At 48.6% G+C, this 72089-nt stretch overlaps 1 protein-coding gene across 1 annotated transcript; it reads left to right on the top strand.

The window, feature by feature from the left end:
• Positions 1 to 1563: 1563 nt before the first annotated feature.
• Positions 1564 to 57402, top strand: LOC122367204 (zwei Ig domain protein zig-8-like). The gene is made up of 7 exons (XM_043340105.1): positions 1564 to 2815; positions 47158 to 47324; positions 53964 to 54095; positions 54649 to 54727; positions 55523 to 55621; positions 55985 to 56167; positions 57274 to 57402. Exons 1-7 carry the CDS (start codon positions 2734 to 2736, stop codon positions 57381 to 57383), a joined length of 852 nt encoding a protein of 283 aa, XP_043196040.1. The 5' UTR covers positions 1564 to 2733; the 3' UTR covers positions 57384 to 57402.
• The last annotated feature ends 14687 nt before the right edge of the window (positions 57403 to 72089 follow it).

Here is a 72089-nt window from a genome sequence, read left to right on the forward strand (position 1 = left end):
ACTTGCACGCTAACTCAATGTATCAGAAATAATGCCATAGTATCAGCGCGAAGGTGGCACTCTGAAATCAAGAACAGCCCCAAAAGCTTTATGTCTGAATTTGTAGTGTTGTTTGCGCCATGATGGCTACTATAGGATCTCCTAAGGAGCAAAGCCCGCTTCTTTACCAGCTACTTTAGCAATCCAGTGCGTTGGCCCAGGTCATCCTACACCAATCAGAAAATGCCGCGCATTAAATGGTGCTATACGCGGCCCAGAATGAAAATATGTCTTTCTCGTCCCTCCGAATGAAATGTGCATTCACATTCATTGATACATTTTCCGAAACTATTCTTAGCACAAATTACCATGCGAAGAACTCCGAATGTTCATATCGCCCGATGTTCGAAAATATCTGTCCCTATCGCGATTATCTGTCCCTGTGGGCTCCTCAGGCATTCATATTTAATGCGATCCTCGACATTTACGTGATCACCTTGACCAATGACTTCCAAAGCAAGTGGGTTATTGGTTATCTTTAGTCGATGTCTTGCATACTGGACTAGAGCCGCCAAACAGCATGCAAAGGTCATGTTATGCCATACTGGAGGAATATGTACTGATAATGTCCATCGCTATAGATCTATGTAGAGCTTCCATTGCGATGATTATCAAATATTATTCTGAAAAAATGTTTGGTTCCAATCGTCTATTCTATGGTTTCTCTTTTACAAGTCGACGACTGCTACTGGTGATGAAATTCGGGAAATCAAATTGCTCTATCGACATTCACACCATGTTTAGTCTTCCCGGCTACTGTGCCCTAGGTATTTGATGCTCCGCCTGCCGGGGTGACCCGGACGTGGAGCTCGGTGATCAGTGACCACTGAACACGTGTCGAGCACCGTCCGCACCCGGGAGCGGCGGTGGTCTCAAACCCCCGCAAGGAAGCTTCGCGGGCCGACGGCGACTCAACCGATTTTGACGCGCTCTGACGGTGCTTCTTCGACGAACAGGCCACTTCTGAGCGCTGTACGCTGTCCAGACAGCTTCTGTAAAGGATTTATCCGCTCTGTTCTACACCTGACTTAATCGGTACTTATCGTGTTTTCAGTTGTTCCAGGAAGAGATGATAAGGATTGCTTCCGAAATAGACCGATATCAGTTATGGTCTGCAAACAGACAGCCGTTTCGATGTTCCAGTGGCTGGAGCACAATAAGTACCAGTAATCTATTTCTTCCTATAACTAGCATCGATGTTTTAAGGGCTTTTTTGTCAAAAAGAGGTGGATCGAAATCAGGAAAGCTGCCCTTGGCTTAAAGCAAATGTGGTGAAAAACTGGTTCGCACAATTTACGAATCACGTGTCACTGCAGAGACATGAGCTCGGCTGCTCTGAGCAGCCATAGTCAGCCATGTTTCACACCAGTCCTTTCCCGTTTGCCCGTAGGTAGGCAGCCTGTGTACTAAATAGGGCCTTGGTAGGCAAAAGGCATAACGGAAAAGAATGTTTATTCAGCGATTAGTTTCCGTCGCCTGCCGCCAGGGGCGCTGAGGGTCGTCGGTGCGCCGCCGTCGGCCGGCGACGTCAAACGGTGGGTGACCGCGGCGGCGTCGGGTGTCCGCTCCTCGCGCAGCCGACGAGCCATGTCGGACGGTGCCCGCCCCGAGGGCTGATGCTCCGAGGGCTCCTGGACTGAGCGGTGGACAGCAAACGCCCCCGGAGAATGGCAGCGCCGCAGGAGAACGGATGAATGCCAGAAGACGAGGAGGAGAATTGGCGCGTCCGGCCGTGATCGGTATCGGTGAACTTGGAGTGATATAGTGACGGCTGGAGGTGACTTAGTGTCGTGACTGGTGAACTGGACAGCAGAAAAACGCCCGACTTCCGTGAGCTGTGGTGGGGGTAAATTGCGAGGGGAAGACGCACAATCTTTTACTGACTGAACTGAGGTCATTTCTCCAAGCGAGATTGTACCGTATCGTAGCCAATAGAAACCCGCGCAGTGAAGCTAGCCTGAGCGACACCCTAGAGTAAGTCATTTCCCACTCCACAGAATTACAGACAGCTGCGTAGGCACTTCATGTTTGGTTTGATGGGTGAATGTATGTCCTTTCACTATGTGGTAAGGGATTTCATCGTACAAGACTGAAACAGCAGTGTTAGCTATAACATACGTTGATTAGAAAACAATTGCGTGATATATTAGTGACGTTCAACTTCAACCCAAACTAAGAGACTACGGTGAACCGAGGGACACTGATAAAATTGTTGTGGCTATATGTGTTGCTGTTCAACTGTTGCACGAGATAAAACATCGTTTATCCTGTGCAAATAATTTACGTCGGTAGAAACGCTGTGTGAAACTCCTGAGCCGCTGAAAACCAAGAGTGACACAGGGTTGCCGCACTGTTGTGAAAAACAGTGAACTAGAGGAGCAACGGCGCGACTCTGGATAAACTAACCCTGTACTGAGCCGGACTGTTTACCAGAACAGTTTCCGACGTTTACTGAGTGCGCGTGTGTGTGAACTTGAGGCACAGCAAAGCGGTGACTGCTCAGTGACGGCAGAGGACCCGACTTAGCGCAGCAGTGACTCTGAGACACTGTCACCTCTCGGTAATCGCTCAGTGACTGCTCGGTGACGGCGCAGCAGTGACTCTGAGGACACTGTCACCTCTCAGTGATCGCTCAGTGACTGGCGGAGGACCCGACTGAGTGCAGCGGCGCAGGAACTGACACGCGGTGATGCCATGAAGCTGCCAGACATGGTGCCACTGCCGCCCCGACCCACCCTGCTCTTCGTCGTCTCCCTCAACCTCCTTCTACACAGAGGTGAGTCTCAAAACTTATACGATCAGATTGAAGTAAATATATTTTGCTGAGCTGCTTATGGGGCAAAAACTTATAATGACGGCTTTGAAACTTGAATCTTGCATTACAAAATGCGATCGATTGCTTTTTACCTTCACTTCAGACTTGAGTTAGCTCATGTAGTTATTGAATAAATATATGAGGATGAAGCTTGCAGTGTATCCTCAAAGAGAAGATGAACATTATGTGTTGCGTACCTGCCTTCCTGTGTAATGGGCTCCTTATTTCAAAAGAACCTTTCTCCAAACCTTTTATAGACATTAAGCCAAGTCACAAAGACGCAGAGCAGAAGTTCCAAAGAAACCATCAGCGAAGATGCAACGGAAATACTACAAACAGAAAATTTCCAATGCGCACAAACTTATGAGAATTGGTATCCTAATGGATAAAACAGCATTGAATAGAGCTTTATGCATCAACCGAATGTCCGCGAGAGATCTCAAAAGGCGATTTTAACATACATTAGCTGGCTTGTTGGCAAAAAGTTTGGAAATGGCTGATGGCTTTAAGTAAGTCTAAAAACACAAATGTGTTATTTTTATAAGTCCAGTGCATTACGGAAGATACGGCCAAGTTGAAGGCCTTTTCAACTTTGAGACGATTTTTTTTTTTTACAACATAATCTATTATGAAATAGTTCCGCCGGTCGTCCACGTTTCTTCCTCTATCTGGTGCTTAATTGGCATGAACAATGTGCATAACATGATCATTTTACATCAAATAAGAAAATAAGCTAAATAAATTTACGACTGACGAAGCAGCCGGTAACGTTATTGGCATTTATTAGGAAATGTAATGAGAGCAGAGAAATAATGAGTAGCTGTGTTTCGGTTCTGTCGTGATGAAAATCTGCTGCAATGCTGAATGACGCACTCCTATGATCAACCTGATTTTGTTACTGATGCTAGGAATGTAACTGAGTGGATTGCGCTTTTCACCATCACAATTTAGTTTTTCATTCGTCAGCGACACTGATTGCTGGAGGGTAGACACAGGGTAGGTACGGCCCTCCAGCAAAAGAGTGGTTGGTTAGCCTATGTGCTTTTGGTGTAATAACTTTAAATGACAGAGACACTCCTGCAAAATGACTCAATAGAAATGAGAAGAGGGTTTGTGCACACATTTCGGCAGTGGTTTTCAACAGCCATTAGATGTATTCATCAATGCAGATAGATTATTGTGATGTTGGCAACCACCCACTCAATACCTGGAGGGCCGTAGATCTGATAGCATTTCTAAAAGTTCAGGTGTGTTTTTGTTATACACTGCAGTGTCACTGAGTGACCCTGGTCCCTGGATGTGATACAGATTACAGCGGGAATATAAGTTTTTACTGAGCACATAACTGCTCCATAGAATCCGTTGGGTGCCAGTGTTCGGATATGATATTTGTGTTGCATCTTAGTACCTACCGCGCAGCTTCTGTGAGGGATTATGAACTAAAGGCTAACCTGCCTGGCTGCCATGTAGTGCGGTACAGCATACGTATTCAGGCGGCCCTCCTTGCGCGGCGCTATGTGAAACACAGCTAGGGACAGCCGCGTTCGATTTGGATACAGTGGATGAGGATGAGGAATGAAACGGAGAGGGACAATACGAAGCTCTAGTTTCGTGTTTGAGATATTTCCAGTGCCGGGAATATCTCATTTACTTGTCAGTCAGGTCTGACAAATCCCATCGCGCTCATTTCGCTGAGAATGACACCGGCGAGCCACCGTGTGACAGCTCTGACACAGAGCCTGTATCTGACACCCGCCCCGTGTCAGTGTCGGAAACATCCGCCAGGCGCAGTTCTCGGAACAAGCCCTGAAAAATCCCACAATGACAGCGTGCTCTACGCACCGAGAGGACTAGAGCTTTCCGATAAAATGAGAGCGTGTGGCGTTGTGGAGTTGCTGGTACAAAAACCGTGTTGCGCGCGTTTCTGTCAAGGCTTTGCGTCTCCTGGTGAATGTCGTTGAGACATCGAAGCGATCGAGTGTTGTTCGCAGCGGGGTGGTAGGTAAATCGGCATGTTTCCATTGAACTTCGAAGAATTTCATAATTGGTCATAGATGGCCGACTAAAACCAATATAGAAAACCTAAAGCATATGCATAAAAAGACAGTAGCGGCGGAACACCTTCAATTAACCCTCGCCCGCACATGGGGGGGGGGGGGGTTGCCACCCCCTCAGGTAGTCTTTCTGCTCTGCACTCAACATTTTTAGAGATAGAAGGCTGATTTTTGGTATAGCTGCTCCTCTATTCTTTCTTGATGTCCACTGAAAATTTCAAGTTTCTGTGATTTTTGGTTTCGGAGATATGATCTTGTTTGTCAGGTCATGTCATGACCCAAATGGCCAATTCTCAACATCTTGCGTTTGCCATGGGCCTTGTGAGCTTTTGCCACCTTGATTTCGGCCTTTTTTGCCAGTCTTACCTCCCACCTATCATGGAACATGTTGTTCGACAATGTACAGGGGTCAAGGTCAGGGTCAAGGTCAACCTAGGTCATCTAAGATAATTGCGTTTTAGGCAAGCTGAATTTACTTTTTGTGAAGTTTTTTTGACTGCATTTTTGGTAAAAGCTTCTCAGATCATGATTTCATGTAATATGGACACAAAAACAATCGGTGCACACATCAGTATACACACAGACACCCACAGACATACAAACACATATAACTGACCTTGACCTAACTTGACCTGAAATGACCTCAGCAGCAAAAATCTGGTCGGGTATTGTGACAAAGAGGTTCTAGCTGGCTTGGCACCAGAAAACGGCATCGTCATCGGTATATGATAAGCAGCGCACTTGATATCCAACGGTGACCCAAAACAGCAACATTTTTTAGTTTGACCTGACCTGGAAGGTCAATGACTGACCTGAGAAGGTAAAATTGGGTATCATTGGATTCGTCTCTTCCCAAAGAATCTTTTTGGTCTTTATCGCTAAGCTCTATCTCCAACAGGAACGAAACGGCGCGGGGGGGGGTGGCAACCACCCCACCCCCCAATGTGCGTTCTAGGATGGGAAAATGGCATGTGCGGGCGAGGGTTAAGGGGGGCACTGCCGACTTTTGGTCCCATTCTTTCCATGAAACGCCCATTGGGCTAATGTTAAAATGCCAAAACCAAAGGGGGACACGGTGCCCCGGTGCCCTCCCCGTTCCGCCGCCTATGTAAAAAGACACAATTAACCCTGATTGGTTACCTACAGTATTCCAGGGATTCAGCACTAATTTATTAGGGTAAACAACACCCGACGTGAAAGCCCCTGGGACTAACCCTAGTGCTGTCTGATAACATATGACCTTGTTTATCATTTTTTCTTGTTACTAGCCCGGTAAGTCGAGCCTTCCCGGATAATTTGGCTCTTACCGTGACAGATTGAACCAGCCTGAAACAAAAAAGGAGACAAACATGTTGAAACTTTTATAAAAAAGGGACTTCTAAAAAGGCAAAATAAGAGAACTCTGGTCAATCGATAATTACTAAGTATGCCTCAATGGTAAAAATGCACCTCAGCCTAGTAGTTCGACAAGATGGGGCTAATTTATGTATAATCATATTATGCCAGGCAACTTTTGCATGTGCTGAAAACAGATAAACGTAGTACCCCTTTCCCCCACAACAATACCTACACCTATCTATACCCAGCTGATAATATAAATTGTTCCTAAGTCTACATATGCATTATGCTTGTAGGCTATTCATTGTGTTATTCACGCATAAGCATACCTGCCTCACTTTCTATAGTAAAGTAAATAAATGCTACATCTATGTACAGTCATGTTTGATCTGGCAGTATGTAGGTATCGCTGAAACACGCCATCTACTCATGCGCTATTTCACTTTGAATCCAAATTCCATTTTAAATCCATCAGTGAATTACGGTGCCGCGAGCGGCAGCAAAAGCGTCTATTATTAATTCATCCTCGATTTCCATCCAATGCTGCGATGGAATCAATGTCATTTAGGCACCGACGCACTCGTGCGTAAGAGATGTGTTTCTTATTCACCAAACGAGATATTCTGTAACTTGCGTTCAAATCGGTCAAATGGTTTCGCGGAAAGGTTTTTACAAGAGATGCATACGCATTATGCGAGTTTGAAGCAAAATTAGCTTAAAATCAGAACCACATTTGCCGACATGTCTCTAAAAGCACTGCTAAAGCCATGAGCACGAAATGGGCTTTGGCACAAAAAAAAACACTGGCATTGATTTTCAAGCTTTCATAGACCAAAACGCTGATGGCGTTCAATTGATCATCGCTGAGCCTATACCGCTGTTGAGCACGGGTTTCGCGTTCCGCCGTTTTGCGCTGCTAATATCCATTAGTTTGTCCCTGGCTCCGCACACGAGCACGGACGCTGTGTTGCTCTACTTGAGACTGCTGAAATTCCGACGTTGGCCACACTTCTGGCGGTCTTCAGTCGCTAGTGCCAACAGGACCTGTTTGCTGAGATAACAGCAGGTCAAATAGCGCCGCTTGGCCGACCGGCCGACTTTAGGCCGGCCAGTGCCAGTATTTACAGGGAAATAGATCCGGTCCGGTGGCCATTATATGATTGGAAACGTTATGATCGTCACGCGAGGTACGTTTTGTTGAACAAGAGTTTTCATGTTTGCTTGATTTCAGAATTTCTTATGATACGCTGACATTTTTTAGACATATATAGGTAAGTATCACGTGTGCGTTGTAAGCGATATAGGCATTTAAGTCATAATCTCATCCTAAACACAACAAGCGTTGACATGAAATCAATTTCCATCGCTGACATAGGCTGTTCTGGTGAATAGCGGTGTTGGCTCAGCACACATTCAGCGTCACCTTTATTCCACTAAAGCATTCATGGCGCTCTGAGCAGAGTGGCGACCACGGCTCGGCCGCTGTCAGTGCGTGTATGGCCTCCATAAAGGTCACACGTCGTGTACGGTGTCCTCACATCGACCGAGGTTCGACCGCGAACACCGGGCGGGGAGCAGAGCCGGGCGGGGAGCAGAGTCTTCACCGGGCGGAGTGAGGGCTCAGCACTGCCGGGCGGATACTCGGATAGCTGGGGATGAATGGTTCCCGTGCATAGTGCACATTCGGCAGCGGCGAGTCGCCTGAGTCGGGACGGTGGTCGGAGGCCGACAGCTGCTGGAACGGCTGCTGAGGGCAGCCGCTCGAGGCGGCGCTATCGATACAATTTGAACAAGAGCTGTCGCTCGATGCTGCGCTATCGAGGCAACTCGAGACAAGAGCTGCTGCTCAGAGCCAGACCGGCAGCTGATGGGCCGGGATGCAGCTGATACTCGCTGGCTGTCGGCCCAAATAACCAGCAGCAAGGAAAAATACTACCCCTAAATACCAATCGAGAAAACCCAACGACGCGGTTAATGTTGCAGTATAGAATACGAGTGTGCAATACAGTCCGGATCACGGCCAACAGTCGCCATGCCGAATAGCACTCTGCATGCATTAACTGCACAGCCGATCATTGAGCGACTGCAGAGCCTGATAAAGGGATGCACATTGCACAACAGGCTGCTTCCGACAGGGCTTGTTAAGAGCTGTTGAGAGCTGAGTAGCTTCATGTGGATGTGATAAAATAAACGCTGCAATAGTCTGTGACACTATATGGGGTCTCATATAAGGCTAGAAGGCCTCGCTGCATGTGAGAGAACCGGCGGCTGCCAAAGTCTGTGTGTCCATTCCCCCAGAACCTAGCTACTAGCTAGGAGGGAATTGAGACTATACCGGAGGCTCCCTGATCAGCGGTGCGCGGGTCTGTTATCGTCCGACTGGTAACCCCTCCCCCTCCCCCCTCCCAGTCTCCATTACCGGAGACCGGTGCGGCACACGGTAATGGCCCGCTGTATCACGACTCACTCGGCAGCCACCGAAAGTGTTCCTTTCATTTATTAATTCTGACCGCAACGGACGGGGGTAATTTTGCCTGCTGGTTACCGGTGGTGACCAATTCCCGCTCCACCGGGACCAAGAGAGGTTAACCGAGCTTCACATCGGCCTGCGTGATTCCTTCAGCGCATCAGCTAGTCAAACAAAACTAAACGCGAGAAAGCTGAGCATGCTAAATAAATGGGCTTGTGCTATCGATTAAATTTGAATATCTCGCAAACTATCCCATTTAAAGTGAAATACTGGTGTGGATTCCGTATTCCTTGCACGCACACAGAGACGCATATCGATCTGAGGGGGAAGTAGCTTAGGAATGTACGATAGACATTCATATCGAAAACATTCAGACATTTTCACGGTTTTCTTGCGACACATGAGAGCCATTACTTTTCACCTGGAATGTATCCTTATTCCTTCATTATTGAAGGCGCTGACAATGTTCCTGTCAGCCTGTCATCGTACAACTGTCTGACCTTCACCTTAATTAATACCTTATTTGATTGAGATACATGCGTGAAATCACGCGCTCTTTTGCTAATTAAGATGAAAGATAAGTTCTATAACAGGGCTAAATATTAAACAAGCCTTCTATTTACGTTTTACATAGAAAAATAAACTTTATTTCAGCGTTGAAATATGCTGGACACTTTCGTCTTCCATCATCCCAGCACTCCCCACTGCCAAATCATTCAGAGCATCTCTGACAAATGTGGACAGCCGGATGCCACCAGAGCCCCTGCATCGACAGCCGAGGGGGCGGGCCGGACCTCTGACAGCAGTGTCGGGGGCGGGGCGCACGTCACCGAGGGGGCGTGGCCTTCTGACCAGTGGCGGCGCCACGAATTTTCGCCAGTGGGGGCAAGATTGAGGTGACCCGACTGTTGTATGATACGCCGATCTGCAAAATCCATGAGCATTGAGCACCTTGCCCCTAGATGTTGCTATTCAAAACTATTATGGTTTCAGGTTTCATGCATACGTATTGAGCTGAACCATTAACCCTCGCGGGCCCGCGCGGAAGAGAGGGGGGGGGGGCGTTTTTCGCCTCCCCCTGGCGAATATTTGCGATACCTCACGAACGCTTAGGGATAGAAAGCCAAAATTTGCTGTACCTTATCACCCATTAATTTAACATTTTTTGAAGCAAAAAATTGGACATAGTCTCCTTGATAACGTCTCAGGGCCGATTTCTCTAGGCAAACTTCGGCGCCACAGACGTGAACTTCAACCACCTGCCAAAAATAGAGTTTTAGAGATAAGGACAAATTACGAGCGTTGTTGTGTAGCATTTGACCGAGAAAAAAAAATACTTAAGTAACTTTGGTGACCTGAGGTCAGAGATCAGGTCAACGACCCCGAGCTGGGACTTTAGTTTTTTCGCAAATAACTTCAACAAAAATGATGGTCCTAGAGCTACGGCAGTGGTATCTTCGCATTCGTCTCGTCGAGTCGCGTCGAATGACATATACATTGTTTTGAAAAGGTCAAGTTTTATGTTGACCTCATGTGACCTCGAATGACCTTTGGTTGACTTTGACACATGAAAGGTCGTTTGTGATTATTTCGTAGTCGCTGATCATGATTCTGGCATCCATTTTGCTCTAAGCGTAAGCATTCGTTTAGAGCCTCAGGATGGCAAAACGTGTCTTAATATAGGTATTATGCCTGACTTGAATAAGTGAAAGAGAAAAAGTATGAGAAAATGTGCAAAGTTTGTGGCCAATTTTGAGCATGACCGTGACCTTGAATTTGAATGTTATGCACATCATGGGAATTCCCGACTCTCGTCTTTCGTTTAACATCTGCATTTTAGCCGGTTTTATGAACCATGCCGTCCTCTGGAACACGTACTTTGAGACCACTATACAAAAGTGCCGGTTTTTGCCTTTGACATTGACTTCTGGCCTTAAAAATTTACCTGAGGTCAAAAGGTTTAGGGGCTTTAAGAATCTTCTCGTAGATATCTTTCATTTGGTACCATTTTTGTTTACGTAGCTGCCTTATTTACGGAGTTAGACAGGTGGGGGGAGGGGGGCTACCCCCGGGCTGCGGTGGTTGGGATTACCCCCGGGCCCGGCCGGGTTAAAAGATCGCGAGCAAATAAAACTATAAAACTAGAATGCGAGACACAAACCTGTGAAAACGTTATGTTGTTCGTTGAGATGTAAAATGGTGTATTCCTCCAAACAATAGTTAGTAGGTACCTAGTTCTCTTTTTTTCCCGTAGTACGTATGTATATGTGCGATTCTCTCACACACGATTGATACCAGAATAAGCTCCATTAGGGCGACCCACACACATTTCCAGATAACCCGGATATACATACCCATCACATTTTGTCATACCTTCCTGAGCTCAGTCTCAGTCTAAGGTTTCCCAAAAGATCTCTTCTCTGGCCGACTTTTGACAAGCTGCCTCTCAACCTCCTCGAGGTCAAGCTCGAGGGCAGCCTTCTGATGCAAATGAAAAAGAGTAGAAGAATGAGTGGGAGTAGGAGATATGCGACAGACGGTCCGAGAACGAACGTTTTGCTGATGCACTTGATACGGGGACGGTCAAAAACAGGCGTACTATTATGTTATTAACCGCCTATCATGAATGTTGCACCGGTCTTCTGTTCCCTTTTCAACATCAGCCAAATTTTGTGGGGGCAAAAACATAGTCTTGCCCCCACGGCCTCCTGCCAGTGGGGGCAGTCTGCCCCCACTGCCCCCACGGTGGCGCCGCCCTTGCTTCTGACGTCCGCCGGCAGCCGCACAGCGTGGGCACTGCGCTGAAAAATACACCGATCGGGTCACCTGATACTGGTGTGTGATTATGAGCCGGTGTTGTCTGGATCGGTATAATTCGCCTATCAATTCCATTCTGCCAATGTGTGGCGCGTTACGACGCACCTGATATGCTATGGTAAACCGGTCAAGTCCGGTGTAATCCGGGCCCTGTTCATGAAGTCTGCGGCCGCTGCGGCCGGCCGCAGGTTCTAAGCCCCGCCCATTTTTGAAACGTCATCACTCACTCGGCCGCAGCAGCGTTCCATGAACAGCGTCTGCTGCCGAAATAGTTTCCGACAATTGTTTACAACTGAAGCACACCGCTAGATAATTTGTTTACAAAATCGTCTCCATGACAACACGGCTTGCGCCTATTTGACTTCAGTGCGCCAAGTTCAGTGCAATTAGTTTTCTTGCGGCTCGGCGGTCGCTGGATTGCGGCCGCAGAGATCGCAGCGGCCGCAGCAAGGTGACGTCATACATTCGTCATACTACATGAGCCCCGCCCCTTTTCGTGACGCAACAACCCGGCTGACCGCAGCGACCGCAGCGGCCGCAGCGACCGCCGGGGTTCATGAACAGGGCCCCGATGTGTAGGTCGGTCCTTTGCAGCCAAAGGCCAGTTCAATACCGGCCGCAGAGATGTCGCGCTCTATTTCATACGCTGTCAGGGCCACCCGTGCGGCTGTGATGGAGACGGTCTGCCCGTCTGTGATCGGACCGTATCCCCGATCAAAGCGCTGCCATGTACAGACCGCTTCCCGAGACGAGATCAGACCGCGGAGCGCTGCCTCTCCGGGCTGTCTATGACGGCAATGACGGCCGAAATGTCTTTGAATGCCCGCGGATGACTGCGCCGTACACACAGCGAATAAACGCCGCCGGCCGACCATCGCGGGGATAGCCTGAAAACGACCTCCAAACGAGGCACTCTGGTGTCACAAATGACTCCGCTAAGGTATGCCGGCAAACGGATGGTTCTGTTTTCCGCCTGGACGTAGAGCACATGCCAACTCTTTATCTCTCTCCGGAGCATCTCAGATAATTGCAAAAGTAGCCATATCTCTCCGGTCAGATAAGCGGCGATAATAAAAACAGCCGGTAACAGCCGGCGTCTCACAATGGAAAAAACACCCATCCCTCTCCGGCCCAGCAGCAATTGTTTTATCAATTTGGCGCCGGGCCGGAGAGTTGGGACGTATTCGGAGCTCAACTCGAGCGGTGGAGCCGCATTTCAATCTCATCTATTGATTGGCCGTCGAATAGCTGGTTTTTATTGGCGAAATAACTTCATATTATGGTTCAGAACGCCAGCACGGCTTTCCAGTAACGGCCATTTACTGTTACGACAATGATTTTCTCCATAAAAGAAATGTCATACATATGCCGGCGGGGTCATTGATTTCGTTTGAAAAAAAATGTGTGCAGGACTCTTGCTTTGACGTAAATGCTTTGCTACACCCGGTGTTTATAAAAAAGTAATTTGGGACGCCGAAATTTAGCAGATTTATAAGAATGTCGGTAAGTTTTCATTGTCGCTGGTAATGACACCGAATTATAAACGGTTGCCTGTAAAGCGCATAATCTAATAAAGCTAGTCGCATTCCACTGAACACGCTTCTTGTAGCATACGATTCAACACAACAAGTAAACCAAAACCATTTGTTAAAGGTAGTGTGCCAGCTTTCTTGGACCGTATGGAGTTAATGGCCCAGATAAGGAGAACCGGATTTTTAGAACTTATCCATACCTTCAAAACTCATGGAAACGTCTTAAATTCTTCAAATTTTGAGTACCCCAGTGCGAAATTCGCCCCGACGGGTTGTCGGTCGTACCCCAACCACATTTCACACCACTATGAACAATAAATGCACACACTGAAATCGCTATTACCGATATGCTCATCCAATCAAGTTTCGATAAACCCGTTCATCATCATCTCCTGCGGTTTCGAACACGCCTGTTAGGTGGCTTCTGATGCTCGTCGAGGTCGGAATTTCCAAATACGCGTGGTGCGTCGGGCCGCGCGCTCTGACTTCGGCCAAGAAAAATGCGTCAGCTGATCATTGTCATTTCTGCCACTTGCGTGTGGTGAAATGGGGTCATAACTTATAAGACGGCTTTTTCATATCAATTATTTTACATAAAATCATATTTAAAACCATAAATAATGTTTGACAGCCAAATAAAAGAAAAAATACAATACGGGCTTACAGTTTAAGGCTCGACATTGTGTTGTCTACGATTAGACAGCTGATAACTCATTCCCGTACGTCGTATGGTCGTAACACTATAATGACCTTTGCTTATTGTCACAAGTGCGCCGCATTCGCGATTGTTGCCCGACGCCTGTTTGCAGGTGAGCCCACTACAGTTGTTATACATATCTAAAAACCGAAAAACTTTTAGGCGAAAAAGGCACTATTCCAGGCCCATTTTTGATTTTTTTTTGCGATATTAGGTAAAAACAGAAGCTTCTTATCCTAGGAAAAATAAAATGGGAAATCTTTCAAAGGTGGCACACTACCTTTAACCCGCGCCCGGCTGGGGGTCCTGGATTTCCACGCCCTGCTGGGGGGGGGGGGTGTTTGAACACCCCCCCCTTGTAACTCGGCTCCTGGGCCACGTAGCGATACGCGGAAGGCGGCGTTCGAAAGAGCGTAAAAAATAATGACGAAATCACTTCGGTCAATTTTTTGGTCAGGTCAAAGGTCAGGTCACCAGAGGTCATTGAAGGCAAAATTTCGCCGATTTCCAGGTCGAATGTCGAAAATTTCCAAGAAGCCAACGCATAACTCGGGAACCAATAGAGCTACAGCGCCGCGGAAAAGCGCATTCGATAGCCCTATTAACGCCCTTTCTGAGTAATTTTCTCAGATTTGACCTAACGTCAACGGTTTTGCCTGCAGGGGGCAAAAACTGCAAAAATAGCCGATTTTTTCGAAAACAGTTTTTCTGCAATAACTTTTGACCCAAGCCTTGTACGAGCTTACTTTTACCGGCATCGTGTTCCTCTCGTCAAGACGCATCGAATGAACTATAACTTGACCTTGAAAGGTCAACTTGAAAATTTGACCTCAGGTCAAGGTCATGACCTGACCGGAAAGGGTCATGTTGCATATCAGTCGATCCGTATCGTCGAGCTGAACACATCTAAGGCGTTTTCATCGCTCTAGCATGCCTCTATCAAAAGTTATTTGCGAAAAACTGATAGATACCATTCGTGACCTAAGATGACCTCAGGGCATAAACAAGGGTCACGGACACCATTTTCAAGTTCAGTGTGTCTAAACCACTTGTAATTCGGTGTTTGGGAGTGTTTATAATGTCTTTCATCCAAAAGAGGCGCATTTCAATTTTCTCCCATTGACTTATAATGGGGAGGTCGCAAAATTGACTTGACCTTAGGTCATCGATATCAAAATTCTGAGATATACATTTTGTACATGCTATTGCTCTTAGCAATCGCTGAAAGTTTCAAAGTGATCGGTCACTCGGTGTAGCTATGACAGACATTGAAAGTTTTTATGAGGTGAGGTCACTTCAAGTGACCTGGTGACCTGACCTTGAATGACCTTGGTCTGAAATTTTCACAACATGTGTAGAATTGATGTGTGATAAGGTATACCAAAAACGGCGGCGCTCCGCGCCGCCGTTTTTGAGATATTCGCGAAAAACCACAAGGGGGGTGTTCAAACACCCCCCCCAGCAGGGCGCGGGTTAAAGATTTGGATTATTATCACCCACGAATGTAAGTAGCCTTCTGAATGAGATGAGTTGACAAAACAACTCACCACCAACCACTGTCAATGGCCTCTCAATGTCCGTCAACTGGTGGCCACACATCCACATGTACCCGCTGTCTCTTTCTGGTGGACGCTTTTGCAGACGCCACATTTACCAGTGTCTCCGCAGAGCCCTTTCTATCCGGGAGACCAGTCTGGCATAAAATCCCCCGCGGCACAGCCGGCCGGCCAGGGAGGCTGCAGCCGGCCTACAGGCTGTCGTTAAAACTAATGGCATTCCGCGAACAGCCTGCCCGGATACATATCCACAGTGGCCTTATCAATGTAAAATCAATGACGTAGTAACGCTTAATGATTAGTAACAGCAATCGAAGCATGAAAATTGCTATCAATTTAAGGTTTCCAAGTCGTTTCCATCATTTGACCAACAGAAGGCATTTTGAAAATGAATCTCAAACTTTTTTTGTACGACTAGTTAGATATCACAGATCCAAACCGATGCTTGTGTGTCATCCCTTTGTTGACCGCGGTGCGTCATCAGACTTCAGCCTATACCTGAGTTAGGCAGCAGACGGCACCGTCTCTGTGGCAGGACTACTCGGTTACAGACGGCAGGTAGACAGGACACGCTCAGAGGCTAGGGTCACCCAGATATACAGAAGACGGGACCCTGTTAAAGAGGGGGAAGGAGGAGGTCGGTTAGAGACGGCAGGTAGACAGGACACTGTCAGAGGTCAGGGTCACTGATCACTCAGCGATACAGCGGACGGAAACCTCTCAGTGAGGGGGAGGGGTCGGTTAGAGACAGCGGTCAGCGCTGCTCGGTCGGAGACAGGGACCGGACCCTGAAGCCGCCGCTCAGAGCCGGGGACGGCCGCGTCGCCTCCGTTCATTAGCCCGAGTGGAGGTTGACGAGCCGTCATGGGACGCTCAAACCGTGTTCTCCGAGTGGACGACCGGTGACCGGACTCTTCCTCATTGGTCGCCGCTCCGGGTGTCCCCCAGCCGCTGTTTAGTCCCCCCCCCCTCCTCCCCTGTCCGGTGTCCAACCATCCCCGGTCGCTGTTCTGGGCTCGCTGGGAGTCCAGATTGATCCTGGATATCGGCCATGTGGTATGTGGGGCATTCCAAGTCAAGTGGGACAAAAAATGATCATTTTGAACCTCACCTCCTCCGATTTTTGCGAAACTTTGTGAAACTACTCATCTATATGTGAAAAGAATGGAGACATATTTTTGTCAAGATATGACGTCACGTTTCCGAGATACACGTCATCAAACATTGACTTAGGCAAGGCACATTATCATCTTTAGAGCGTCATAACCATTGAAGTTTTAGACATATCACCACGAGACAAAGTGTTAAATGGAGGGAATAGGTCAGGCTTTAATTTGAGGATAACAATATTGACGTAATTAACTAATTAGTGAACTTAATTAAAATTCAAAAAATAAATTTTGATTTTCTGAAAAATGGGTACCCTTCGATTTTGCTGATTTTTACATATTTTATTCTCCTATAAATTAGCTACATCATATAAAAAATCCAGAATGGGCCGACGTCTACGTAACTGTCTTTTGGGCTTCGGAATGTCTGGCACTCGCGTGTTTCGTTTTAGCAACCAAGGAGAGGCGCTACCCGGAGATGCTTCTTTCTACCCCAAACCAAAGCAAACCCAACCTGACCTGACGTGACCTGACCTAATCTAACACGCGTAAATATGTACAGCCCTCACGGCAGTTGCCGACTGGCCAAATGCTACCTAGATACGAACATTAGCCCTCACGACAGTTGCCGGCTGGCCAGATGCTACTTAAAAAACAAATGCGTGTTTAACACTTCAGGCTGACCCGCTGCGAGCCAGCGACCTTTAGATTTCGAGGTGGGTACACTCGGCACACTTACTACTAAGCCACGAAGATAGCTGGTCATCGTAAGCCAGTTTTTAATGATGAAATTGGGCATTCTCCGGGCAGCGCCTCTCTTTGGTTGCAAAAGGAAAATACGCCTGACTCTCCCAGCGCTAGGGGAGAAAAGCCCGGTTTAGCCAAAAAAGGTATTAAAAAAAAAAACGGAATTTGAATTGTAGGCGGGGAACTTTATCGTGTGCCAATTTCATGGTCCTAGATCAATATATTCAAGATCAAATGAGGTTAAACGTGATCAAATTTGCTATAGTGACTATTCCGCGTTTATACGCCCATAGCTCTAAGAGATACTGGCCGATTTTCCTATTTCTTCCTTTATACGACATTTGTAGTGTTATGAGAATCTCTAGTTAATCTTACCATAAATTTGGCAGTTAGTGGCTTGCTAAGAATAAGATGTCGCCGGCAGAGGCGGGGATCGGCCGACGCGGGAAACGTCATAGTCACATATCGTGTTTGCACCCTAATAATTTATTTTTACCACCTGATTTTCGTATTTATTTGAACATTAGATTGCCTGTACATTTTTAAGCCTTCACACAAAATTTGACACGAATCGATCATAATCAGCGGTAAGAAGCGCGGTGCAAAGATGGAACCGTCCCGCGCCGGCACAGTCTACCATTCAGGCGGCAAAGGCCGGCACCGGCCGCCGAGCCGCTCCGACAGGAATGTTTAACTTTACACCGCTATTACTAGAAAAGTTGTGGACCGATTTACCTATTTCTTGCACGGGAGGATTTGCAATTCGATTCTGGACAGATACTGAAAGTTTAACGTTAATATAATAATTATGTCGTGAGTTATTGGCGATAAACTGGTGGGGTTAGCGAAATCGGCCCCTTCCACCGCCCGTGCTACGTTGCACTACTTGTTGCTATATCATCCAAAGTTATCGTTGGCCCACTCTAATTTTCTCAGCACCTGTGCCTTACGTGTAGTGGAAGACAATATCTAAATTTGAGCAAAATCGAAGGGTACCCATTTTTCACAAATTACATTTTCAGAAATAAATTCAAAATAAAATAAATTCATAATCACCGAAAAATGTAAAAATCGTCAAATTTTCTAGCATAACTCCTTATTTACACGTTTCAGTTTGTTTGAAATTAATAACTTCAAAAATGTTGAAGCTATAGAACTTTCAAGATTGCAATACACGTCCAATTCTGCTCATAAAGCAGAAGTTTAGCGACTTGTATCTCTGTAGCCCGAGGGCATATGACAAAATCCTTTCACTCTCAGAGGTTTCACCCAATAGCCAATAAGTATACCAAGTTTGAACAAAATCGCAGAGGTGGCCGATTTTGGCTGTCCCGGTTGACATGGAATGCCCCATGTGCCACACTGTCTTTCCGGAATTGGCACGAAAATGTCAGTATGCAAGTCTAAATGGATGTGTGCATGTCGATTTTGCATTCGAAACCAATAAAGCATCGGCCTGAGCAGGGGCGTCGTTTTGTATAGGCCTGGGAGTGCCCGAGCACTACCAATGTTCAGCTGAGCACTACCAATGTGTTGTTGAGCACTACCAACATTTTTCTTCACTTATTGAGAAAATTGCATTCAAACATGTCATACAAATAAAATGAATGAGGTTCTTATGTATAAAATCAACGATAGCAAGTAACTTCAATGGTAAGTGGTAACTATTGATGAAAATCTATAGACTTACTCCACAAGTAGATTGAATTTGAATTGGTTGACCAATTCAATCTTCTTGTAGCGTACCTAAGTCCATAAATTTCCATCAATACCTAGGTATCATTTTCACTTTCCACATCATGTCATTACGTCAAGTAATTTCAAGTTATGTGGTACCTACCTACCTACCTACCTACCAAGTTTCACAATAGTCAGGGGCGTCGTTTTGTATAGGCCTGGTAGGGCCCGAGCCTTACCAATGTTTATTTGGGCCCTACCAATGTTCGCTGAACCCTACCAATCTTTTGTCACTTATCAGTTGATAAAAAATCAAAATAAACAGATAAGCAAATATTAAATAAGCACATATGCAAGTACATAAATAAGGTTCTAGCCACAGTAGGTGCATGTAGCTGACAATGAGGTTTCACGTGTCTAGGACTCCGGTCCTTAATGGATTTTAAGAGGCTCGAAAACGCAATTGGTTATAGAGGTCCATAACTGCCTCTGAGTCCCGCATACCACGCGACCGCCCCTAATAGACCCCGATCCGTCTCCACACCAGCCGCTGGAGGCCCTACACCGACTTCGGAAGGTGCCGCGGTGCTCCAGAATAGGCCATAGGTATATTGATTTGAGTGGGTGATGCAGCCTGATTCCCCAGGGTTCAACGCCAGGTCATTACCGCATCAGACCCCGAAAACTGAAGCTCGTAACTACGAGGGGCGTTCAAAAAGTTTCGGGCCGAACAATGAAGGAGTTGGAATTTTGGCCTGCAAGGCAGTGTGTTAAATGATGTGTTATTGGGATGTCCACTTACGCAAATTAAGTAAGTGGCCATTAATTAACCCGCGCACCGACGGGGGGCGGATATCCGCCCCCCCCCCTGAGGTTTTTCGCGAATAGCGGGAAAACCGCGGCGCTACGCGCCGCGAAATTTGGTATGACTATTCCCTCATCAATTTTACACATGGTGTGCAAGTTTGAACCTCCTACCTTTCAAGGTCAGGTCACCAGGTCACTTTGAATGACCCAACCTCAAGTCACTTTTTTGCAACTTTGTCACCGTGCCAGAGCTACAGTAGATGTCGGAGGCCTTTGAAAGTCGAAGGATGTTATTAGGTCATTAGTAGCTACAATTTGTATATCTCGGAATTTTGATATCGGTGACCTAAGGTCAGGTCAATTTCGCGACCTCCCCATTATAAGTCAATGGGGGAAAAATCAACTCCCTGTTTTTACCACTAAAACGGGTCGGAATGGCCCCATATACCTACCATACATGACTTCATATACGATCAACCTTCACTACCTTGAGGTCAGTTTTGCTCTTGGGCAGCTGTAAGGTCATGTGACGTCATCAAAGGTCACCAAAGGTTTTTTGCCAATAACTCCGTACAGGAACAAGATACAGCCGCGCGGATGGTCTCATTGTGTTCAGCTCGTCAAGACGCATCGAATGATATACATGATGACCTCGAGCTCACGTGACCTGAGGTCAACCTTTGACCTTGACCTTTCGAGGTCAACATATATATCATTCGATGCGGATTGACGAGAGGATTACGATGATGCCCTTAGTTTGTTCCTATCTTGACTAATTCGAAAGTTATTCGAGAAAAACTCTCTCCATATCTAGCGCCGCCATTTTGACTTTTTCGACCCCTGTGACGTCATCTTTGACCTGACCTGAAAATGACCTTAGTAAAAATTGTAGATCTTGACCGTGCGTATCCGATGCCGTTTACCGCTTGTCGCTATCTTGCTTCGTTCTCGAGATCTCAGGGGGGGCGGTCATCCGCCCCCCCCCCGTCGGTGCGAAGTTGGCGCAGACCCCCGTCGGTGCGCGGGTTAACCCGCGCCCGGCTGGGGGTCCTGGATTTCCACGCCCTGCTGGGGGGGGGTGTTCAAACACCCCCCCTTGTAACTCGGCTCCTGGGCCACGTAGCGATACGCGGAAGGCGGCGTTCGAAAGAGCGTCAAAAATGATGACGAAATCACTTCGGTCAATTTTTTGGTCAGGTCAAAGGTCAGGTCACCAGAGGTCATTGAAGGCAAAAATTCGCCGATTTCCAGGTCGAATGTCGAAAATTTCCAAGAAGCTAACGCATAACTCGAGAACCAATAGAGCTACAGCGCCGCAGAAAAGCGCATTCGATAGCCCTTTTAACGCCCTTTCTGAGTAATTCTCTCAGATTTGACCTATCGTCAACGGTTTTGCCTGCAGGGGGCAAAAACTGCAAAAATAGCCGATTTTTTCGGAAACAGTTTTTCTGCAATAACTTTTGACCCTAGCCTTGTACGAGCTTACTTTTACCGGCATTGTGTTCCTCTCGTCAAGACGCATCGAATGAACTATAAGTTGACCTTGAAAGGTCAACTTGAAAATTTGACCTCAGGTCAAGGTCATGACCTGACCGGAAAGGGTCATGTTGCATATCAGTCGATCCGTATCGTCGAGCTGAACACATCTAAGGCGTTTTCATCGCTCTAGCATGCCTCTATCAAAAGTTATTTGCGAAAAACTGTTAGATACCATTCGTGACCTAAGATGACCTCAGGGCATAAACAAGGGTCACAGACACCATTTTCATGTTCATTGTGTCTAAAACACTTGTAATTCGGTGTTTGGGAGTGTTTATAATGTCTTTTGTCCAAAACAGACGCTTTTCAATTTTCTCCCATTGACTTATAATGGGGAGGTCGCAAAATTGACCTGACCTTAGGTCATCTATATCAAAATTCTGAGATATACATTTTGTACACGCTATTACTCTTAGCAATCGCTGAAAGTTTCAAAGCGATCGGTCACTCGGTGTAGGTATGACAGACATTGACACTTTTTATGAGGTGAGGTCACTTCAAGTGACCTGGTGACCTGACCTTGAATGACCTTGGTCTGAAATTTTTACAACATGTGTAGAATTGATGTATGATAAGGTGTACCAAAAACGGCGGCGCGGAGCGCCGCCGTTTTTGAGATATTCGCGAAAAACCACAAGGGGGGGTGTTCAAACACCCCCCCCCCCAGCAGGGCGCGGGTTAAGTCTCTTCTGTGATTGATTCGGGCTTCTATTCGTAGCATAGTTCGCCATTTCGGATAGGATGGGCGACGCCCAGAAGAGAGCAGTGATTCGTTTTTATAGTAGTTAGTGCAGAAAAGGCACCAAGCGTTAACCCTCGCCCTGGGCATTTTTCATAACACGGCCTGGCAGGGGGGAGGGGTCGATGCGACCCCCCTCCGCTCGTCAACTTTCCAAAACAGGGGCACACAATTGATGATGTGCGTCCATTCGATAAACATCGAGGAGAGGCTATAGGGAAGCTGACGTAAAGTGTGCACCTGATCCGCGACCACGCACCTGCGTACATGGGCGGGATGACGAACAGTGAAGCGATGAGCTTCGAGTTGTTGTCGCATCCACTTTTTTCTCTCCGAACCTTGCACACTCTGGTTAGTGGTTGCCACCTCTTCCCCAACATAAGAAAATTAGCAGCGGCAACCTCGCTAACAGCAGGGAGACGAAATCAGCCGTCTTGGACGTGCAGGATGGGTCCAAAACCCACTTGGTTATGGAGGCCTTGAGGGCTCTCGCGAAGCGCTGCGCGAAATGTGTTTGTCTTAACGGTGTTTATTTGAATAAATGAGCTTTTTGGTCTAATGAGTCGATGCTGTATCTCTCTGCTCCTTCATGGTCGGGCCCGTAGCTTTCTGAACGCCCCTCGTACTGTCATCCTTTTATTTTGGCAAGCAGGTCTTTCTAACTATCGTTGTGTTTCCAGTCCTCGTTAGTTGTCGAACTCTTCAATTGGCGTGGGTCTTCAAAACCGTTCCTGGCCCCGCAGCCGTCTTTTTTAGTCGGCTTGGGCACTCAAAGCTGTTCCTGTCCCCTTTCAGCACAGCCGTCCTTTTAAGTCGATGTGGGCCTCTTTCAGAATGGCGTGCATTCCTCCGACACTATTGCCTATATAACTGCACGTTTTGTGCATGGCGTCCGGTGTGGACCCAGATTTCCAAAGTTTTTTTTTGTGTTTTTTTAGATTTCGGTTAGTCTTGACAATGACCAGGGCGAAAAATAAGTGGCCGAAATCCGATGAGAAAGGCAGATTTGGGGGTACCCTACCTTGTAAGCCCCGTCATATATGGCCAGCCGCCGCCTTTGGGCACTACCAATCATTTTCGGAAAACGACACCCCTGGGCCTGAGTAAGAGATAGGCGCCATGCGCGTTACACAATCTCAAGTGTGTCTTCAATTCTGCAGAAAATCGGGACGTGACCGGGCCAAACAGCAGTTGTGTAACTCTGTGTCGACCTGAGTGCCCGACGCGTCCGCTGCCAGCGGGTCCCGAATACAAACCAGACTAATGGAACCGGCCAGAAATGAAAATAAAGGCGCACATTCCGAGCTGTCGTCGTGTATAAATTACCGTCCGGTGTGCGGAACATTCCGTAACATTGCACCTTGCTTCATGGCCGGTGGGATTTGCAGTGAATTGCGTGACTGGGAGAATTACTCAATATGCACGCTCTTCACGGTACATTCGGTATCCCTCCAGAACCGGCACGCGACGCCTCGGTTAAATTAAGCAGGTGTCAGCTCTAAGCACCTTAGCTTTTAGCCTGACACAGGCCATGACTTTGATGATTTACTCGGTGTTACCGCTTACTGCCGCGGCCGCAAGGACTGATAGTGGGCTCCCTGTGGGGCGTGGATTTACTGGCCAGCCTTACGACCCGTCTGCGGGCCCGGTCAAAGTTTGATGCTGACATGGGAAGTTTGATGCGGTCGTAGCGCCCGCTACAGGCGCTGGATTGGGGCGGGGCGGGACAGATTAGGGGAGAAGTGAGGTGGATTGGGGCGGAGTGAGGCGGATGGAGGTGAAGTATGGTAGATTGGGAGGAAGTTGGGAGGAGTGAGGAGTGAGTTGGGAGGAGATTGGGACGAACTGAGACACATTGGAGCTGGACGAGGTGGATTGGGAAGCAGTGAGGTGGACTGGGGCTGAGTAAGGTGGATTAGGGAGAAGTGGAGTGGATTGGGACGAGGTGAGACGCATTGAAGCGGCACGAGGTGGATTGGGGAGGAGTGGGGTGGATTGGGGAGCAGTGAGTCGGATTAGGGAGGAGTGAGACGGACTGGGGCGAAGTGAGACGCATTGAAGCGAGACGAGGTGGATAGGGGCGGGCTGAGGTGACGCAGACAGCGGGCTGAGGTGACGCAGACAGTCGCTGCGAGGGGCTGAGGTGACGCAGACAGCCGCTGCGAGGTCTGACGACAGACGGCAGTCTCAGAGAAGCCCCACCGCGGCTCACCCGGCAGCCCGGTGGTCGCTGCTTTCCTTCATAAACCGCTCCGAAGCCCTCCGAGACCGACACGGCAAGTGGCAGACGGACGGCGCTCTTCCAAGGTCGTCTCAGCAGGTGTGGCTTACAGCTCGAGCTTTGGGTCGGTGGAAAGTGGGCAGGATATACGAGCATATTTTTTACAAATAAAATTTGTCATTTGTAAACGACAGTGAGTTTTGTGTGGCTATGAGATATACTGGTAAATATTGCTTTAGTTTATCATCGCTCTTGCAATAAGCACAAATGATTTTCTCGATAAATCATCTCAATAACGACTTTTGTCCCGGATGAACGCAAAAAAGGAGTACAGCAAAACACCGCCTAAAAGCGACAACATCCATATCATCCGTTTGCACTTTCTTTGCATTATCGGTTTCTTTTGCCGACAAAAAGGGCCGTCTAAGGCGCGGTGCGAGCCGGCGTGCCGTGACGGCCGGGCGTCTGACGTGGCCGTCACCACCGACGGCGAGAATAACGACTCGGCGTTATTGTCGTCAATCTAATTAGGGCCAGTAGGGGACCGTGTCACGCCAGCGGCATCGACCTGGCCCGCCGGTGACGGACGACGGCAGCCGCAGCCGCGCAGAGACATGGAGACATGGAGACGAGCGAGACGCACCTGAGACACGCGGAGACGAGCGAGACGCACTTGAGACACGCGGAGACACGGAGACATACTGAGACATACGGGGACAGGCTGAGGTAGCATGGGTTCTGGGGTGACCTGAAAGCTGCACAGATACCCTGAGGCATGACTCTTTCTTGTTATCTCAGTTTCTCTTTCTCTCTCACCATCTTCCTTTTCTTGCTTTCCCCTGACTCTTCTTTCCTCCCCAATTCTATCTTTATTTCTTCTTGTCTCTCTTTCTCTCTTCCATCTGTCTCTCCCTCTCTCTCTCTCTCTCTCCTTCTCCCCTCCCTCTCTCTCCTTCTCTCTCCCTCTCTCTCTCTCTCTCTCTTCCTCCCTCTCGCACACGCACACAAATCGGTGTGTCTCCGAATTAACTGAGAGTGTCTGCCGGTGGCGCTTCCAGCGCCAGTCGAGGAAGTCTTCACAAACCGGCGCGGCGCTCGGCCGCGGGTGTGTTTTTGTTGCTCGCCTGAGCGGCTGCCGTCCGCCCCGAGATGACGGGGGCGGCGGCGGCGGCGGGGGCGGGGGCTGCGAGGAGAACCGGAGGCGGGTCTGTGGGACATTGATCCGCCGGCCGGTAAATCTGTGCCGATGTGTCTCCAGCTGTGACCACCGTGAGGGTCAGGGTGGCCCAGAGCAAACGGGCTGATTGGCAGCGGCGATAACATATAGGGCGCGGCGGTGACCTGGAAAGAACTCTTCGGAGAGGAATCAAACACTTTGATTCGGACTTTATAGTTTTGAGCAGAAGTAGGACTGGGCTATAGTTTCGCAGCTTACAGAAATTGTATACCATGGATGGTAGCCGCTCGTTATACGCCGCCTGATATGATCGATCTTATATGTAAAATTCACAGACGCTAACCGCTCTTTTCGATGTGGTATCAAAATGCTCAATACACGCTTCGATTACACTCGTCAAACTTCTTATGGGTCATTCGATCCAGCCTGTACGTGGTAGCTAATAAGAGCGTCATTTTTCATAACGTCTTTCCTTCCCAGGTTGTGAACAAGGCTATTTGCTGTCCACCCAGCAACACGGAGCTACAATATCTACTCGGGTCGGCGCCGAGGCTTGCACGTCACCTAGCATGTATGCCGAGAACATTACAAGTACAGTTCTGTCCAACCGTTCCATTATCCGCGAACACGCTCTAATGGCCCACCGCTGGAGCACTCGCCGATAACCGACTGAGAGCCACTCGGCCCGCTATCAAGGTGAAATTATCACCGCCATCGTCGTCGCTGTCGACGCACTCTCCGCCTCGGCGTCGGCTCCGCCCAGACGCTGTTTTCGAGCCGTCGGCGCGCCGGCTCGGGCGTCACCTCGAGCCGACAGCTCGAGGGCGCGCGGCGGGTCCGTGAGGGCCCAGCCCGGCTCATTACTGGCCTCTGGTAATTGGCGCCGACTCGGCGGCGGCCCGAGCGGTCGATCGCACCCCGATCTCGCAGCGGCTTCAATTAAGCGCCGGCCCCGGGAGTGGTGAGCGGCGTGGACACGGTCCGAAAGTTAGCGGTCGTGATAGCAGTGAGCGGCGGCGGCGGCGGATCAGTGGCGACCGGGCGGAGGAGTTGGGGCGGCGAGGCGACCCGAGAAAGGTGTCAGCGACGAGTAACTTGATGGCATGCTGCTAGCACATTTTTATCTGTCTGAGCTTACACTTGACGTATACGTGGTGTATTCTATCGAACCTCCGGGCATACGTTAAATGATGGTAAAATAGTCAAAATAACAGGTTAGTGTTCTGAAAAAAACGTGCAAAGTGGTATATAACATCCAGGATGACCTTAGCCAAGACTCTCGAACCATACCGAACTGATCACCGACGACCAATTCTGATCAATCATAGCATGTTCGAGCCTCCTTCTGTAGCAGCCGAGCCGGCGCGCGCGCTGTTTTCAGATTGGCTGGGCACCTCCTTTGTGTCCAGAGGCGCCAATTCAGCCGCTGACTGGGTCGATGGTCCAGATTTGGTCCGCGGCCCCGCGCCCCGGTGACAGGCGATTATGTGGTGGCCCGTCGCCGGACACACAAACAAGTGCGTCCGCCCGGGTGGACAGTGGACGATGGACAGGGAGGGGACACTGGACGGTTTACAGTGGCCAGTGGACGATGGACGGTGGACGATGGGCGGTGGACGATGGGCGGTGGACGATGGATGGTGGACGGTGGACGGTGGACGGTGGGCGGTGGACGGTGGTCGGTGGACGGTGGACGGTGGACGGTGGACGGTGGGCGGTGGACGGTGGTCGGTGGACGGCGGACGGTGGTCGCAGGTGAGCGGTAGAGCCGGTGTCGTTAAAAGTGAGCTGACGGTCTCTCATGAGGATAATTTTCCTCGCGGCCGACTGTTTCCGCCGTGGGGCTGGCTGAGGCTGCCAGTTAGTCATAATTAGAGTCAGAGCTGCCCGCTCGACTCACGTCTCCCGCACGGCCCAGCGGAGATGATGAGAGTGTGTGCTGGAGTCATATGTCCGCGGACGCAGCCGAGCGGGACCTCTACAGGAGCCTCACGTAGAAATGTCTGGCTCAGCTCCGTAGTCTTTTATTTTACCTTCTCGCACAAAACCATATAATGCATGCCTCTGCATATTGAAACCATCTATATCTTTAACATTTTGGCACTCACATCCGTTTAGCTCATTCAATTTCATTTTATTGAATTCACTCATTCGGAACGTCACCGTAGTGGAAACCTGCCTAATTACATTATATATCTTTATCTCACTTAGATTGCATCATTCGTGACGCGTGGTTTCTCGCTCGAAAATCCACTGATCATTCTACCCGTCGTTCCGAGGCATCCTACTACCAAACCCACCGGCTCCGCTCCTCTGGCCTAGCCTGCGAAGTGCGAAGTCAGTGTAGCGTGCCTGTCGTGCTGCCCCCACCGTGCGGGAACAGCTGCGTGTTTTGCTACAATGTCTCAGTGCTGTTTGCCAACGGACTCCCGTTAGTCAGTGTCGCCTCCTCAGCCGGGTTGGGGCGACCTGACGTCACCCCCGACCCGTCTGACACGCAGGCACAGACCCTGAATGCATCCGAAACATACCAGGAACACACCAGGAGCACACCCGGAACACAGCCGGAAAGCCCCCTAACTCCGCGGAACTCTCGAACATTATCCGGTTCCGCCTACCGTGTCGGTAGTTTTCGCCTCCTGAGCTCTCCCGGCCGGGACGCGAGCTCTCGGCAGCCAATTTTGCCGCTGACCGGCGATAAAAGTGGCCATCTATCACCGATTTCGGCCGAGGAAGGCCGACCGGACACCTGCTGACACGGTCGGCGGAGGGCGGGCGGAGGCCGGCGGTCATCAGACCATCGACGGCAACAGACTCCGTCGAGCATGTCGCGTCGAGTCGAGCCAGTCGAGCCAGTCAACACAGTGGGAATAGGCGAGCCCGTCGAGCCCATCGAGTCGAGCTAATCGAGCCAGCCGAGCTGGTCGAGCCCGCCACGCCCGTCGAGCCAGGCGAGTCGGTCGAGCGGCGCCCGTCAAGACAGCAGAAGTAGTCGAGTCAGTTGGATGGCGGTGCTTATGCGTCCTCAGTTGAGCAACTTAAACAATCGACTGCCAATATTGCGCCACTCGGCTCGCGGCGAACGACTGTTTGATGGCGTCTGTACGGCCGGCCGGACGGCCGGGGATTTTGTGGGTGGCTTGTTTCACGGCAGACGCTGGATCGGCCACTGCTTTTGCTGCCGACACTGCACGGCAGGCTACTCGCCGTTTCAGTATCAAGGCGTGCGTTTGTGGTAACTGGACTCAAGATATGCGCCTCTCATACTTATATTGACGCAGCAAGAAAGTAGGTTGCAAGGTTATTGCACAGTCGCCTATGAGCTTTATGGTGATCGAACTTTAATGGTAGCATATCATTCGTTAGTAGTTAATCGTGGCCATTTCCAATTTTCATCGACAGTAAAATGCAATCGATTATTCGAAAGCATTTCAGGAAGCAGTGTTATAAAAAGGATGCCCTAGCAGCCCCGGCTTAGAAGGCATGCAGTATCGACATTGCTTTGAGTGAGTTTTTAACGTTGAAATTGTGTCAAATTGTATTATTAGCTGCATACCTAATATGCAGCTATCTTTATTATCTAATCAACAAAGCTAGCCTTGAAAGTCTACAGCAATTAGGTGCAAATCAATCCAGAAAATCATTGTCAGATTACCTTCAAGTCTGCTTCGAAGTAACTTTGTCTGCCAGAGGCAAAGGTAATTTCATCTCTTACCAAAAGATTTAACAAGCAGGTAGTGATTAGATGAAAACTTTCCACATTACGTAGAACAGATCTTTGTTCTAGGATGTCAGTGTGCTTTCAGTTAGAATGGTCAACTATAATAAACGCACATATTTATTCCAGAGAAAGCGCCAGGGAGATAGGAAAAAAGAGAAAAAGAGGGCAGAGAGAGAGAGAGAGAGAGAGAGAGAGAGAGAGAGAGAGAGAGAGAGAGAGAGAGAGAGAGAGAGAGAGAGAGAGAAAGAGAGAGAAAGAGAGAGAAAGAGAGAGAGAGAGAGAGAGAGAGAGAGAGAGAGAGAGAGAGAGAGAGAGAGAGAGAGAGAGAGAGAGAGAGAGAGAGAGAGAGAGAGAGAGAGAGGAATGAAGAGGAAAACGGTAAAATGCGAAGAAACATAGCGAACAGTCACGATTACAAGCAGACACATGGCCCGGACAAAGGTCAAAGTTCGGCGGATGATGCAAAAGTCTGTGGCCGGCCGGAATGTCGGGCTATAGTCAGCGGCAAGCCGCGGGATTTCCTGGCTGCATTCATGATGATGGAGCGCCGAGGTCAAGGTCGCTGCCTCAGGGGCGGCGCCGGCGGCCAGGGGGATGTTGTGGCGCGCCGCCGCCGCCGCCCGAGCCGCCGCCGCCGCCATGGGTGCCGCGATACCGATGGCTCTCGTTATAAATGACAACAGCGGAAATCCATTACCGGGCATACGGCGGCGGGCCGGCGGTTATTTATTGCCGTAGTCCTGTTGCGTTGGATTCCCGACGGGCCTGATGTGTCGTGATTGAAGGACGATTATGGTAAAAGCAATGTGCGAAAGAATTGGGCTGGCTTATTTCGTAGGCAATATAAATGTTTGCGGGGATTTGTAAGAGTACTTGAATAGTTAGATGCGATCAATCACTACTTAGTTGACTTGTGAACGTTACCAAACACTGTTTTGATAATAGTGCAGGGGCTGGTGAAACACATTTTAATAAAATGAGCCCTTTTTGTAGGCTCTAGTTCATTTCTATAAGTCCAGGTTTGATCCAGCGACCTCTTTTCAGGTCTTCCTGGCTTCAAGTCTCTAATGAACTGACTAAGTCAATCATAATCAGCATTGGTAGTAACAAAAACCATGCAAACAACAACAAACAATATAGTAAAACATTTCCAGTTAATTGTTTATCGCTACAATCCAGATAAAGATAAAGGAATCCCTCTTTTCGCCAAAACCCCCATGCATACCAAACAACTCTTTGAATATTCTTTTCAGCGTCTAAACAGACGGGGCAAGCTTTCCACCACTCTGCATTCATCAACCCAAGACAAAAGTGGCGCTTCATCAAAATGAAACGACATCCTCTTGTCAGTGCCGCCGTATATTTCCGGCCGTCGCCTTCGCCAGTTGAAATATCTGAACAGCGTTGTCAGCGCTACGTTTCGATTATGCGGCCCTTGAGCGCTCTCAGGAAGAAAAAAGTCGCCCCGTCACGCATTATGAATAGCACTGCGTGAGTCCAATATGGCGTTGATTTAGATGACCTGAGTCGTGGCACATATTCGTTGTGAGGCCGAAAGAACATGCAATTTAACACGGTCTCGAAGTGATTACTTTTACATTCACGTGATACAAACCTTCACCCGATATAGGTAAGCGCACAGTGCACAGTGCACACGACACACATCGTTATTAAAAGTTATTCTTTGACCAGTGCAGTGAGAGACTCGGACAATAGCCAAAATAATCTTCAAATTAAAATATTTTGCACTTTGCACTTTCAATGTTTCGTAAACATCTCAATAATCGTCTTTTTGAATACTATTTTACAAGAATGGTTGAAGAGAAAATGTGAAAATATCGACCCTAACAAAGATCACTCACTGACAAGTTCCATGTAAACGTGTTCTTATTCTAACTTCTGTGACCTATATTTCACGAAGAGATATTGAACGAGACATGCTCGTTATATGGCTAAACGTCGCAGATGAAACGGATTCACTCTCTTAGTTCAAGTTCCTGCCCTCTTTGGGGCGGTCCAACCCATTTGTGATTAACGTTCCCAATTTGCGATGGACTGTTTTTGCTGAGCTGGGTGACCGCGATTAGGCCAGACACCGAGAAGGATCACATTATTGGACGGTATTTCAGACGACGGGGCTGGTTAGAGCGATGTTTTCCACTTCCGGCCGGCTAATATCACTGGACAGCCGCTGAAGATAAGCGGCTTTGCCCGACAGTCTGATATACTCTATCTAGGACGGAGTCAGAAAGCGGGCAGCCTCGACACAGTGAGATGTCCTGCGCCCGGCTCTGTTGGTTCTATTATTTTACGCCATCTGATATGATAGTGTATTCCGTGTATAAAATGTCGGAATTTCCGTGCTTCCTAATTATTTTCATATTTCTTTTACCTCCGAGCTTTCAAGAAAATATAATAGCCACCAAAGTAACTTTGACGTTCTCGCTGGAAACTTGCGTCATGCAGTGGGCGATCCATGGTTCGCCTGCAGTTACGGTGGTCTGGTGAGAAACACGTCTGTGCAGCGTGCATACCCATGTTGTCTGGTGCAAACGTGCGATGTAGCACGTGCCGGACACGCACTACAAACACAGCAGATCGACTTGCGCGCTGACCAGCTTAACAAGCTCAACGAATTCCGATTATCTGGCCAGCATTGCAGCGCGGGCACGGAGTGACAAAATTTGCAATGTCGCTAATTTTCGTATCGTGGGCACCACCAATGGGTTCATATGCGCCACACCGCACCTGCTCTCGGCCAGGCCACGTTGTCTCAGCCAGCAAAGATGTCTGCACTGGTAATGGCTTTAAGCAAGCATTGACCAATGACCATTGGCTCCGAGGAAAATGTGTAACAGTGGACCAATATGTACCCTTCTCAAAGCCAGACGCATGTGCCGCGTCTTTTTTTTCTCTCTCAGGTGAGGTATTTTCTTCACACTTTCCACCTTCCCATCCTCTGCTTCTATTGCGAATGGGCCATTAATTTCACTTCATCGCGGGAAATGGGCCGGTGAAGCTGTTCTCAGACTTCGTTATGAGACTACACAACTTTCCCATCCACGCTTCGAAAAAAATGGCATGCAACCAGGTCCAGTGCTTTAAATATTGTTTTTCCTATAATTATTTAGCTTTTATGCGCATTTTTTTACCGTCACGCAAAAGAAAGCAAAATATGATGCTCGCTACTTTTTTGTCTGCTTTTGGTATACAGGATTTTTTTTTGGGAGAATTTTGTGCAGGGGCGGATCCAGGAAAACTCCAAGGGGAGGGTCATGAATCGAAGTGGTGCCCCTACCTATACCCAAAATTAAAAACTCAACGGATTTCGTCCACTTCATTTTGGTGGTGCCCCCATTTTCAGTTTTTCTTTTTCTTTTTATTTTTTATTTTTAGTCAGTATCTTAACCCTCGCCCGTAAACGGCGATCTGCCACCTTCGCCCATGCAGGGGGGGGGGGTTGGTGCGACCCCCCCTTGGCGTTTGAAAACGGAGCGTCGTGGAGCTTAGCGGAAAAGACCAACGGATTGCTCTTGCCGAGATCTCGCGATTGGTGGTACATTTTTTGGTCCTAGGTCAACATTTGACCTACTTTTGACCGGTCAAAGGTCAAATTTTCGGAAAAATAGACTTTTTTCAACTTTCCGCGGCGATTGCGGCAAAACGGTGGGAGATATCGACTTAAAACCTTCACTATCGTGTTCCTTGATCAATTCTCTATCGTTAAGTATGTATTTCGTTTCCCTAGCTCTAAAAATGGCGCGTTGGGAGCGCCGGAAGTCGGCAAGGTCACAGTCGGCGGCAGAAATTCGAAAAATCAAAATTCAAATTTTTGAAATCTGATTGTATTTTTGGATTTCGGAGGTCCATTTGCTCCCTATAGAAGCTAATATTGCTGCATATTCCCATTGAGGTGACAAGAATTAGCAAAATAGTGGTTCGGGCGCTTTTCAAAAATAGTACCGGACGCTGTTCCTCTTGTGACGTCATAGCTCCATGACCTGACCTGACCCGGTCAAGTTTCTTATACCATATGATAGCCAATACTTGCCCCAACATGCATGGGAAGTTTCATCACGATCCATCAACCGATGACCGTACCACCTGCAGGAAACCTCGGGCATTGGCACTCAGTTTGTGAAAATCCGGCCGGAGGCTGTTCCCTTTGTGACGTCATAACTCCGTGACCTGACATGACCCGGTCAAATTTTTTTTTTATCAAAAGATGCGCAAGGTTTGCCCCATAAGGTACCCAAAATTTGGCGGCGCTGCGTGCCGCCGTTTTTGCACTATTTCCGAAAATCCTCAGGGGGGGGGGGTTGCACCAACCCCCCCCCCCTATATGGGCGAGGGTTAACTCTTAGCCACAACCACATTTACCAATTGTAAGCAAGTATATATGAATGTGCTATGTGTATATATGTTGTGGACGCTGAGTAGTGAGTACCTACTTACCAGGAACGTTATCAGGTAAGCAAATCGTTGTCAGTCCGACGAACTTGACCCTGGCGTCTAAAGGGTCTGTTCTTGACACTTCAGGCTTGTCAGGGGCACCAAAGTCCTTCCAGGGACACCACAAACCTGTCAGGGGCACCTACGGCCTTGTAGGGGCGCCACAGGCCCGCCAGGGGCACCACAGGCCTGCCAGGAAGCAGGGGCACCACAGGTCTAGCAAGTATACACGACAGGCCTGTCATGGGCACAACGGGCCTGTTGGGCCCATGAGCACCCCTAGGGGCAGGGGCACCACAGTCCTTCCAGGGGCACCGCAGGCCTGTGAGGGGCACCAGCGGCCTAGCAGGGGCACCAGTCAACACAGGCCTGCCAGGGGCACCACAGACCTGCCAGGGGCACCAGAGGCCTGCCAGGAGCACCACCGACCTCGCAGGGGTAACTTGGGCCTGTCAGGGCCCAGGGGCACCACGGGCCTGTCGAGAGGCACTTCAGGTTTTTCAGGGGCACCATAGTCCTCTCCGGGCGCAGGGGTAGCAGGGGCACCAGAGCCAGGGGCACTACAGGCCTAGCAAGGGCACCACTGGTCTATCAGGGGCACCACGAGTCTGTCATAGCCAGGCATCTCAGGCTTGTCAAGGCCCAGGGGCACCACAGGTCTGTGAGGGGCACCAGCGACCTAGCAGGGGCACCAGTCAACACAGGTCTGCCAGGGGCGCCACAGACCTGCCAGGGGCACCACAGACCTGCCAGGGGCACCAGAGGTCTGCCAGGGGCACCACCGGCCTCGCAGGGGCACCTTGGGCCTATCAGGGGCACCACGGGCCTGCCGAGGGGCACTTCAGACTTTTCAGGGGCACCAGTCCTCTCCGGACGCAGGGGTACCAGCGGCCTAGCAAGGGCACCAGAGGTCTGCCAGGGGCACCACAGGCCTAACAAGGGCACCACGGGCCTGTCAGGGGCATCTCAGGCTTGTCAGGGCCCAGGGACACCACAGTCCTTCCAAGGACACCGCAAGCCTGTCAGGGGCACCAGAGGCCTGCCAGGGGCACCACAGGCCTAGCAAGGGCACCACTGGCCTGTCAGGGGCACCTCAGGCTTGTCAGGGCCCAGGGGCACCACAGTCCTTCCAGGGGCATTACAAGCCTGTCAGGGGCACCAGAGGCCTAGCAAGGGCACCACAGGCCTGCCATGGACACCACAGGCCTGCCAGGGGCACCACCGGCCTTGCAGGGGCGCCTCAGGCCTGTCAGGGGCACCACGTGCCTGCCGGGGACACTTCAGGCTTGTCAGGGGCGTTACAGTCCTGTCAGGGCCCAGGGGCACCAGACCCGTGGTGTCCCTGCTAGGCCTGTGGTGCCCCTGGCGGTCCTGTGGTGCCCCTGTCAGGACTGTGATACCCCTGATAGGCCGGGGTGCCCCTGGCAGGTCTTTGGGCCCCCGGGCCTCAAGGGGGGGGCCATGACCCATGTGACCCCCCTCTTGGATCCGCCACTGATTTTGTGATTTTTTTAGATAGAATTTCTGTTTGCTTTTGGCTTGTTGTTATCCAGTAAGGATTTAAAAAGGTGGTGCATATTTGTGCTGGACGACTTTTCAACGCAACACTTTAAACATGAAATTATCATATGTGTCGTATACCTAGATAACAACACGTTACCACTCACTTGAGCTGGCTGGCGAAATGGCTTTGTTGATAATAATAACAGCTTTGATAAGTCGCAGATCTTGTGCGAACGATAACATTACTTTTTATTGGTTCTAGTGAGACAGACACAAATTGAATTTTGCCTGTTCTCGTTGTACGGCTGCTCTGTATATTTTTCAGCTACATATCATTATAGTTACGTTGAGTAGATAAGATTCATTGCTGAGCTTAAAAGTAGTCGGTCATACAAACCGTTCGAGTCCTGGCGCCGATTATATCTAACGTTTTCAGCAATCATTTTCAACTCCGAATACTTCCCAAGCAAAGCGTGATGATGGAAGGCCGGCATTTTGTTTCGATAATAAATTGTTCATAGATGTTACCAACGACAGGGTCTATCAATATGGAGGTGAAGTTTCGCCCATGAAGTAGATTTCAGCGGCTACTCCTACCATTCAGTTGGGAAGCCCTAAGACCTAAGAAATTAACAATACATTGTTACAACATTCACTACCTATTAAAACAAAGTTTGTATGCAAATATATGTAAATCCAGAAAAGATTTATTAGTTAGTGTGAGTGTGTTATACTTGTAGGCAAATAATTGTATTTGATTTTAGCACTTGCACAACCGTAATACTCCTTAGATACACCTACATGCAGCCCTTACAAATGTTTCTAATTACATGCTGTAATGTGTTTTGAAGTATGAATCCTGTTTCTGAACGGTCGAGAGTCGGCACCCACCCTGCCCTGGCTCCGATGAACCAGCAGCAGACCACAGTCCGCCCCGGTCCATGTCGCGGCTCTGACGGCCGCTGTCGGTACCCAGAACACGCGCCGATCCCCAGACTCCGCAGTGGACGGGCGCCGACAGCCGCCGACCTCTCCGAGTCCGTCGGCCGGCCTCGGCGGGCCCCTCCACCCCGTCCCGCGCGTGACCTGACCTCCAGCCCACCCCGGACCGCGCCGGACGCCTCTCAACCGCACCATTCGAATTCTGTCCGGCCATGTGAAGTAATCGGTGCTCCCCGGGGGCGCGGGGAGGGGCGGGAGCGGCCCAGGGCGCGCGACTCGGGTCATCAGGCAGCAATAGCGTCGACAGCATCATCGGCGTCGGCGACAGTGGCTCGTCGAGGTCGACAGGAGCGATCTGGCCGGCGGCTGGCGAGCGTCCAGGGCGCAGTTTTCCCGGCGGTTATGAGCGCCATGGCACAGGCGCGGCGCCGCTGAGCGCCGAGTGGAGTGCTGGTGATCACGGCGAATATCCTCGGCTCGGTGGCCGACGGGAGTGTACTGGATTCATCCGAGAAATACCGGCTGCAGGAGACAACTCTGTCCCAAATACCGGGACAAGCTGGCCGCGAGAGCAATCCATGAATGGTATATTGTAAAATTGACATTCCGGGTAGACAGAAGATAGAAATGCAAATAAAAACCAAGGTTAATTGAATCGGTTCTACCTAAACCAATCTTCTATCGGGCAATGCTGCTATTTTTGGCAGCTTAACTTGCTACTTAGTGAAGCAGCCATCATTGACTAATGAAAATGTCACTTCTATCAGAGCAGACCGACGATTCCCGGCCGGGATGCGTCACCGACTCACCCGGCTGCGTCTTGGATGGAATTCAGCCAGATTAATTCTGCCTCGTACTCCCTCCGGCTTGTTGGAATAATCCTGTCGTGAGTAACTCAGTCTACCTACCTCGCTGTCGGCGTGGCGGGCTCGCCAGCACTCTGAGCACCCCTGAGCCGGGCCCGCCGGCGCGGCGCTCCTCGGCAGCGGTGCCGGCGGCGCTGGCTGCTCGTCGCTTCTCCTCCGGCCGGAGCGGGACGTATCGGCACGGCTGGTCGCGTCGTAAGCGGCTTAGAAGAGCCGCCGGAGGCGACTTCTCGGCCGACTGATTGCCGAAGATTCTGCCAGCGGCGCCGGCCAGAAATACCGGTCGCGGATAGCGCGGATTGTGAGAGCACGCCCAGCGCCGCCGCCGCTCTCTGCAGTGCCGGCTAGTCGTTGGTGATTTGATAGCTGCGCAACTCGCAAGTGGTCATCGTGCTCGCCGCGGATTTAGTGTTTGGACAACTGTATGCTGTTAGAGGAATGGACAGCTGTCTCAGCCGTCGGATATACACGGCTGACGCAAGACTGGCCGTTGTTGTTAAATGCTCGACAGGACGACGACAGCGGACGACTCATTTGTGGATAATAAATAAACTTCTAAATTCTCGGCTCAATCTAAATTCATTCTTCAGTTATGGGGAGATAAATGTTGTAAACGCATCAATATTCGAAAGTTATTAGAGAAGACAATCACTTTTGCTACGCCGTTTTTCATGAGAAGAACGGAGGGAGTCGTTTTTCCACCCATTTTAACCCGATTTGGATGGTCGCGCCGCGGACTGCGCTCCGCTCTGCCGCCGCGGACTGTGCTCCGCTCTGTCGCCGCGGACTGCTCGGCTCTGTCGCCGCGGATTCGGGTCTCCAGTTCTCCGGCTACCTCCCGCTCGGCTCCGGCTCCGGTTACCGCCGCTCGAGCCGCCCCGGCGCGCGCCGTCCCCTGACGCCGGCGCCCCGTCTCTACCGTCATCGCGGCGCCGACGTCGGGTCGTCACATCCGGCCGTCTCCGGTGGCGGAGCGTCGCTCTCCGATCACTAATGACCTCCGACGGCGGCAGCACGCGCTAATTCCCAGCCCCGCGCCAGAAACGGCCGCTGGCAGCCAAACACAGCGATTAAGGATGTCTTAATCGAGCTAGACACGACCGCGTATGGCCCACTCTCGGCCAATGACCAGCCATCGCCAAATTACGAACCGAATTACGGACATTTCGGCGGGCAATAGGCGGCAATTATTCAACATAAGGCCCGTTTGAAGCCATTTCAGACGGATGTAATTGGCGAAGATATAAAAGCAATGCAAGGCACGCTGCTGTTTACAGTAATTCTACTCGTTTTGCAACGTACCGTAATGTGAAAGCGAGGCTGCGGAACTTCAATCTGCCAGCGTACGATGTGTGTGTTATTTCGGGCGAGAAACCCCATCACATTTCTTGGAAACGTCCACGCATTAGTTACGAAAAACAGCGCGAGGTTTGTGTACGGTTCAGTTGGGGTAACTTAATTAGCAAACAAAATGCTGTCTCAACTCATTGGGTGGTAGGTGCATGGTGACAGTAAGAATCCAAGTAATCTTACATTTTGTTTCTCGCAATAATTAAAAGTGCAAAAAGAAGCATGTGATAATGAGGTTTATATGAGCAAACTTACATATGCGTTTATGATTAGAAATTACATGATGGAACGAGGATGCGTTGACTGCCATCGTGTATTTGTGGCAGACTGAAAAAATCCCCCTTTCGCACCAAGACATTTGCAAAGCGCACTATGCGCAAAAGGAGTAAACACCATATGCAAATAACGAATTTGACGACCGGCTATTCCCATTTAAAATGACAGTGCCATGATATATGTACTGCGACGCAACTGCAAAAGCGAGAAACTTGCAAATTTGACGAGGCATTAACAACGAAGCTTATTTAGAAAATGAGCGTTCCCTGATAACCATATATCGATAATCAATGGTACGCAATTCCGCAAAGTACTTACATTAGCGGTATGGTTGACGCGGTTTAAATCCGCAAGTTGGTTGTGGATGTCCCCGTAAAATTGTCCTCTGAATGTTTTGTCGGCAACATGACTGTAGTCTGTAACTACGACCTTCTGGCCATCACGGCATGCTACACACGGCGCCTGGATTTACTTACATCATCCTACACGGATCCTGTTCTGCGGATGTGAGATCCCTCGCCGCCCGTTTGGCTCGATCTGCCGATCGGTTGCAGGGTCGTCCGTCACTGTCTCGGCAGTCGGCGGCCCTCTTCAGCCGGCAGCCGAGCCTCCTCGAGTGGCAGCGCCCGTGACCTTCCAACTGGAACCGGGCCAGCCAGCCGCTCTCACCAGCCGTCTCCGGATACTCAGCGCTGGTCAATCCAACGCTGGTCAATCCAACGCTAGTCAATCCAACGCTGGTCAATCCGGCGCTGGTCAATCCGGCGCCCGGCGACGCCGGCACACCGGACCGGCAGTCTGCAGTGACCGCTCAGACTTTGTTCATCTTCCGCAGAAGACCCCACGGCCCACATGTCACCAAAATTCTTCAAAAGTTCTCAGATGTCTTCGCTCGTCCTCAGGTGTCTTCGCTCGTCCTCAGGTGTCCTCCATCGAACTCGGACAACTCTAGTAGACCTCTCATTTTCAGCACTCTGTCTCGGCATTTTCCCGTCGTTATATTCAGTCGTCCATCCTCAGGATTCTCTAAGACGTCCTCAACCACGCGTTTCCATGGGGCCAAGACGCGAGTGGCTGATTCAGGCCGGCGCAGGACCTGGCGCTGACACTCATAATTAACAGTCGGCATAATCGCTGGTCATCACTTTCAGAGACCATTTGCCACCATACGTGCGCTACGTGTGCCGGCTCTGCCGTGGGTGCGGGATATTACAGTTGATCTCGAATGAGGCGTCGTTAGGTTTTATATGCATGCATAATTGCATAATGATAGAAGCATGTGATAAAATTGAGAGCTCACTAAGCTAACTAAGCAGGCATGGCTTGACCTTATCCTGCAAGAAATATTTAAGCGTCATCTAGTCCAATCATCTAGCAATGCATTATGCATACCCAGTACTGCATCGCCCACATTTTCCTTATATGTACATGTTTTGGATCCCATTGCCGACCAGCCTACCATAGGCCCCCTGCCTGGCCGGCGGGGACAACATGGCGCACCGCGACTGCTCGTAGACACCCACTGTCACTGACTCTGAGAACGGCATTGTGAAACGCGTCCACCACATATTGATTCACCACCATATTCCTAAAATGCATGATAAAGTGTTCTGCAAACTGCTCAGGTAGGCCATCGATCAATGCCGTTATTGGCTCACTTAATTCATGTCCCCGTAAAGCTGCAGACAAAATGTTTCGGCCATGCAATGGCTCTGCGGTGCTACCAACCAGCGAATAGCGCTGTCTGCAGCATTGATTCAAGCTGCAGTCAGTGGTGGCGCCAGTGTTGCGTGTTAGAGGTGGCAAAAGATGAAAATTTTGGGAACCATACTCGAACCAGACCCGGCTGGACATTTCTGGAACCAGTCGGACCCGGTCTTAAGTGGAACCGGAACCAGTTGGACCCGTTCCCCGAAAGTCAATTAATACAAACCACTTGTAGGTATCATTAGTTGCATCATGTAAAACAGCCTATTTCCCACTGGGAATAGGTACTCATGAGCTAGGCACTGTGTGCAAAGAAACATTCACTTCATTCACTTCACATTTTGCAATAATGTGTAGTGTGCAAGATGTATAGTTTATGGTAGGACCCGGTTGGACCCGTTAGAAAATTTCCAGGAACCGGTTTGGACCCATATGGGTCCAGACTGGTTCTTTGGACCGGGTCCTCGGGTCCACATTTTGCCACCTCTAGTTTCGGGTGTTCACCCTCAGCAGTAGCGGCTTGCGCGAATACATAAGAGGCGAGTTGCGAGAACAAGTCCTTCAAGTAAATAACAACAGTAGTGCTTTCCGTGAATGGAAAATAAAAAAGAAAACTTTAAAACACCATTACTGAATGTATACTTATATGGTTGGTTATAATTGGTCACTTTGCAAACCACCAAGGCATATGCGTCATAACACTTAAAGTGACCCGAGAGGAAAAATACAAATACAAAGTGCATAGTTTGTGGTACCAATTAATAATTTCAGGTTACCTGACGGGGTCGTGTCTTCCTGACAGACATTATCTGTCTCAAGAGTCCTATCACAGACACTCAAACCGAATCCCAGTGAACAAAAAGACACGAGAGGAAAACCGCTACCTTCGATAGCGCTGCGGTGTGTACCGAATTGACCAGGCAATGGCTGTTTGTGTGCCGAGTTTAGCGCTCCTAAAGCCGACCTTTACCGACCATTTTGTGAAGGAACTCGTCTGATAATGGTCCCTTTGGCGGCCGCTGGGATTTCCAACAGTCTGTACTGAGCCGATCCGCTCACAGGGTGGAGCGGGATGCGGTGGTGCAGCTGTGTGCAGCTTTGGGGCAGACAGAATGGCTGGCATTGCAGTGGTCATTTGACAATAACTTGAGAGATTTATTAGAGAAGGTTTTACGATTTTATGACCGAGTAAACAAGTAATGATAATATGAATAAAAACGAGGAAATAGCAATAACTAGGCACCAGCGGCTGGAGGCTGCACAGCGCACATTCCACATAATGGCTGTTTGCCGTGTTAAATATTGACCCGCTTAAGTTTCTATGCACATTGCACAGCTAAATGAAAAGCACTGTCAGCGGGACATATTCAACTGCAACCGTTCCGTGAACGAATCAGAGCGAATGGACAGTGGCTTGCTGTTCACTTTGGGCGCCATCTCAGAACCATACCCATTACTGTTGGGTGTCCGTGCTCAGTGTCAGTGCGGGTCTGTTTGGCCACCCGGCAGCCTTTTTACACTCCTCTGTCCGATGGTTGGGGTCTGTTCAATGTCTGTGTCGGAGATCGGAACGGTCAGAAAGGTCAGGGTCCACAGTTCAACCACATGTGCTGGGAGGTTTTGCACTCTACGTCTAGGCTGTAAAAAGGTCGGCTGTACCCAGGTGATATTTTGGTTGTGAAGGAGCATGTTGATTCTTCTTTGAGTAAAGTAAGCAAATATTCTCTTAGCAGCTGAAATAAAAACAATTTTGAGAAAAAATTGTAATCATATTTCATTTAATACAATTTTTGACGATTTACTATTTCTGTTAAAAAAGAATTATTAATTGCGCGCTTCACTTTATTTTATTAACTGCATAACCGAAGTAATGAGTAGGCATATGCAGTATGCACGTCCCACATTTATGTTTTAGCGCTCGTCACCGACCGCACAAAGCATTTCATCTCTATCTGCGTGCATTTACCTCACATGGGCCATGTCGCCGTCCCGGCCGTAAAACAACCAATGGCTCCACTCTTCCTGCTAGGCGAATGAACAATGCGCGCTCTGCCTCTTCAATCTCCGGAATGTCTGCCTTGTTCTGGGCGCTCATCTCCGCCGGCGCCGTCGGCCGGCCCAAAACTATCCATCTAATCTAGTCGGCTGCCGCAGACCCGGACCTGGGCCGCGGTGCGGCCGGTGAAAACCGCGGAACGCTGCCGCTCGCGCCGGTCTGCAGTCCGCCGCGGCACCGGGCGGGCGTGTCTCTGGTGTCCTACCTTGGCCGTGATATAGGTAGAGGTCCGGTGGAGCCAGCCAGATATGAGTGAGTAGGAGAACCAGACGGTGTTCAACTTAATGATGAAGTGGCCTCCAGCTGACGTCTAGCTGGAATGCCTCGCGAGTGGTTTCGCGTATATCCTTTGAGTTGTGATGAAGGCAAGCGATGCTTGACGGACGTTTAGGTGAACAGAACCGTGTGTTCGCTGCACAGAAAATGACAAAAAGAGTCGGGCCGCCGACTCTTTTTTCAGTCGCACCTTACTCGTAGACTCAAAGCCTGACATTAGTTGACAAATGCCGGTGACTTCAGCAAGAAAAGATGCAGAAATGCTGTCCATGGAATTACGCGATACGCATGGACAAGCAGATGTGTGGATCGCCCATGATCGTAAATACAACGCAATACAGGCTGGTCGTCCGCAGGCCGTGCGGCTCACCGTTTGGCGTGGCCGACACTGCGCTCTGATATATGTCAGAGAGCTCACCATTATCCATCGGGCTGCCATCAGTCAGTACATTAGTTAATGGAGGCCAGTGATCACTCGACATGTAGTCACTGCTCATCGAAAGATGTGTCCGCACCATAATGGACACGGTCCCATCAAAGCAGAAACCCCCGCCAAAGACACCAGCGCGGCGCATGAGCCATTAGTTCCCCGTCATGTCCGTTCATAAAATGTATTATTCATACCAAACCAGGGTCCCATTATTTCCCTATTCCTTCTAATAAGTTCCAATTAGTCAGTTTCAAGGCACGCCGAGTCTGACTTACCGGCGGCCTTTGATTGAGAGTGGACATTATTGGCGCAAACCGGGCCACATGTCCGGATCGCGTGTGAGTCCCGGCGGCCGGGTAGATTGAGTACCGTTATAGTTCGGTAATTAGCGGCGTATAATCAGGGGGATAGAGCCAGTAAACAGGCCCGTGTGGTCTCACCCGGCGCCGGCCGACCGCCGCCGCGCCCACCAATAATTACTGACCACCACCGCCATTATTTAGCAGCCTGGGAAGCTGCACGCACGCCAGTGTCCGGCGGACACATTGTCGGACAGCCGGACAATCGGACAACCGGACTGTGGGGCCGACCTTCCTGGAAACGGACACACAGACGCACACATCGAGGAAGTCATACGGAAGGAAAGTGATAATTCAGTGGAGGGCCAGTCGCAATTCGAAATATTAACCAACGGGCAGGCTACTCAACGCAAAGTCCGAGGAGCAAATCTAAATGAAATTTTTGTTGCCAATGGACTGTGGTGAGATAGAAAGAAAAATGGGAACAAAACAAAACGGAAGTAAGTGAAATTGGTGCAAATACCAACAGTGATAAAGGAACACGTGAAACGAAAAGGATAAAAGAAGTGAGTACGAAAGACAAAAGGCAAGAAAAAAGTCATTAAAATTCATAAAACGATGGCACGACTGGTGGCAGCGTAAAAGAAAAAAACAGGTATTTAAATTTAACGCTTACGAAACCTTCAAACTGCTCTACGAATTCAAGCATCCTATGTGATCGTTCGCACTCCTTTTCTCGTGGTTAGCCAACTTAAGGACAAAGTTCCAGCAATTAGCCTAAGTTCGTGACAAAGCGAAGCTAGAATTCTTTGACACACTGGTCTGTTGCGTTAGCGGAACGAACAAAATGTGCCGGATAGCTGTCGTCAGCGCTGTAAGTGTACTAATGCTGAAATACGGCCAGGTTCATTGGGCAATATCGGTCTCGAAGAGCGCTGGCACACCTTGTAGGCCGTTCTGAATGGACCATTAATTGCTTCTTAATGGCGCTTAAGCTGAAGCCACGCCACACAGATTTTAAACTAGGCATGTTGTGAGTAATTACAGACCGTTAGCACCTGTCTAAGTTCTACTCATTGATCCATAAACCATAAACACCCGCTCAAGAGTGGCACAGTCGGGCAGTTCGCGGACATGGCTGGCCGCTGGGCTCGGGTGGTGTTACTAACAGGGCCCGGGCGCCACCAGCCGCCGTACGGTGGGTGAAGCCAGCCCGCCACTCACAGAAACCCCAGTCAGCTCGTAATGACCGCTCCCCGGGCATTCAGGGCCGCCGTGGGCTTCAAACGGGACGCCGGTTCATCAGAAGGGCCGGCGGTATGATTCTCGGCTCGACTCAGTGTGCGGAGCGCAGCCGGCCGCCTAACGACGTCTTAGAGCCGAGCGGCGCGACGTTTTTGGAGGGCGCTCAGCCCTCAGTGAGTATACCTACTGACCGTGTAATGAACCGCACGGTTCAGACCTGCACACGAGAGAACTGGAATAAGCCGTTTTGCAGGCCCACTTGTTCAAAGGAGACTTGGAGCATGTACATGGCTGTAAACACGACTCCAATTGCCTTTTGTTTACCCCTTAGTTTAGCGCTGCACAGGGGCAAACAAAGGACGTTGTTTATGGAAACGAATTTCAACAAGGCTGCATAATTTAATATTCCAAGCATCGGTAATCTAGGATGCCTGCTCAATCAGCTGTAGTGCATCAACGACCAACGTTTTATGCAAATGTTTGTTAATTCGCACATGTCATTTAGGGGTGACGGGGAGTTGCTACGACTTCCTCTCGATTCAACATTTGTGATCATTATTGGGCAGGGCGTAAGAAATCCACCGTACCAAGGCGCTGGTACAGCCCACCGCTAAAGTAATGTAGGGTTTTACCAATCTCAACGGTTGGCTTTGAATGGCGATTGTTTAGTGCGGAGTAATCGAAAAGATGTCATTAGCTAAAGTTGCAGCTGCAAGGGTGACGATACATATAAGCTACATTCAAAGCTTCACTGTAGTCTGGCTAATCGTTCCTAAGCTTCAGAAGCAGAACATACTCATGACTGAAACCCTACATTACTTCTGCTGTGGACTGTACAATTATGCCACAATTCTCAAGCATCCACGGTCAACAGAAATTAGAATAGAGTGGGTGTTCAATGTTCAAAACATTTGACATTGTCTTAATTTGTATACCTTTATATTTACATACTTACTTAGCACGAGAAATGACTGGATTACCCAGCTGATCGGAAATAAGACAGACCTGTCTGGCCGGTGGCAGGTCACCTCATGGAGTGCCAATCATCGTTTATCCGGCTGACCGGCGCCGGCCGAGAACCCTCCAGCTGCTCGGCCAACTGCACAATGTCATAGCCATTTGTTATTGACCGGCGCATTGACGTGAGAACTAAGCCAGCCGAAAGTCGTTCCAGCAGAACTCACGACGATCACCGGCTGTGTGTGGTCGGTGTGACCAACCGGCCTTCGGTGTGACCAAAAGCCGAGAGGCTGTTATGCGAAAAGAGAGGGTTGTGTAAGATTAAAGCGTTTGCAAGCTTGGGATGAAAATTACAACTTTGTTTTTAAACGTTCGAGTGATTTGACTGGTGAGTCTGATGGAATAGTGAATAAACTTTCAGTGCCATGACGCATTCTGCTGGAAGGCGTATCAGTCAAGCGGAGAAGACCCGTTCGCGAGCCTACTCTGAAAGAAAAACAGACCGCCAAAAAATAATCCCGTCAGGCATAAAAAAAAATATATTATGGCACGTCAGAGATCAAGAACCCGGTACGACGGCCTTGGGTTGGGTAACTAATCAGAAAAATGACGCAACCATGACGGAAAATAATGAGCATCCTCCGCCACCAGGGACACACTGGTGAGCCGTGCCGTCTGCCCACCAACCATGGCAGCTGCGGCACGCTGATTACGACCAGAATAGAACCGATGATCATCCCTCCCGAGCACCAGTAGTGATATACTCGTGTCAGGTTATATGTTTTTTAGCATTTACTTAAGGACAGGTACAGTTTGGACCTCAATGCACGGCTGTTAGACTTTATCAATTCGCACACATGAATTTTGTAAATGGTGTAATGTGTAATGTGTATCATCCTGTATAGTTGCATATTCATGGCTAGAAGGCTACATTGAAACGTTTCATCCACTACGAATACGGGACAAACTAAATGTGCTGGGTGAGCGTCTGAAACTGAAGGCTGGACGAGGCTGGCGTGGCGTGCCGAGACTCACAAGTTTCCCGCACGCGCAGCACCGCTCCGACGAAGATTTATGAACGTATTTTCACCCTTGGCGCGGTATGGAAGTTCCCTAGATAAGGAAAATTAGCCAGGTTTGCATTTAGCCCAGGCCTGAAATTCGTGGAGCACCCGAACGAACCATCTCAGTCTACCGGCCAAATTTACCCTGGCTGGCTCGCAGATCGTAGCTAATTATTTCCGCACAGATAGCCGAGCCAGAGCGGTTATGCGTTTTGGCATCATAAATTAGCTATGATTGCGACAAGATATAACATTGGAAAATAAAAGATAAAAAATAATCTGCCCTTTTCTTTCCAAAACGCCTAGAAATACATCCATACGAATGATATACTAATTGCCTATCTACACAGTTATTATTTTAGGTTACCGCCTTACAACCAACCACCCTAGTTAATGCTAAGCGACACTCCATAGCCACACAGCCAGGTAAGTCCTCCGTCTGACCACGCGACTACTGACTGACCTCCTTGTCTGACCACAAGACCTCTGTATCTGACCATCTGATCCCACCGTCCGACAATGTGACCCATCCGACTGACCTGACCCGTCTGTTGACTCCAGAACCCTACGACCACCATAACCCCTCTGTCTGTCTCCATGACCCCTCTATTGACCCCACGACCCCTCTGTTTTGACCCCGTGACCCCTGTCACTGACCTGTGTCACTCTCTTTCAGCGAGTGTCGCCGAGCCGGTGGTGGTGGGTGCCTCGGATTACCTCGGAGGGGCCGGCAGCTCGGGTCAGATGCCGCGCCTGGAGTACGGAGGCACGGCGAATGTCACGGCCAGCGTGGGACAGACGGCCCGCCTGCTCTGCCGCATATACCACCTGGGCGAGAGGGCGGTGAGTGGCGGTTTGCACCTCTGTACCTGAGAGAGAGAGAGAGAGAGAGAGAGAGAGAGAGAGAGAGAGAGAGAGAGAGAGAGAGAGAGAGAGAGAGAGAGAGAGAGAGATGCGAGCGGTGAGTGGTTTACACCTCGGATACCTGATGAGGAGTTGTGAGGGGTGGTTTGCATCTCTGATACCTAGGGGAGAGGGCGATGAGGGGTGGTTTGCACCTCTGATACCTGGAGAGGAGCTGTGAGGGGTGGTTTGCCCCTCTTCTTCGTGGAGGGAGTCAATAATTGCGCTGCTTTAGAATCTAAATAAATGGCCGTGATTTGGCAACTCTAATATAAAAAGGGTTATAAAATAATCCTATGCAGCCAACTTGAACGCACGCCATGGTTCATGACAAAGGAATAGTGTGGGCCATCTTTGTAATTCTGCACTTCCCTGAAAAGTTAGCAGCGAATAATCGATTATCGATTCGTACCCTTCTACCTCTACCAGGAAGAATTCGAAATGAGTGACGTATGTCTTCTCCTGAGAACCGACTGTGAGTTACAGATTCTCTACTACTGCTGCATTTGAGAGCGACTGTATACATTATAAAGAACCCACTCTAGCTCTGGAAAAGGTGTGGATTTAAGTTGACGAAACTGACCGTGGCTGGTCAGTTGTGTGGCACAGAGTCAAGTGTCTGAGATAAAAGTCACGCTTGTCCCGCGGCAAATAACTAGTCCTGTACAAGAGTAGGACGCCGAGCCGGTCGTTCAACTGACAGTCTTTGAAGTCTTGATATTGATTGTGCGGCATCATTGCCATGGCCCATGGCACTCAAAGCATTATTTGCTCTCACTGGCATAAGCGAGTACAGCATTTCTACTCCTCAGGCGTATTGATTTTCCACACAAGACACGCATGATGCATACAAATGGCAGCACGCAAATCTCATTTATGACTTTCAACCAATTATGCGTGACATCTTTCCTCGCCATCAGCTGAAAACAAACTTCCAACAGAAAAACAGCAGCATAATCCTACACCCAAAATAACTGAATCCCCGCACTGCGGTGTAGTGTCCCACTTTTCCCCCGGTATGTCTAGGAAAAGTCCCGCGCGGAGGGAGGCGGACAGCCGGCGGGCGCCCCCCCCCGCCCCGCCCGGGCGGGGCGGGGCGGGTGTGATGCTCGCACATCCACACCCTTCTGCGGGCTGGGACGCCGGCCAGCCTAGATTACACACGGAGCGCTGGCATTAGCCGGTCGATTTGTTTGGTGAGTCCACTGCCGGCGGGGAGGGGCGAGAGACGACTTTTACCGGGTGTCCCGCAGAGGATGGGACCTGGAGAAGGTTGGATGAAGGGAGGCTGGGTCGAGTCTGGAGTGTTATTTGGGATCATGTGGGTGTTGGACTAATTTAGTCAGCTGTGGTTTGAAGTTGACATGTAAGTACGTCAGAACTGGGGTTGTAGAATTCAAATCTGATTATCCTGAGGACGTCCAATGGCAAGAATACGGCGAGTTGAAAATTGGGGGGCCTTCGACGTGCACACCGTAAAAGTTCCTGTGGAAATGACCTGTTTTTTTGTGTTCTTATTCTGAACGGTTTGCACCTACCTTTCCCGAATGCAGACAAAAAGATGTGCTGCTTTTATTCTAGCTCAACACTTAAGATGACATTTGTAGCTCGACACCGCTTATTGGTAGCATAATGATCGCATAGCAAATGTTCGTAGTTTCGGCTGCCCAGCCGTGTCACAGCTAAGTCGATATATCGGTGGCTTCCACTTAAGAGTCATAAATGCAAAATCCGTGTCGCCGATTCATGAATACCTTGAGCTGCTTAGCACATTTCCAACTAAAGATTGAGTGAGCGTGCGTGAGCCCTCTCGTATCTCTGTGCATAATGGAAAAGCTGGTTTAATTTTTAGTGGGCATTACCTACGTCTCGAAACTAATGGAAATGTGCATCAATAGAGGCTTATGACACTGCCCTGCTTAGTTGTGCAGGTGGCCTCTCAAGTCATCAAGGGATGGCCTGGATATTCTTAGACTACAAATTCCCTACCTATACCTGGTGAACGCATTTCAATACAGAAGTAGAACTCCGTTCATCACACAGCTCGCATAGTTTTGGATGCGTTGCAGCTATATGAAGAATTATAGCTTTTATGAGATATGAATGTATAACAAATCTACATTTTACATTGTCGTGTCACGTACCCGTACTTCTCGGTATCAATTTTGTTAAGCGCTCAAATCTGACTTTTCGAAACGTAACTCTTGGAATCTTCAATCTTCCTCCATGATATTAATCGCCACGCCCCGCGTGGATTGTCCATGAAGGTAATACAATACAATACAATACAATATACGGCATCTCAAAATCATGTTCACCGATTTTAAAAACCCACGCACATTCCTGATATGAGACGATTCGCATACTCGTATCTACAAACGCCTTTCTGGGAATATTTGCAGCGTTTCCAGCTGCTTCTAGTTCTGCGCATGTTTACTTGGAAATATGCATCCAGTGGCGCGGTAAAGAGGTCGGCATAACGGACAGCTAGTTCTGCGCCGGTGGCTGTCAACCGCAGGCGATACATGCACCGAGATAAACTTAATGGAGCCGCTACTTGGGATGGCTGCGAGATTTTTTTGTGAGCGAGTTGGGAGGTAATATAAAAGTGTCGGCGAAGAGATGTAGTTCAGGTGTCAGTGAGTCCCGGTAGTGTATCACACCAGTGAGCATTGCGGTCAAATGGGGTGGCGATGAAACGTCCCGTAGCTAACCCGTCGACTGGGAAGCGATCAGATGACGATAGGGACGTAGTACGAACTGGAGCTGAAGTTTCGAAAAGTTAGCAATGACGATCGCCGTAATTAAACTTACTGTCAGACGCAATTGATCTTACAGTAGGTAATATGTAAATGTAAAATTCCTTTTTGTTGCATCTCACGCCTAAGCAATTTGTTTCTATTCAGGCTCTAGCTCGGGAAAGGCCACTGGTAATCTATCGTAACATAGAAGCTCCAGCATGTCGATAAATTACCAAAATCCTTTTTCAGTACCGACAGCAGGTCCAATGCCGTTCCTCGAAGTCCAGAGCGATATCAGTGGGTGGAAGTTGCAGGAAACGCTCAGTTCATTCGGTCTGCACTCTGCAGCGCGGGTTAATAGCTGCACTGCAACTGTCGGAGATGGACCCAGGTTCACTTTAATTATTTGTAGCTATTTCTTAAGGTGGGATGATGATAAAGCCTAGCCGTTAAATGGGCTAGTGCCACATTTTGACGCTGTCGCCGGATAATAAAATATACCTGTGGAATTTCCAGGCTAATATCCAACCAATAGGCTATATTTTATTGCACCCCAATGCTTTTTTGATTTAGAAGACATGAAAAACTGTTGAATAACACCTCCGCACATCTGCTAAGATCGCGACACCTTTATAACTCAGTGGGTTATCGGCGCCACCGTGGGCTGGTGGCCGGGTGCCGGCGGCGGCCATGGATTTTCCGCCGGCCGCCGGGCCGGTGTCGGCGCCGGCCGACTATAGATCTGCTGCCAGAATGGCCTCCTGATATCGGCAGCCGGCTGCCCCGTGTCGTGCTTAACCTTGATGGTCGAATAGCGCCGGCGGCCAGCAACGAGACCCGGCCCTTTTGCGGTGGCTCTGTGGCTAGCAGTGGCATTGTGGTAAGCAGACTGACTAATTTTGTCACATTGATGTCTACATTTTTACATCCAACATTGTCACAAGGTATGGTAATATACATACTCAAACGATATGTAATAGACAGTACTTAATTCTTATAAGAATGAATAATGAAACTAAGGCTACTTTCGTTCTTAGAAACTAGGCACTGACGCCGGGGGTTATTTTACCTGACCGACTGGCAGACAGCGCAGGGACGGACGGCGGTGATAAGCTGTCGGCGCTCGATGACAGATATATGCGACTTATAAAGCACGATCAAACCCCGTCGGCGAGCAGTGAGCTATTGGTAGTGACGTGCAGTGATGGAACAGCGCTGTCGCAGAAATGGACGACATTCAATGCCGGATCAGCCGCCGTGATGGCGGAATAGAGCATCACGGTGGTATGCATATCACATCTTCTGACCTAGCCTGAGGGCTGGTGAACGAGTGAGCTGACATAGAAACGAGCTGCGATCTGAGCTTAAGTGGTGAGCTAGCCGGGGCCGGAGCCGGTGGTGAGCTAACTACAGTCTGAGCCCTTGGTCGAGCCCTTGGTCGAGACTGGAGTTAGTGGTAAACTAGCTAAGGCATGAGGTGCAGCGATGAGTTAGCCAAGGTCTGAGATAAGTGGTGAGATAGCAAGTTCTGAGCCAGTGCTGGGCTGCTAAGATAGGCAAGTTGTAGCTACCACCGCGGAGTCACTATGCCTCTGCAGCGAGTAGAAGTCAGAGAGATAACGAGGTGCATTAGCATAGGAAATTTGTTGTTCCTACAGCCTAGTTGTAGTCATTAATCTACAACAGTATGATGGAATGGCTGAATGAAATGGGCTGTGTGGGGCAATTTCCGCCATTGTGCTGACCATGAAGCCAGTTCGGCACGTAAATCAGCTGCACTTCGCTCTATTGATCGGGCATGCCAATTCACGGCTGCATCCGTCTGGGCTGTTGTCGGCTCGCACGGCTCCCCTGTGCACTGTTACAACCAGTATAGCGCCTTTTGGGGCGACTAACGGAGCGAGGGAGGGGGTGAGTCTTGCACGTGCGAAATTTCGAGGGGGTACCTCCAACTGACTTGTGCACGGCACCCTACTGACCGGTTTCTAGCGATGTGCCAAATTTGAGCACAATCGGCCAACCCGTTCTCGAGATCTGGAAGCGGCACCCTGCACGTGCGCACGTGCAAAATGGGTCCCAACCGACTTTTGTACGGCACCCTACTAACTGGTCCCTAACCGTGTACCAAATTTGAGCGCCATCGGTCCAGCCGTTCTCGAGATCTGGAAACGACCCCTGCACGTGCGCACGTGCAACAGCACCCCAACTCTGGCACATGGATATGCAGTGCTTAGTAGGTGCCTACCTACATGCCAACTTTCAGCGCAATCGGCCAAGTAGTTACCGAGATATTGCAACAATTACAAAACTGACACCTCTTCGTTTTGCACGTGGCACGTGCATAAGGGGTCACCTACATGCATCGGGAATAGTCCAATACTTGGTAGAAGGAATGAAGCTACCGTACAAAAATTACCACGTGTAAATCGGTCAAGTGGTTGCTGAGATATAAGCCTCGCAAAAGCGTCCGCACGGCCGGCCGGCCGGCCGGCCGGCCGCTCATACTCAGAAATTTCCGTTAATCTAAGGAAAGACTACGCTCGCTTCGCTCGCTCCGTAATCAGAGCACTATATTACGACAATGGCTCGGAAACGTGCCAATCCCCGGCGCCACAACAGACAAATTAGCGGCCTGCAAACACGGCTCACCGCCTGCCGGAGGCTCGTCCGGACTTCAACAGGAGTTATTTCAGACAATCACGAATTCCTGACAACAAGAAACGGCCAGCAACCACGCTGAGCGTGCCTGGCGGCAGTCGTGTTATACTTTGTCCAGAAAAAAAAATCGTCGATCTATCGATATTACCACTTACATAATTATAAGGAATACAAATTGTCAATAAAAGCTGAGAGCGTATCTAAGAATGGATTTGTTAACGAATTCCATATGAAAATAGTTATAGCTTTGCCCCAAAGCAAGTCATGTTTTTATATTTTTATCTCTTGTTTTGTCGCTATTAGATGAGGCTAACAAACCACGGTACTATTCTATTGCAACCAGAGGATAATTATTGAAATATTACAAAGGTACATACATGCAACGTGTGACAAGCATTAGATATATTTTATTGCAATCTGGCATTGCCAACCTGATCCGATAAAAAAAAAAACAAATTGAAATGTCATGACGCTTCAATATGATCCCATATCGTCACGGTTAAACAAGAATGAATCTCTGTCGTACCCCACGTTTACAATTCATCAAGTCGATGGATGTGGAATGTATAAACACAAGATCAATCTTCGATCGTCTATATTGAAGGGCAGACGTGAAAACATACTACCTCACAATGCCATCGGGCGCCTGCAATCAATGCCATCCAAATAAACAGAGCGCCGAGTAGGTATTCCTGGACAGTCAAACATTAAAAACAGTCCAGCACGCCTCAGGGCCTTCTGTGCTGTCCACTGTCCAGCGAATGGCACATGTTGAACATGCTACGTGCAAACCGAGCAATCAAGGAGCATTTCCAGACTCGGGCTCTGCGATGTACTCTATATGATCATATGAGGTGGGCCGATGTTTAACCATCTGCATGTACTCATTAGCCATTCATGATGTTTTATGGTTAGGGATTTGACGAAATCGTAAACCTTTCCTTGTGGCGCGCTCGATTAACGAGACGTAGCCATGAATGCGTCATTGGAAAATTTAAGATAACATTCCCCAACACCTTATTCAATAATTATAATCGAATGAATTACGATTCGACTATGAGCATTATTTTAAGAAAATCGTTCCCGATTACGAGGTGCTTAGGCCCCAACATTCACCATTTTCCAGCTGAGAAACCGGCACAGCTCATCTTACCACCCGTACCTATCCTCTATTTCACAGGTCTCGTGGATCCGTAAGCGTGACCTGCACATTCTGACTACGGACATCTTCACGTACACGTCCGACGCGAGGTTCCAGGTGGCGCACCAGGAGGGCTCCAGCAACTGGACGCTGCTCGTCAACTACGCGCAGGTGAGGCGGGTGCGCCAAAACCCGGCCGTGACCGACTAATGGTGACGTTATTTCCTGCCAGAGTGAGCCATTGCGCTCCCTCCGTACTTATTGCTATTGCCAGGGAACGTAACAATGTTAGCGAGAATAATATGTGCCATGAATTTAGCTACGCCACAGGGCTTAAACATTGCAATTAGTTAATGACTTGTTTGCTGCATAACTGATTTATGAGACGAGCGATGTTCGTTGCTGCCAACGACAAAATGTGTTTGTTGTTGTTGAAATTAAAACACAAACGAGCTTCAGTTATGATCAATTGATCAATGCATTCAAAACAAACAAAAATAAAATACGTTGTTGATATATCAGGAACATTAGGGAAAGCATGACAAAATTGAACCAAAGCTATTGCTTATTCTGACCCATACGCTTTCGACATCACAATAAATGCCAAGAGAATACATTATCTCATCGCAGCAATTTTGTTCTCTGACCACATTAGAGGTGCTGGCAGCATCTTTCCCACCACTATGCCGCTGATATGACATTTTTCTCCCGTTCCTGTTCACAGACGCGCGATTCGGGCATCTACGAATGCCAAGTGAACACTGAGCCGAAGCGCTCGCTGGCTTTCAACCTGCACGTTGTGGGTGAGTGTACCGCGCACGTTTCAAAGTCTGACGAATATTCACCTCTCTCGGGTCGACTGCGCTGCGTTGGAGGAGGAGGTGTGTGTGTGGGGGGGGGGGAGCTCAGGGGCAGAGGGGGCGGAGGGAGAGGGGGCTGATCCGGCTGATGAGCCGTCTAAGCTCCAGCTGGTGGGGCCGATTACCCACCGCCCCGGCCACTTTCTTTAATATCCTGCTGAATGGAGAACCGACTCAGAACGGACGTCCCAGCCGTCAGCTCGCGTTACTGTAAACGGATGGCGCCGCCCGCGCCGGCAACCAAATCATCCAGCCACATTCCTCAGCCAGAGTTTGTATAACTTATGGCATGAACTTCGTTGTTATGAAGCAAATGCTTAAGCACATGGATAAGCTTACTACGCTGCCAAATTTTGTTAATAAATTTTGGATGGTAAAGGGATTATCTATGATCTCTACCAAATTCAAGAATTAGATGTACAGTCCACCGCTTAAGTAATGTGTGGTTGTACCAATCTCAACGGATGGCTTTGACTGACTATTTTCAAATGCAGACTGATTGAAAAGAAGACGTCAATAGATAAAATTGTAGCTGCAAGGGTGAAGATACATGTAAGCTACATTTAAAGTCTCGTTGCAGTCTGGATAATCGTTCCTAAGCTTCAGAAGCAGAACATACCCATGACTGAAACCGCACATTGCTTCTGCTGTAGACTGTACATACCATGGGTAAGCTTACCTACAAAAGCATCGTTAAGCCTTCCCTCGGCACCACTAACCTGTTTTGTTTTGTTTCAGAGTCTTTTGCAAGAATTCAAGGTCCTGGGAGAGTGTTTGCCAAATTCAACTCCATTCTGCGTCTAACCTGTGTGGTAAACATGCCCAGGAACAGCAATGGTAAGCTTTTCGGCTAGCCGCGCCATCTGGCTACCGTAATCCGTTCAATGTCAGCTAGCCAAGGACTGGCTGGCCTTTGTGTGCAGATTCGCGCATTTATTTTTTGGTAACTGTAACGGAACGCATCGTGTAATTGGCGTCTCCATTTTAATTGGAACCGTATTTTTTATGCATATTGTCTTCGCGAAAGGTTTTTGTGTACCATTTGCTTATTCACGTATGCTGTTCAATCATTGTCAATCGTTTGTTCACCGTTGCTGTTTATACGGATTTCCACGGCTCCACCTACTTTTCTTTTACCTTCCCACTCGCAGAAGTGAAGGGCTGGCCCCTCCTCTCATCCCGTCTGCCCTCCGTTTTCAGTGGAGCTGACCTGGCTGCTGGACGGCCGTCCGCTCGGGGAGGAGCGCTGGGTCACAGAGAGCTCTGACGAGTACGTCACCTCGCGACTCGTCATCCGGTCCGCAAGGGACTCCGACTCGGGCACCTATACGTGCGCGCCCACACGTGCCGCGCACGCAGACGTGCAGGTGCACGTGATCAGCGGTGAGTCCCCTCCCCCCCCCCCCTCCACGGGGAGGTCACGGGTCAGTGGTCACGTGACCTGGGCCGCCACGGTAGCGATTGGTGATCAGTTCGAGCTGTGTTCTTGGAACGGTTGCGGCACCGCGGAGGTGTTTCGGAGAAACGAGCCTCACAATGGGATGGCAGAATGCAGTAATCACGTGTTTGGTGCCATAATGAGCTCGTGCGAGACGTCAGTTCTCAGGTGGAATGGTTCTGTATCACAGCCGAACATGAAGCATGTCCAACGTCTTGAGGTAGACAATCGCCCATATTGGGCCATTCAATGGGCCGAGGGTAGATACGAACAAGAAGTAATCAATCCTAAGCCATTTGTTGATGAGGTCGGCATTGCTTATACAAGGTTAATGTGCAGTTTGCAGGCAGTCCAGAGCTGGATTAGAGAAACTAATAAGCGAATATGGAGCCGCTATTCGGCTCTACGACTGTAAAAGTGACAAATTGGCAACTTATCTACTTCTTATCATAAAATGAACTTTGAGAAATGTCATAGATTGCTGCAGGAAAAAAAAATAATTGCTAGCTTATATCGTTGCTGTACCTATTTGTCACCGTGTCAGAAATGGCGTCTCTTAGTCACTAAATTTGCCTCTTAATTTTGAATTACAACAAATGTGTCAGTACATAACGTTGACAGGAAACTCTGGAGTGTCAAACGTCCAGCTTTAGCGCTGCACATACGTCCATGGCTCTGGTTAATCCTCTTAGCCTGACACGAGCGCATTTGCATACTGCGTCTAAAACGAACAGAGTATCTCGTGAGCAACGTCATTCGAGCCGCCATTTTAGCTAATCGTTGCGTGCGGCGCTGTCCGTTTCCGGTTTGTCCTCAGGCGGCGCTGTCCGTTTTCTATTTAGCTATGGGCTGCGCTGCCCGTGTCCGTTTCCCGGCACTGTCCGTTTCCGTTTTGTCTCCGGTTTGCGTCGTCTGTTTCCGTTTATTCTCGGGCGGCGCTGTCCGTGTCTGGTTTGAGGTGTTGTCCGTTTCCGGTTGTCCCCGGGCGGCGCTGTCTGTTTCCGGTTTGTCCCCGGTCGCTGACCCAGCTGTCTGTCTGTCTGTCCGGCAGGGGAGCACCCGGCGGCGATGCAGCACGGCGTGGCCGGCGGCCAGCGCCCCGTCTGCCCGCATCTTATCCTCCTGCTCATCGGCCATGTTATTGTTGCGTGTTCTAGATAATAAACGGATGTTTTCATAAGATGATCTCTGATGAGGGATGGGCGCGGTCAGCGGCGCGGGACGATGAAATAATCCGTCGCGCGATAATCTGTTGGATGTTTGGGCTAGCGCGGATCAGTGCCTAGAAGGCAGCTGCCAGTGCGGCACGCTAAAGCGCCACTAACAGCGCTGAGGAAGTTACCATGCGTGTGAGATGAGTTGTATTCCGATGTCGCAGTTAGGCAAACGAACCAAACATTGTTCGATTTTTTAACTTTGCAACTTTCGAACAAAACAAAGAATTGAAAGTCCCAACTTGAGGTGAGAAATATAATCGGAAATAAAACCACTTTTCAACACATGTTCCAGTTTCACCTGACTCAACATCATACATACAAGTGAACTCTTGAAACCGCCATGCGTCACAATTCAAACGCCATGAGACGAGCTTCATTAGTATGCAGAGCCGGAAAAAGCTGCAATAGGACCACAAAAAGGTTATCCTTTGAATGCGTTTGCTCTTTAACGGTTTGACAGAACCGGCACGGTCCGCTGCTTGCGTCCTTTTAACGGGCGCGTAAATGAATTTAATGAGCATTACGGCGCGTAAATGGACGATCCAGAGCGCGCCAACAGTGCGATGTTTCGCATGATTAAACGGACGTGTTGATGGGCTGCCAGCGTATTCGTGGCTTATCGACAGCGTAACGTATAGATTGAATGGTGGAATACAATGAGCGATACGATACAACAATGTGTGGCCAATTTGCATGCAGATCATTGCTTCGATGGCCATGTCAATGACTTTTTCAAATAGGTATAGTATAATGGCGTGCAGCAGCTTATTGGTATGCGAAACATATTCAACCTCTTTAGTATGATGGGGGAGGTGCCACTTAACGCAAAAAAAAAACTTGTAAACAAAGCATTATTTTCATAAAGCATATTTGCATTCGGTTCATACTACAATGTTTTTCCTGTTACGCTTGCAAATTTGTATGGATGGCTAGATAAGTGGATGCATAGATCTGTGAAATAATATTTTCATTTACGAATTTTATGTTGGTTTTGCCATTTAATTTTCACATCAGCCATATTGATTCGAGAGGAGTTTTATCAGATTTAACCTTGTCCGAGAGTGGATCCCTCCACATATAAGCTGACTTTGGTCAGGATTCAAAGTTAGACAGTTGGCACCGACTGCCGAGCACCAGCGACCAACAGATATGTACTCGTATCTCTTTCAAATGGCGTTACGCTCAGAACATTACAAAATATGGAGGTGGGAAGTTTAACGCTAGTCCTGACACCATTTCCGTAATTCCGGAGGTGGTCCTTCGCGTTATTTACAGCATGGATTGTGATTCGATGTTCAGAATCAGCGAAAGTTTTGTTCTGTGGCGGGACAGCGCGGTCGCACGTTACATGCGACCGCGTAACACACTACCTCACACAAATAGGCAGAGTTGCATCAGCGGTAGCGCGCTGTGGCGACGTGAAGTCATTCGGTTGAGAAGTTTCAGAAGTAGTATCTGACCAGGCGGTCGATGACAGGGTGCACCCTTCAAATCCCTCAGTGATTTGCCTAAGGGGAAAGGGATAAAAAAGGCAAGAAAGTTGCAGGCATCCAGAGCCTGCTTCGAGTTGTATCGAGCAGCAATTTCCCGTGCCGGAAGCAGCAAGCAGATGCTCTATGGATCACGGAACCCTGGATCTGCTTATTGTGTTCTGTCATTTCGCTGTATTACGAATTTTACTCGGACATGTTTGACTATTGCAAAAGTAATAACAGCCTGTAATATTTTGTCGCCTGTCAGAGGTATAGTAGCAGTTGCCAAGCATCACGTATAGCATTCAATCATTTAGGCTCAGTTCGAATAGGGCTAGACACACTGGTCTATGGTCATGCAAAAAGTGGTTATTCGTTACAGCATGATGAAAGACGAATCAACTGACTGCTAAATACCACATCGCAATGCGCGAATCGTAGTTGGAATCCAGCTGGTCATACAATGCGTATTCAACTGGTCAATGTTTCGCGGTGCAGCACAACCAGAGAAGATTCGGTGAACCCACTGCACTTTTGACAGCGTTAGCTGCACGAACTTCGGGCGAATATAAACAGTCATTGGAAAAGAAGATAATGCACCCGTTTAACCCGCGCACCGACGGGGGTCTGCGCCAACTTCGCACCGACGGGGGGGGGGGGGCGGATGATCGCCCCCCCTGAGATCTCGAGAACGAAGCAAGATAGCGAGAAGCGGTAAACGGCATCGGATACGCACGGACAAGGTCTACAATTTTTACTAAGGTCATTTTCAGGTCAGGTCAAAGATGACGTCACAGGGGTCGAAAAAGTCAAAATGGCGGCGCTAGATATGGAGAGAGTTTTTCTCGAATAACTTTCGAATTAGTCAAGATAGGAACAAACTAAGGGCATCATCGTGATCCTCTCGTCAATCCGCATCGAATGATATATATGTTGACCTCGACAGGTCAAGGTCAAAGGTTGACCTCAGGTCACGTGACCTCGAGGTCATCATGTATATCATTCGATGCGTCTTGACGAGCTGAACACAATGAGACCATCTGCGCGGCTGTATCTTGTTCCTGTACGGAGTTATTGGCAAAAAAACCTTTGGTGACCTTTGATGACGTCACATGACCTTACAGCTGCCCAACAGCAAAACAGACCTCAAGGTAGTGAAGGTTGATCGTATATGAAGTCATGTATGGTATATGGGGCCATTCCGACCCGTTTTAGTGGTAAAAACAGGGAGTTGATTTTTCCCCCATTGACTTATAATGGGGAGGTCGCGAAATTGACCTGACCTTAGGTCACCGATATCAAAATTCCGAGATATACAAATTGTAGCTACTAATGACCTTATAACATCCTGCGACTTTCAAAGGCCTCCGACATCTACTGTAGCTCTGGCACGGTGACAAAGTTGCAAAAAAGTGACTTGAGGTTGGGTCATTCAAAGTGACCTGGTGACCTGACCTTAAAAGTTAGGAGGTTCAAACTTGCACACCATGTGTAAAATTGATGAGAGAATAGTCATACCAAATTTCGCGGCGCTACGCGCCGCGGTTTTCCCGCTATCCGCGAAAAACCTCAGGGGGGGGCGGATATCCGCCCCCCCCCCGTCGCACACTGGTCGGAAACGCCCTCACGAGAGGCCACGGGCGATTCCGGAGTTTCGGATTATTTTTTATATAGATCGATTTGAAATTGATCAAATTATTATACTTCGGCCAAAAAAAAAAAAAAACTAATCCGGGTGACTAAAAATAACTGTAATCAGCCCCCGAAGATGGGGTATCCCAGAACTCGGAAACTGACGCGGAGCAAGAGGTTTCTTGAGCCGGATATTCAGAGTCTTATTGCTGATAGACACCAAATTGAAATCCCACATATTATGCATCAAAATGTTCCTTATGAAGTTGCCGACTGGTCAGTGCAAAATTGTTGGTATACTTTTTCCCTAACTAAGCTTTACTGTAGCTTTTTTATGAAGGCTCTCCTTCAGTGATTCTGGAATATAACTGCAAAGTTTAGGTAAGGAAACAACAGGTAGTCCCATCTAGTTCCACTCTGATTTTTTGTGAGATGAAGCAGGATTTAAATTTACACCAGGGCAACATAAAAGCTAACTGCGCATATTTGCGCAAAATTTGCAGGAGCCGCTCTTCCTACCCAACTACCGCCCACCCCGCCCCAGTTTCGGCTCGGCCGCCGCGCCCGGCTTACGCTGACCTGTGTGGCCTGCACGCATCCATGCGTAGTTGACTGGTCATTAAAAACAGATGCGTTTGAGTTTATGAATTTTGTGAAAAGCGCGTTTTATGTATGCATTTATGTATGTATTGACATCAAAAGCCTTCCACATATTGCGTGGCGATTACGGCTTGCATTTAGAGAGCCTTGCTATTGACAACCATCACTCGGCTGAAGAAAGTGGAAATTGAAACCTTCGTGAATATAAGACGCTGCAAATATAGGACACCTGTCACTGACGTCGGGTTACCTTGGGCCGTCTTTTTACATTAGATCACAATTCCGGTATTTAACCCTGGCCGGACCGATTGGTTTTCTACATTGACCGGGGAGGGTTGGTACAACTCCCTCGCCGTTTCGCCTCTAATTGAGCTAGAGCCTCGCGGAAAAAAAGAGCTTGTGTGCCGTTATACGAGTAAGACGCAACAATTAGGTACTACCCGATTTTAAGGTCTTAGGTCAGCCAGTGACCTCTTAGGTCAGGTAAGTGCCACAAGGCACGGGCTCGGTTTTAGGTTAATTACTTTGCCTAAAATGGCCGCACTGCCGCGATTTTGGCATCATCGTGTTTGTCTAGCTCAGGCGCGTTGAATGCTATTCTTGGTGTTCGGGTGAAGTCAACTTAAGGTGTTAACCCCGGGTCAACGTCAGGTCGGAGCCCCTCAGGTCACGAAAATGGTTGAAGGAGGTCATATCGCATATCATTCGATTCGGCAGGTCTTCCTGAGTCCAATGGTGGCTTTCCCGACTCTCTAGCTCCATCTGATCAGGAGTTATTGACGAAAAACTTATATGGCCTTAGTGACGTCATAAATGACGTCACGCAAAGTCACCAATGCTAAAGTGAAGCACTGGACCTTGCAAGGAGTGCATGAAACCATTCCCGGTGCCCGAATAGCAGCTCCCAATTTCCCTTGTTGACTTAAAGTGGTGCTAGATTCTGTATTATACTCAATTATGACGTCATAACTTAACAGATTCACGTCATATATTTAGTGTTTGACATCCAAATGATAGCTTACATATGACAGAGAAGGTATGGAAAGGTTTATGAAGTTTGCTTCACTAGTTGTGGAATAACAAGCGAACAACTTTTGCGGAAAGGCCGCTGGCCTCTCGCTGGAGCGTTTCCGACCAGTGTGCGTCGGTGCGCGGGTTAATGAACTGGCTGGGGCAAAATGCGTCTTATGGTCAGATGGGTGATACCAGGACTGGCCGAACTCACCGTTCAGAGTCGGAACAACAACACTCGTATGCGTATATTTCGCTCACAACTGTAGCAAGAGGAACACCGTCACATTCTGGTGTCGCATTAATCGAAGTCTAACGTTGTTGACTTCTCGCAAAGCCACTTGGAGCGTGCCGGGAGCGTATGGGATTTGTAAGAATGACTATAGCAGGAAGTACTTCCATTTTCTGTTCTTAGAAGCATGCAACCTTCATCTAAAGTCAACTAAATTCCATCGCCATTTTGCGCGTCTTCACTGGTAATCGCATATGCTCATCCGTATCCTGTTGCTGTTTTTCTTCCTGAAGTCACCACTACCAAGAAATATCAATGCCTTGAAGTTAATCACTGCGCTGCCTTTAGTTTGTCAAATAGGGGCGCATTTCATTTCATGGTCGGCGGCGCGAGGAGTCGATTTAGCGGCGCACAACTCATCACCAAGTATACTCGACCCGACATCAACTTATCGATGAAAGGCGTCTGTCATTAGACGCCCGCCCAGCTGGAAAATAAGACCGCGTCACCCACCCACCTCCCGGCCTGTGGGGCAAGTTCACACCACTAGGAGGTTGGAGCACGCAAGCGCCATTCAGTGTTGAAGTAAAAAGTAGCCGCAGGTAGATGAAAAGAGATGCACACAGTAAAGGCAGGGCACGGTGATGCCAAGGAAATGTTCGTCATTTGCGCACTGGTGAATGCAGTGAAAGAAAAAGGGATAAATGGTCACAGTAAGGCAATAAGATTACCTATCTCCGGGCTATTTAAATAAAGCAAGAGCGATAATCAAACACTAGCCAGATAATAAGTAGGTACCTACTTATATCGTTGTGTACATTTATTTTGAAACTGGACGCAGTGTATCACGCCAGACCAACATTGAATAACCGACGCCATTGAACGACATTGAATTTCATGGAATCTTCATCGACTCACAAAGAAACCTTGAAGATTTAAACTCTTCAAGGCACCCAGGTTCCGTTTATAATTCGAGCATTCGGCTTCGGGAGTCATTAATTAAATAACCAAAGTAACAACAGCGTCTACCACTCAGACAATTGCCACTGCCATGAATATCAATACTAACTGACTGCCCTATCTCTCTTGGACCGTCTCTCCTAGACTCCTGAGCTGAATTGACATGCCCTTCTCCTATAAACTCATCATCATTTCTGGCACTGATACCAAAGTGTATACCCACCTATCCACCGGTGGCAACCCAACGCAGCGACACGCTCGTTTTCCCCGGCCCGCGGCTCCAAACTCGGACAGCCTCCGGCCCATCTCTCTGCCTGTTATTACACTGCCCCGCTTCATCTCAGCGGAGTGGGTGGGAGCGTGAGGAGCAGAGAGAAGCGGAGAGGGGCGGAGAGGAGCGGAGAGGAGTGGAGTGGAGAGGAGTGGAGAGGAGCGGAGAGGAGCATCATCTCCCCGGGGGGAACGTCACCCCTCACCCTCTCCGGGCTCACGGAGCTGTGTTGTCTCAGTCTCGACTTATCCACACCAGCGCTCGTCCACTGTCAATATTGCCCGAGGCGAATGTGCGCGGGGCCGTATTGAAGCGGCGCGCCCGCCCGCGGGGTGCGCCGTAACTCGGGCCGGTTTGGCCGGGAGCGAGCCCCTCGCCAGCCGAGACCCCGAGAGGAGTTCGGCCGACTGAGAGCGGTGCAATTGTGATGGTATTTATCTACAGACATGTAAATTAAGCATTTATATTATTGTTCCACACGTTACAGGCTGCTGGTAATGCAATCAAATTATTAATGGAAACAGAGAAACGGAAATATCCTATGTAAATCGCCGAATTGGAGGCCCTGGTTCAACACTAAGGCCTGAATATAGGACAGGTGTATTGCAGACATGTAACGTTGGTATGTCGTCCTTTCAACAGATATTCGTTTTAAAAATCCCTCACTCTTTAAAATAAGCGAACATGGGACAGCCAAACTCCCAACATCAGGCATTCAGTCGCTTGCGATAGTCACTGGTACATGATGTACCGCAAACATCCTACGTCTTCTCCCTTGAAACTCTCGCTATATCCTGCCATAATGAAACAAGTTTACATCATAATCCAAGACGTCACCCCCGACAGCCCTGTCGCAAGTTCATACCACTTTCTTCTGAACACCGGCTGACTGTTTTTTCCGTGCCGTGTTTTAGAGCGCGTTTCTCGGGTCTGAATACCGCCGGAGCGTGCCCTGTGTGCGGCCGAAAGCCGTCAGAATCAAGCTATTGTTGTCGCCTGAAGCCGAGCTGACGTATAGGCGCTGTATCACTGCAGCTATCGCCGCAGGCGGGGCGGGGAGGGAGAGGGGAGAGGGGGAGGAAAGGTGGTCGAACGCAGTCCACATGTGCTGTCAAGCACTGGTGCAGGATGTTGCGGAAAGGTGGCGAGAGCGAAGGATGGTGAGGTGAGGCCAATAAGGAGCGATGGAAAGTGACATGGAGAGTGTCGATAGGAAGCAAAGGAGTGACCGGGACGGATCAGGGACTCATGAAAGTGAGAGAAACAATGGGCTGGGTACCGATGGAGATTGGAGACCGATGAGGCCCATATAGTTTAAAGATGGGCACCTAGCCACCTATAGAACCAGAGAGGCCACAAGGGGAATCCACCGGTGCCGAGAACTACGAGAGAACCACGAGTGTCGCCGCATCGTTCAGCAAGCAGATATTTCAGAGTTTAAACTGTGCTAATCGCTGTGTTTATGCCTTCTCGAGCAATTTGCCGACCTAGAATTGCTCCTTCCTCAGCTAGAGTGGACATAATTCCCTGTAACGAGGAAAATGAGCTAACTGGTTTTGGTTCACGTCAGGCCTACATATGTCCTAAATTTTTTTTTTTGTCCCACTGAAGGGTTAGTTTATTTTCCATTACATACACAAGTACAGCTGCACGTATCACTATCCCTGCGATACTGTCTCTTTCTACTTGAACAAAACAGCCGTTCACAAAGGAAACAAACGTAAATACATAAAATACATATAAATTGTAAGTCTAAATACTTCAATAGAAATAAATAAGTTGATACAGTCTGTGTGTGTGTGTGGGGGGGGGGAGGATGTTGGAGTGTGTGTGTGTGGGGGGGGGGGGGGTGTATGTGTTAGGGTGTGAGTGTGGGTGTGTGCGTGCTTAGGTGTGTGCTTGGGTTTATGTCACCGTGGGGTTTATGATTGATGTAAAAGTGCACGTGCTCACTGGCACGATGAGGTTTGCTGTTATCGGAGAATGTGCCCCAATGTTTTCCACTTCTGCTCAAACTGGTCAATTTTATCATTAAGGCGACTGGCAAGATATTCTTTTTGAGCTTCGTATCTTATTGCTGTCGTCATATGTTCTATACTTGGTTTCTCGCCTTTATTCCGAGCTTTAAAAATTACTGCTTTAGATATTGTTGTTAGAAGTGTTTGGAGTGTATTATTGTCTTGGGGAAAAAACCACGATCGCACGTCATTTTGAAAAGATATGTCATATTTCATGCTGAGAACTCTAGCTGTGTTATTAATAAATGTCTGCGTTACTGGGCAGTGCCAGAATAAATGTGCTACTGTTTCTGAATCCCGATTGCAAAAAGTGCAGGCTTCAGTACTAGATATTTGAATATTGTGTAAGAATGTATTTGTGCTTATTATTCTGTTAACTATTCGATAGTGAAGGTATAATAAATACACAGATTTCGTTGCCTGTTTCAGTTGAAACATGCTTCCGACTTGGAAGCAACCAACGTCGCGGGTCCATTTGTGTTTTAACCTGTCATCTGTAACTTTATATTTCTCATACATGGCCTTGACTAGTAGCGTATATATGTACTTATTGACTTTTGGTTTATTGAGTACTATTTGTAGCCGGTATGGTATATTTGGTCTTTGAAACATTACATTTGTTGCTCTTTTGACTTCAGAGGGAATACTTCGAATCAGTGATTCGTAGGTTAGGAATGACATGGAAATTCGATATTTGGTTTTTATTTCTTCCCTTGTTAGGATGTTTCCCGTATTTGGATTGAAGAGATCGCCAATAAAGCTTAGCCCTTGCTTTTCCCACGAAGTCACAATCGAGGTTTTAAAGCTAGTATAATCTGAAAACCAGAGGGACTCTGTGATTATGTTATTTGGTTCCATTTCGACCACCTTATTAAATTCGATTAGTGCTTCTATAACATTACACCAGAAGGCGTTATATGTTCGTTTTTTCACACTCCTCAGTTTTTCTGTGCCATACATTAGGAGCTTATACGGGTCTATTTTCTCATTTTTGGCAATTGCTATCCAGGTGGAATCATTAGTTAACCGCTTGATCCATGTTAACTTTAAGGTATGTATAAATGTGTTTACGTCGACCATCTGAAGACCATCTAAATTGTACCCTTGGATTATTTTAATTCTTTTAACGCGATCTGGCTTATCATTCCACAGAAAATTATAAAACATTTTCTCTATTTTCTTTACATACGCCTGTGAAGGGTTCGGGAGTGCTATTAGAATGTGAACAATTTTTGCCAGTAGCAATGATTTGATTACAGTAATTTTACCTATAGGGGTGAGACAACGTCTTTTCCATTGTTTGATCTCGCTTTCGAGTAGTGTAAGTCTTGTTCCGAGATTTCGATCCGTTATGTTATTAATCTCCCGACTGAATTGTATTCCTAATATCCTAATTTCATCCACAAATCTTATTTTCTTTGATAAATTATGATGTGAAGATATTTGTGGTGTAACTGGTTGAAGCGATAAACAAGACGTTTTGTTCCAGTTAATTTTTAGACCAGATTGCGATGAAAAATGATCAAGTTCTTCTATTGCACCTTTTAGCGAGCGATCTGATCCGTCGATGAATAGGATTGTATCGTCAGCGTATTGACTGATGCGGATTTCCGTGTCGGTGTCTACAGCTATTCCGGATAGTTTTTGTGAATTAGTGATTTGCTGAGCTAATGTTTCGACCGCTATGTTAAACAGGAATCCGGAAGTTGGATCCCCTTGTCTAATTCCCCTATGCATATAGATATTTTCTCCAAGGAAGCCATTTTGCAGTATACGAGAAAAGTTTTGATTGTTTAAGTACAATTTATTCACAATGCTAATGAATTTTACCCCAAAGTTCATCTCTTTTAGGACGGCTCTTACATATTCCCACGATATGGTTTCGAAGGCGGACTCGAAGTCGGCCGCTAATATTTGGCCTTGTTTATTATAATGTTTTGTGTGTGCTATAATATCATATACTAATCTTGTATTCTCCCCTATATATCGACCTTTCATGTAAGCCGATTGCGTGGGGCTTATTATTTTATTTATTACTTTTTTAAATCTATTTGCTATTGCTGTGGAGATAATCTTATAGTCAACATTCAACAGAGATATCGGTCGCCATCCCTGTAACGCATGACTAGATTTCCCTATCTTTGGTATTAAAGTAATAATGCTTTCGCGGTGTGTTGGTATTGTGGTATCGTTAGAATAACAATAATTAAAAGCGCGATGTAATAGAATTCCTAATGGATCCCAGAAACATCTGAAAAAGTCTACAGTGAATCCGTTACTACCTGGGGTTTTTCCTTTTTTCATGGAGTGGAGAGATGCTGTCAATTCTTGGTATGATATATCTTCTTCTAGAATCTCTTTTTCCTGTTCGGACAGAGTTCGTGTAATGTTATTTTGAATGAAACTTGGATCCGTTTCGTTATATTCCTCGGTTCGATATTTATTTTGAAGTGTTTGGGTGAAAAGTGATAAAATTTTACTTTGTTTAGTTAAAATTTTATCTTCGTGTTGTATGTATTGTATTGTCTTTCTTACCGCATTTCTTTTTTCCAATGACAAGAAATACTTTGAACTTCTTTCTCCCTCCTCGTGCCATTGCGTTCTCGATCTCACTATTAATCCCTCTATGTAAGGTTTTCTATAGTCCTCAAGGTCTTCTTGTGCTTTACTTAACAGTTTTGCGTTTGCATCGCATTTTTCGCTATTGAATACTTCGTGTGCTACTTTGATCTTATTTTGCAGTTGTTCTTCTATTTCTCTTCTTTTGCGTGCCTTTCTCTTACAATACTTTACGGTTTCGCCTCTGATAATCATTAAAAGTGTTTCGTACAAGAGGCTTTCACTTATTGTAAACTGAATGAAACCATAATTTGCGAAATCGCTTACATATTCTTTATTATATATGGGGACTGCATATTGGTTAATTGTGTTCCTTATTGTTGCATTTACCATATCTCTGTATTCAGATTCTTGCAGAACTGCATCATTCATTTTCCAGAGTCCTGTTCCTTTCTCTAATTCTGGTAAGTTTAATGTCATTCCCACGAAGCAATGGTCGGTTCTGTATCCTGGTTTTATTTTAATGTCTAACACTGACGTAACGAGGTGATCGCTAATAAAGAACATATCTAATCGGCCACATTTAAGAGGGTTGTTTTTTGACCAGGTATATTCTAATTTTTTTGGATGTTTTACCCTCCATATATCAATAAGGGATTCCTCATTAGCAAAAGTGAGGAAAACGCGCTTTGCATTTGTGTTATATTCTCGTGCATAATTAATTGAATCGACGGACGGATTTAGTACGAAATTGAAGTCGCCCCCTACAATTGTGTGATCTGCATCGTATAATCTTAATATATCTGTAAGGTTTTCATAAAAACCGGGGTTGTCTTGGTTGGGACCGTAGATATTTACAAGTTTGTATGTGTGTGTGCCTATTTTGCATACTACTATAACAAAGTTTCCACTGTCTGAAAACTTTGCTTCTATCAGTTCGTGCTGTACGGTTCGCTTAATCAAGATGCTTACACCCCTACTGCGACTGTTGTAACACGAATGGTAGCACTTCCCGGGCCAATGACTGTTAAAATATTTAACCGACTTGCTGGTGATATGCGTATCTTGAAGGAAAACAATGTCGCAGTTTTGGTTTCTTATGAAATTAAGCACGTCTCTACGTTTCTTTACGTCGCCAAGACCTCTGCAATTGATCGTCACTATATTTAACTCAACCATATTGAGGAGGTATGCTCAAGCAGAAGGGAAAGCAGTGAGGGCAGCACAATAGAATCTCCGAAATCCCCGATAGGGCTTGTGTGTATGTGTGTTGGTGTGTAAGTGTATGTGTGTGTAGGTGCGTGTGTTTGTGTACGTGAGTGTATAGCAAAAGTGCAGAAAGAATGAAACCGGCCATGACGAAGCAAAAATACAAAAACTGCAGTGGTAACACAAGAAAAGAAAACAAAAGAGAGTTAACGCGGAGCCTGCAACTCAGGTTAAATAAACTAACTAACGAGTACGTAACAATCGTGTCGCAGAAAAACGGCAAGCGCAGACGGTAGTAGAACTACAGCCGTTCAAGACAAGTGGAAGTGTGCAGTTACGCTACTGTATACTGTACATCGAAACAGTCAAGTAAGTACCAACAACGTGAAGCTGCAGACACTTTAACTAACACTTCTTATGACTACTAACGAACGAAAGAAATCCCAGGACATTACCTCAAGAGGCTGGTGTACACGCCTCACAAGAGACTACAGTCCGTCGACTGGTGCCGAACAACTCCTCCTTGGGAGAGTTCGCCCGTTCAGCGCTCGATGACCTTGTATCCCAGGTCTGTGAGCCGCTGCAGGGAGTCGACTCGGGTTCCCACGCCGAACTGCTGCTCCTTGAAGTACACCTGACCTCCCCGCGAATACACAGTGTAGATCTTCTTCTCACGTTTTGCTGCCAGAAGTGAGCGGAAGATCAGGCCACGGAGTCTGGTCAGGGACTCGTTGATGTAGAGCTCTTTCCCGCGCAGCTCGAGGCGCCGCGCCATCACCACATCGCGAACGCTTCCCTGCCCCGAACGCACGAACCGCACAATCACTCGATGGTTGGGGCCTGGGAGACGATGAGCGCGGTCTATATCACCATTGACGAGGTTGAGTCCCGGCATGCACTGGTTGAGCGTGTTAACAACCAGTGCGTTGATGTCCTCCTGCTCCCAGCCACCATTACCACCGCCGCCGCGCGCCACCGCCCGACCCCGCCCGTCACCCCGCCCGTCACCGCCGCTCGAAGCCGACTCACTGGCCCTCCTCCCCTCTGCTTCGGCCCGCTGGTCGCGTGACGTCACGGCAGCCTGACCCCGGCTGAGGTCGGCGGGCTCCGCGGGTGCACCCGACCTGGAACTGTCTGCCGCCCCGGGCGCCGTCTGGCCGGCCAGGGGCGGCTCCAGGCGGGGAGCGCGTCGGGACGCCATGGCCGGTCCCGAGAGAATGAGGCACGGCAGGCGAGAGTTGATTTCTGCCTCTTCAACACGAGTAAGCAGGGCGGCTGTCTCTTTCTTCGATTGGTGTAGTTCGTCCTGGAGCTCAGCGATGACGCCGTCTCTTTCCTCGACATGCTTCTCAAGGTCTCTGACTCTCTCGTTGAGCCTGTCGATTTCAGTCGCGAGTGTCTCACGGAACTCGTGAAGATCACGCGAGAGAGACAGAGTGATCCGGCTCTCGAGACCCTCGATGGCAGCGTCTAGATGGTCTTTGAAGTTGCGACCGCTGAATGTGGATGGGCTGCGAGTGGGCTCTCCATTACGGTCCCTCGCGCCGCGTTTCCCAGCTGGTGTGGGGTCTCCGGATTCCGAGCGATCACGCTTTTGCCCATCACTGTGCGAGTCGCCGTAAGTCCTAACCAGCTCACTCACTGACTGGCGATCACTTTGTTCATCGTCCAGAAGCTGGTCACGAGCTCCTGCGGCACGCTCACTGTCTCCGGCACCATCGCTGGTGCTCTTGGTGCGCGGCATGGTGCGCGCACACACAGTTCACAGCGCTTACAATTGCACGAAAGCACTAAGTTCGTACTGGTGCAGGCTCCGCGCGTCAAAGCTTATTCAGCCAGCATGGCTGACTTAAGCGAGAGAAAACCAAAAAGTCACCGGTTTCGCAGGCCAAAAGCGGCGCGCCCACACGTGACTCCGCACCACTCGGTCGCGCGTGGCGGAGCACCGCGCGCGCACACCCGGCCTTGACCGCTGTCACCGGTCGACTGATATGTCCTAAAAATAGCGTTTTGTTATCCTTTGTCAACGCGAAGCCATAGGTTCAACAAAAACACCGTGTTGATAAGGTCGTCTGAAATCGATCGTCGTCCCAAATGCACAGCGTCCACCGTTCCGTACCTCGGCGCCGCGGGCAGCTAATCGTTCTTGGGGTGGAGCTTTTCAATCAGGGCCGGACAGGCGGGGCGGCGCGGCGGCGGCCACCGGCGGCTCTGCAGACCTCTCCCGAGGCTGCAGTCATTTCGGGGCGACTTCGCGGCCTGTCGGCCGGCCGTGGTAGCCCATCACTCAAGGGCCGTCCAGAAACCGGAGCTGCGGACCGCCACCCTGCAGACTGAGCCTACGAACAAGGTGGAACATGGCGAGCGGTGTTCAACTGGGGCCGTAATCTGCATGTCTGCGTGTGAAATGGGCGGCGATTACGAGTCTACCCGTGTGTGGTCAATTAGGGATGAGTAGGGACTTTGTGTCTATTGCATTTTTCATTGATGAAACGAAGAGAGAGAGAGAGAGAGAGAGAGAGAGAGAGAGAGAGAGAGAGAGAGAGAGAGAGAGAGAGAGAGAGAGAGAGAGAGAGAGAGAGAGAGAGAGAGAGAGAGAGAGAGAGAGAGAGAGAGAGAGAGAAACATACAGACGACAGACAGATGGAATTCTGAGAATAAACATAACGATAAACGTACAACAGTT

Source organism: Amphibalanus amphitrite, unplaced genomic scaffold, assembly GCF_019059575.1.
Source record: "Amphibalanus amphitrite isolate SeventyFive unplaced genomic scaffold, NRLGWU_Aamphi_draft 000857F_arrow, whole genome shotgun sequence".
Classification (NCBI taxonomy): domain Eukaryota; kingdom Metazoa; phylum Arthropoda; class Thecostraca; order Balanomorpha; family Balanidae; genus Amphibalanus; species Amphibalanus amphitrite.

What these genes read in the sequence shown, in the direction of transcription:
- LOC122367204 (XM_043340105.1), top strand. Translation starts at nt 2,734, where the DNA reads ATGAAGCTGCCAGACATGGTGCCACTGCCGCCCCGACCCACCCTGCTC. An exon ending in CAACCTCCTTCTACACAGAG is followed by an intron (nt 2,816 to 47,157) that starts GTGAGTCTCAAA and finishes ACTCTCTTTCAG; the next exon opens with CGAGTGTCGCCGAGCCGGTG. An exon ending in CATGCCCAGGAACAGCAATG is followed by an intron (nt 55,622 to 55,984) that starts GTAAGCTTTTCG and finishes CTCCGTTTTCAG; the next exon opens with TGGAGCTGACCTGGCTGCTG.